Source organism: Coregonus clupeaformis, unplaced genomic scaffold (genome assembly GCF_020615455.1).
Source record: "Coregonus clupeaformis isolate EN_2021a unplaced genomic scaffold, ASM2061545v1 scaf0012, whole genome shotgun sequence".
In the NCBI taxonomy this organism is placed as follows: Eukaryota; Metazoa; Chordata; class Actinopteri; order Salmoniformes; family Salmonidae; genus Coregonus; species Coregonus clupeaformis.
The window spans coordinates 758,846-809,870 of NW_025533467.1; the positions used below are offsets into that span (position 1 = coordinate 758,846).

At 43.7% G+C, this 51,025-nt stretch overlaps 2 protein-coding genes across 3 annotated transcripts; one reads left to right on the forward strand and one right to left on the reverse strand.

Annotated features, from left to right (window-relative positions):
- The first annotated feature begins 704 nt into the window (after positions 1-704).
- LOC121545432 (RNA-binding protein 38) lies at positions 705-32,810 on the forward strand. The gene is made up of 4 exons (XM_041855962.1): positions 705-1,145; positions 11,690-11,813; positions 17,311-17,365; positions 31,332-32,810. Exons 1-4 carry the CDS (start codon positions 975-977, stop codon positions 31,645-31,647), a joined length of 666 nt encoding a protein of 221 aa, XP_041711896.1. The 5' UTR covers positions 705-974; the 3' UTR covers positions 31,648-32,810.
- Positions 32,811-37,760: 4,950 nt separating this feature from the next.
- On the reverse strand, positions 37,761-40,694 carry LOC121545433 (lens fiber major intrinsic protein-like). Of its 2 annotated transcripts, XM_045212420.1 has the most exons (5): positions 40,419-40,694; positions 39,873-40,272; positions 39,220-39,384; positions 38,976-39,056; positions 37,761-38,788 (listed from the first exon to the last, which is right to left on the reverse strand). In XM_045212420.1, the coding sequence occupies exons 2-5, from the start codon at positions 40,230-40,232 to the stop codon at positions 38,603-38,605; spliced, it is 792 nt and encodes a 263-aa protein (XP_045068355.1). In that variant the 5' UTR covers positions 40,233-40,272; positions 40,419-40,694; the 3' UTR covers positions 37,761-38,602. The 2 variants fall into 2 exon arrangements, with proteins under 2 accessions (XP_045068355.1, XP_045068354.1); XM_045212419.1 differs by having other exon boundaries at positions 39,873-40,694.
- Positions 40,695-51,025: the final 10,331 nt, after the last annotated feature.

The window sequence follows — 51,025 nt, forward strand, 5'->3', positions numbered from 1 at the left end:
CAAGCTGGTTTGGTTCGCTAAGCTTGCAGTCTATTTGGTTAACAAAGCAACTACTGTAGCTATCTAGCTAGCTAGTTAACTTGCTAGCTACTTTCGTGGATGTTGTCACATTTCTACTGACAAATATGTTGATTTATAGCCATGGTGTAAAAGGGATAATCAACTCAGGACTCTATGCATTCTTTGGAAAATAACACAACTGGCAACTCGGAAAAATATGAGGTAAAATCATGACATCAGTGATCTTTAGGTCGGAATGTCGGAGCTCTAGAAAGATGCCCGAATTCCCGAGTTGGAATTCCGAGTTGGATGATCATTCAAATAAAACATTCCCAGTCAGAGCTCGTTTCTTTCCGAGTTCCCAGTTATTTTGAACGCTCGGAAGTCGGAGATTTCCGAGTTTCCAGTTCCAAATTCCCAGTTGTTTTGAACGCGGCATTAATTAACGTGCATTATTTTCCAGAGAACTCATAGCCCCTCGTTGATTAAAACCTTACATAAAAGTTATTGTCTTCAAAAGACAAAAACAGGGTGGCTCATGGGGGGGCGTGGCCTGCGGGAAACGTCACACCAAACGTTCACATGGGGTGTCGCTAAACCTAGGACGCTCCGCTTATGTATTGGCCAAAATGGGAGTGGGCGTGTTTGAAACGCGCCTAGTAAATACACCTGTCAAGAAGAAACTTAAATCCAGCCTGTACAACGATCGCGTTGCTTGGATATAACTCAACGCATGGAATAAAGACGTAAATTTGCATCGATACAGACTGGACGAATCAAGCCTGATTGCGCGCTTGAGAAAAATCTATGCGCATTTAAAGCTTCCATCTCTCGAGCGCCAATTTCGTTGTTTAGAACTTTGATATACCACTGTTTATATTGTGTTTTACCCCATTGACCGTTTAGGTTTTCCATTCGAACCCACTAGTGGGCCAACGCTTTTCCATCAATTTGTTAACAGAGGTCTGGAGACGATGCATCCCACTATTCAAAAAGACACTACTTTCACTAAGATATTTGTCGGCGGTTTACCTTATCATACCAACGATGCATCCCTTCGAAAATACTTCGAGATGTTCGGGGATATTGACGAGGCCGTTGTGATAACTGACAGACAAACTGGGAAATCCCGAGGATATGGCTTTGTAAGTGTAGTCTACATCAGCTAACAAGACGCTGTGCAATACCTCCAAATTCGGCATAACCATTCTTTTGACAGGACAGAGCGCTTGTATGGCTGACTGTCTGTTGTTTTCTGCTCATGACATGTTCAGGAAGTGGTGAGGGTAAGGTACTGAAATGTGTGAGACTTGCGCTACAGAGCGCGTAGCGAAGTGTCTGTTATTTTGTTCGCTTTTGTCAACTCAGTGATATAGGCCAATGTAGATTAATTTATATTACTTAGTTTCGTAACACACAACATTTTATTTTGATGGCACTTTATATTACAAAAGCCTTATAACAAACGTATTGCATTGTAAGCAATGATGAAAGTGCATAAAAAGTAGACCTACATACAGATTTCATGATCTACCACAGGATACTTTCACAACATATTCCACTAGCCACCCTGAATATGGCCACTGTAATTCTTACCCAACCACATTGAATTGATGCCATAAAGAAAGTGAGGCAACAGTTTCAGTTGTTTTACTGGGTAGGCTGGGCCCACTGCATATTTCCTACACTCTACTGTAACCATTACGTTTCCTTTACATTTTATTTTCTAACCTTTGTGTCCTGAATGGACATGTAAATGTACTGCTGACGTTTCCGTGCTTATGTAATCCGCAAAGCAAAGAGCATGGGTTTTAACTTGGTGTAACACTGACACTTTGTTCAACTAACAAGTGTGTGCAGTGTGTATGGTTTTGCAGTCACATGTTTTAGCATGAGTAGATTATTCCTTAAAAGCATAACATCAATTATCTCTTGAGTTCTGAACAACAACCCCCTCCCCTTCCAAACACACATGCTCACACACTCTCTCTCTCTCTCTCTCTCTCTCTCTCTCTCTCTCTCTCTCTCTCTCTCTCTCTCTCTCTCTCTCTCTCTCTCTCTCTCTCTCTCTCTCTCTCTCTCTCTCTCTCTCTCTCTCTCTCTCACGCAGACAAACACACAGAATAAGTAACATTTTACATTTTAGTCATTTAGCAGACGCTCTTATCCAGAGCGACTTACAGTTAGTGAGTGCATACATTTTCATACTGCCCCCCCGTGGGAAACGAACCCACAACCCTGGCGTTGCAAGCGCCATGCTCTACCAACTGAGCTACAGCAAATATATGTGCATAATGAATAAGAGCTGAACGATTGTGAGATGGCCAAGCGGGAGGGTTTTATTTGCCCTGAAATATTTCGCACTCATAGGCACAGAAATGTATTTACTCAGTTCAAAACAGAACGGCTGAGGAGAGACCTAATGCAGCAAATGCATCAGTTACTAGGCCTGAATGATCTCTCTGCCCCTTTTTCTCTCTGTTTCCCATCCTCATTTTTTACCCCTTCTCCCTATTCCCCTTTCTCTCCCTCCCTCTGAGAGAGGTTGTGTGTCAGCAGAATGCAGTCCCCCTGGTCACAGAGGTGTGACATGTCAGTTGGTGCTCTGAGATAAGGCTGCAGTTCTATTTTGACTCCCACACACACACCACCCCCCTCTGCCAAGCTGTGTGTGGTTATGAGAGAGGGGGGAAGGGAGAGGGTCAGTTAGACAGAAAATAAGACAGAAGAGAGCGATGAGGGGACTTAAAGCAATGCATATTTTCCCTGCCTGCCTGTTGATAGACATGTTGATGAGTTTATCCAGCCAACCAGCGTGTGTTCTGTCTCTGGCCCAACCTGTACAGTCTGCCCATTTCACCCCTGACTTCCCATAGCAGTCTAATTCCCCCAGCAGCCTCTAGAAACACATCAATCAACCCATCCACAGCACAGCCACTGTTAGCATAGAACCCCATAGTCTGGTGCCTTGAAATAAAAGCAAAATAATAATGCTGTGACATCAATGCCCTGTACTGTTTGGCGACTTGACGTTGTTACTAATATCATGTTTCAGTTCACCTCGCCTAATTTATTAGCAGAGTTTGTGACTACTCTTACTGTAATGGTTGCCATGGCGCCTAGTGGCAGCCTTGATAGTTTACTCCTGTGAATTAATCTATAATGTATAAAGTGTTTTTTATGTGCATTATAACTATCAACTTTTTTTTATTTTTTAAAGCTAATCAAGTAGTGAATACTAAAACCTAGTTATCTTAAACAAAAACGTTAAACTAGAAAATATATTAGCCTACTTCTCCAATCAACTAGCTAATTGTTTGGATTCGAATACCAGCCTAGATCTTACTCTCATCTCTTCTCATCTCACCTGGACTGAAGGCTGGACCAAAGATTAAGAAATGGAAGCAACTTTCCTCCACTACACACAAGGATTTCTCTGAAATGTTTAACCAATTAAAACAACCTTGTGCAAGGAGCTCAAGAACAGCCTTATGCAATACGGGATCTTCTGGAAAACATGAGGACGACGAGGCGGTAGGAAACTGATCAGTAAATTAAAGTCTATTGTGTGCACTTGCAATGCGACCAGTACAACATGCACACCGGAGTTGGACAATAAAGATCACTTGCCAGTTCTGCAGGCTGACCCTCAGGCAAATTACGTCACCCACTCCAAGCCATATACAGTCAATACAGAGCGCAGTGGACCAACCAAAATGTAATGAAACTGTTTCTACCAATGACTCAACCCGTTTTACACTCTACAATTTACAATCCTTATTAACAAACAAGTCTCCTCTTCTGTATGAGTTTATCTCTGATAATGACTGACATGATCTGCCTCACTGAAACATGGCACAGAGAGGTAGACTTACCATCTTAATGAATCAGCTCCGCCTGGATACAAATACATTGAAAATGCACGAGGCCACGGTGAAGGCCTTGCTGTTTTATACAGACTGCATTATTTTAAACCCACTGGCTGTTGCTGATTTTCAGTCTTTTGAGTGCTTTGCTCTTAAATGTAAACAACCAAGTCCTCTCACTGTTATTCTTGTTAACCGCCCCCCTCTGAGTTTTCTGAAATAATAATCTCTGTATGCGGCACCCTCTCCAACATTGTAATTTTGGGAGACTTTAACATCCATTTTGACTCACCCAAGTGCTCTATGGCTGCTGACTTCCTTAACTGTCAAAACCATGGATGGGCAACTGGCCGCCCGCCCCTTTTTTGAAGGCCCTCGGATCAATCCCCAAAAAACAAACATTTTGGTTGTGCATCAGCAGTTTTCCTCTTGTTTTCCTCAGTCACTGATAGTCAGTCAATTAGCCCATGTCAACTAAAATTTTGTAGATTGCTAAATTAGTTTAGCGGTCAGCTATCTAAACTTGGCCAGGGGGGCACCAATTGATTGTATTAGTCTCACTCAGATATCATATTCAAAACTGCAAACATTTCTCTCCACCCTATGGCAAAATATTTAGAATTGCAGGAAATTGGCTGTAAAACAACTCATTTTCCACTCTGCCCCATGGCAAAATGTGTAGAATTGCAGCAAACTTGCTTTAAACCTGCAACATTTTCTCAAAACCCCATGGGAAAATGTGTACAATTTCACGACATTAACTTTAAAACTTGTTAAAATATTGGATGTGGGTACGCAGACACGCAAGCAACTGCGGCCCCTCATAAGTTCCGATTATTTTGTGGCCTCCACCCCCATGAAAGTTGCCCATCCCTGGTCTAAACCTTGTGCAATATGTAAATGTTCCCACCCACAACCATGGATACACATTGGACCTCATTATCACTGGTGATGTCCCTACCTCTGACTTGGATGTCATCGAGCTAGGCGTCTCTGAAATCATGGCTGTGACACTGTCTCTGACCGCTCCAACTCCTCTCCACCGCCCAAAGAAGACCATTCAATTCTGCAACCTGAGGAAACGTAACCCATCCCTCTTTCACCTTTGAGTCTGACTGCAGTGAGCTGGCCCTCAATGACATTGTCAATCTGTATAACAGCACTGTGAGTAATACCCTGAACATCCTTGCCCCTGAAAAAACAAGTGAAGTAACATTCCAACGCTCTTCTCCTTGGGTCACTGATGAACTGCACAGAATGAAGACTCATGGCCGTAAGCTTGAGAGACATTGGAGGAAGGATGGCCTCACTGTCCAACTACTGGCCAAATGTTCTCTATACCCATCATGAGGTTGCTACAACCTAGCCTATGAATGAAAGTGTACAACGTAGGTGCACAGGTCGAGATAAACATTTTAGTAATCGAGGTGACAGACAGTGACACATTCAATTCTGCCTTGCACACTCTTGCCTGCATCTAGCTGATCTAGGATGTAATCATCCTAGATCAGGTTGCAAACGAGAGTTTCTATTCGATAAATTCAGGTATGTTTATCCTCGTTTCGTTACGTTTGCTCCATTTTAAGAAATGTTTTTCAACAGAATCGGCAGAATGAATACGCCCCTGATCACACACAAACACAGTTCACTTTCATAGCAACCACATACAAACAGCATGATCATTTTGTCGTTGTATAATTCCTTCTTGCATCTCTGCGCTCTCCTCTCACCTTTTCCCTTCGCTTGTGTACTTCAGTGCACAACACATCAGCTGTCTGTGACCAGGCGAAAAAACCTTTCCAAGCCAAACCTTCATATCATAACCGCTAACAGCTACACACAGCCTACATCATTGTCAGCATATTAGCTAATGTCATAGTCAACATAGCTACTAGAACTAACGCGTTAGTAAACCCGCTACAATTATGCAGTACAGTGTACAGTCAGCAAGCAGTTTAGCAGTTACACCGGCAGGCCCCGGTGGCAATAAATTAATAAAACCAAAAGCTTACCTTGACATGGAAGAGTTCCAGTGTTGGATAGCCATAGCCAGCTAGCGAACATTGCGTCCCTCTCTATTTGAGCCGGGTGTTTGAATAGGCTAAACTAGCTAGCTGCATTCGCTAGCTAAGTGAAAGTGAAAGTGTTTTTCTTTTAACTAAATATAGCTGGCTCTCTTGCTTCTCCTTCATTTTTAAAGAAAATAATTTGTTCAAAACTGTTCAACTATTGTCTTTCTCTCTTTGAGTCAACTACGCTCCACATTTTATGCACTGCAGTGCTAGCTATAGCTGTAGCTTATGTTTTCAGTACTAGATTCATTCTCTGATCCTTTGATTGGGTGGACAACATGTTAGTTCATGCTGCAAGAGCTCTGATAGGTTGGAGGATGTCCTCCGGAAGTTGTCATAATTACTGTGTAAGTCCATGGAAGGGGGTGAGAACCATGAGCCTCCTTGGTTTTGTATTGAAGTCAATGTACCCAGAGGAGGACGGAAACTATCTGTCCTCCGGCTACACCATGGCGCTACCCTAGAGATTGCTGATGTGCTGCTGTAGACCTTCATTGCAAAACAGTGTGTTGTAATCAATTATTTGGTGACGTGAACATATTTAGTATATCTAAAAATGATAACTTTTTTAAATGTTTCACTATTTTTATTTTTATGAAATTCACTGAGGAGGATGGTCCTCCCCTTCCTCCTCTGAGAGCCTCCACTGCTCTGCCACAATTGACAATAACAAAGGTAACCCCAGAACCATGTCCTCTACCATCAACCGCCTTTTCAACCCTGCAAACTCATGCTCTCCTGCAGCCTCAACTGAGCAATGCAATCACTTCCCTCATTTTTTCAAGACAAATATTGACACCATCAGGACAAACATCATGGCCTCTAAGACGGCCTGCACCCCACTTCCTGAGCCCCCGACTCAGACTTCCCCTCCCCTCAGCTGCTTTAAAGAAGTCACATCCTCCGCTGTGCAGTCAATCATCTCTAAAATGAAGGCCACCACTTGCTTCCTTGACCCTATCCCTACTCAAAACCTGCTCATCTAGCCTGCTTATGTTTGTCACCACCCTGATCAACAAGTCCCTGCTGACCGGAGAGGTACGATTGATCTTCAAAACAGCGGCAGTCACCCCCATACCATCACTTTCCCAGCCAGATGCAGAGAAACTCATCCACGCCTTCATCTTCGGCCATGCGCTGTTTGGGGGCCTCCCAGCCAAATCACTACATAGCCTCCAACTAATCCAGAAAAGTGCTGCCAGGGTCCTGACCAGGACCAAGAAGTCAGACCACATCACCCCGATCCTGGCCCAGCTCCACATCAGTGACCTCATCTCAATCAGCGAGCCACTTTGCACTCTCTGCTCCAGCCACTCTCTTCTGCTTCAAGTCCCCAAGACATATCTCAGAACTATGGCAGACCGAGCCTTCTGCTCCCTTGCCCCTCACCTAAGGAATGCTCTTCCTGACCATCTGAGAGCCTCTCCATCACACAGAACTCTTAAAACGGGCCTTAAAACCCACTTCTACAGACTGTCTTTTTCATAGTCCTAGTCCCAATCTAAGATGTATACTGAACAAAAATATAAACGCAACATGTTCATACAGTTCATATAAGGAAACCAGGCAATTGAAATAAATTCATTAGGCCCTAATCTATGGATTTCACATGACTGGGCAGGGGCGCTGAAATGAACATTCAACAGCTCTGGTGGACACTCCTACAGTCAGCATGCCAATTGCACGCTCCCTCAACTTGAGACATCTGTGGCACTGTGTTGTGTGACAAAACTGCACATTTTAGAGTGGCCTTTTATTGTCTCCAGCACAAGGTGCACCTGTGTAATGATCATGCTGTTTAATCAGCTTCTTGATATGCCACACCTGTCAGGTGGATGGATTATCCTGGCAAAGGATAAATGCTCACTAACAGGGATGTAAACAAAATTGGAGAGAAATAAGCTTTTTGTGTATATGGAACATTTCTGGGATATTTTATTTCAGCTCATGAAACATGGGACCAACACTTGACATGTTGTGTTTATATTTTTGTTCAGTATATTTAGCACCTAGCCCACTATTGCTATTTTACCTGCCTTGATTCTAAATGTATCTAGTCTTTATTGTATATAAAACATTTATTTCCTCAGTAGAACTTTGAGGACTCTGTAATGAAAAGTGCTATACAAATTAATTGTATTATTATTAATAATGTCATATATACTGTAATAGATGTGGTCACAGGTGCGTTTGTGTGCGAGAAAGACACTGAGTGTGTGTGTGTGTGTGTTTCGATGTACCATGTTGGTGATGGCTCTTATTTAGCATCCCATTGTTAGTAAAATAATCATAGAATTGAAAGATACCCCCCTACCCCTCCCTGCACACCCAGATGCCCACCATTTCCTGTGATAGGTCAGGATGCCGGTGCCCTTCCCATGGGCCTGAACTTGAGAGACGAGCAGACGGCTCGTACCTGAAATACAGTGGCTTGCGAAAGTATTCACCCCCTTGGCATTTTTCCTATTTTGTTGCCTGACAACCTGGAATTAAAATAGATTTTTTGGGGGTTTGTATCATTTGATTTACACAACATGCCAACCACTTTGAATATGCAAAATATTTTTTTGTGTGAAACAAACAAGAAATAAGACCAAAAAACAGACAACTTGAGCGTGCCCCCCCCCCCCAAAGTCAATACTTTGTAGAGCCACCTTTTGCAGCAATTACAGCTGGCACATCTAGCCACTGGGATTTTTGCCCATTCTTCAAGGCAAAACTGCTCCAGCTCCTTCAAGTTGGATGGGTTCCACTGGTGTACAGCAATCTTTAAGTCATACCACAGATTCTCAATTGGATTGAGGTCTGGGCTTTGACTAGGCCATTCCAAGACATTTAAATGTTTCCCCTTAAACCACTCGAGTGTTGCTTTAGCAGTATGCTTAGGGTCATTGTTCTGCTGGAAGGTGAACCTCTGTCCCAGTCTCAAATCTCTGGAAGACTGAAACAGGTTTCCCGCAAGAATTTCCCTGTATCATTCCTTCAATTCTGACCAGTTTCCCAGTCCCTGCCTATGAAAAACATGGTGTTCTCGGGGTGATGAGAGGTGTTGGGTTTGCGCCAGACATAGCGTTTTCCTTGATGGCCAAAAGCTCAATTTTAGTCTCATCTGACCAGAGTACCTTCTTCCATATGTTTGGGGAGTCTCCCACATGGCTTTTGGCGAACACCAAACGTGTTTGCTTATTTTCTTCTTTAAGCAATGGCTTTTTTCTGGCCACTCTTCCGTAAAGCCCAGCTCTGTGGAGTGTACGGCTTAAAGTGGTCCTATGGACAGATACTCCATTCTCTGCTGTGGAGCCTTGCAGCTCCTTCAGGGTTATCTTTGGTCTCTTTGTTGCCTTTCTGATTAATGCCCTCCTCTCCTGGTCCGTGAGTTTTGGTGTGCCGTCCTCTCTTGGCAGGTTTGTTGTGGTGCCATATTCTTTCAATTTTTTAATAATGGATTTAATGGTGCTCCGTGGGATGTTCAAAGTTTCCGTGGGATCTTCAAACCCTGATCTGTACTTCTCCACAACTTTGTCCCTGGCCTGTTTGGAGAGCTCCTTGGTCTTCATGGTGCTGCTTGCTTGGTGGTGCCCCTTGCTTAGTGGTGTTGCAGACTCTGGGGCCTTTCAGAACAGGTGTATATACAGTGGGGGAAAAAAGTATTTAGTCAGCCACCAATTGTGCAAGTTCTCCCACTTAAAAAGATGAGAGAGGCCTGTAATTTTCATCATAGGTACACGTCAACTATGACAGACAAAATGAGAAAAAAAATCCAGAAAATCACATTGTAGGATTTTTAATTAATTAATTTGCAAATTATGGTGGAAAATAAGTATTTGGTCACCTACAAACAAGCAAGATTCCTGGCTCTCACAGACCTGTAACTTCTTCTTTAAGAGGCTCCTCTGTCCTCCACTCGTTACCTGTATCAATGGCACCTGTTTGAACTTGTTATCAGTATAAAAGACACCTGTCCACAACCTCAAACAGTCACACTCCAAACTCCACTATGGCCAAGACCAAAGAGCTGTCAAAGGACACCAGAAACAAAATTGTAGACCTGCACCAGGCTGGGAAGACTGAATCTGCAATAGGTAAGCAGCTTGGTTTGAAGAAATCAACTGTGGGAGTAATTATTAGGAAATGGAAGACATACAAGACCACTGATAATCTCCCTCGATCTGGGGCTCCATGCAAGATCTCACCCCGTGGGGTCAAAATGATCACAAGAACGGTGAGCAAAAATCCCAGAACCACACGGGGGAACCTAGTGAATGACCTGCAGAGAGCTGGGACCAAAGTAACAAAGCCTACCATCAGTAACACACTACGCCGCCAGGGACTCAAATCCTGCAGTGCCAGACGTGTCCCCCTGCTTAAGCCAGTACATGTCCAGGCCCGTCTGAAGTTTGCTAGAGTGCATTTGGATGATCCAGAAGAGGATTGGGAGAATGTCATATGGTCAGATGAAACCAAAATAGAACTTTTTGGTAAAAACTCAACTCAGTCGTGTTTGGAGGACAAAGAATGCTGAGTTGCATCCAAAGAACACCATACCTACTGTGAAGCATGGGGGGTGGAAACATCATGCTTTGGGGCTGTTTTTCTGCAAAGGGACCAGGACGACTGATCCGTGTAAAGGAAAGAATGAATGGGGCCATGTATCGTGAGATTTTGAGTGAAAACCTCCTTCCATCAGCAAGGGCATTGAAGATGAAACGTGGCTGGGTCTTTCAGCATGACAATGATCCCAAACACACCGCCCGGGCAACGAAGGAGTGGCTTCGTAAGAAGCATTTCAAGGTCCTGGAGTGGCCTAGCCAGTCTCCAGATCTCAACCCCATAGAAAATCTTTGGAGGGAGTTGAAAGTCTGTGTTGCCCAGCGACAGCCCCAAAACATCACTGCTCTAGAGGAGATCTGCATGGAGGAATGGGCCAAAATACCAGCAACAGTGTGTGAAAACCTTGTGAAGACTTACAGAAAACCTTTGACCTGTGTCATTGCCAACAAAGGGTATATAACAAAGTATTGAGAAACTTTTGTTATTGACCAAATACTTATTTTCCACCATAATTTGCAAATAAATTCAAAAGAAATCCTACAATGTGATTTTCTGGATTTTCGTCATAGTTGACGTGTACCTATGATGAAAATTACAGGCCTCTCTCATCTTTTTAAGTGGGAGAACTTGCACAATTGGTGGCTGACTAAATACTTTTTTTCCCCACTGTATCCTGAGATCATGTGACAGATCATGTGACACTTAGATTGCACACAGGTGGACTTAATTTAACTAATTATGTGACTTCTGAAGGTAATTGGTTGCACCAGATCTTATGTAGGGGCTTCATAGCAAAGGGGGTGAATACATATGCACGCACCACTTTTCCATTATTTATTTTTTAGAATTTTTTAGAATTTTTTAGAAATTCCTTAATAATAAGTAATTTTTTTCATTACATGAAATCCAAATAAAAGTCCATTTAAATTACAGGTTGTAATGCTACAAAATAGGAAAAACGCCAAGGGGGATGAATGCTTTTACAAGGCACTGTACTCAGTTTCATACATTACCATCACACATTATGTTATAAGCACACAGGATCTTTCTATCTATATGGATCCAGGACTAGAGCTCAAACAGCACAGGGAATACAGGAATTTATTGGTGAGATACAAGTTAAGGGATAAGTATTTTATAAAATCGATATTGGTCACTTCCTGAATCGTAAACCTGTGTGTTCCTTCCTCTTCCTGTCAGGTGACTATGATTGACAGGGGGGCGGCAGAGCAAGCATGTAAAGACCCCAACCCCGTCGTCGACGGTAGGAAGACTAACGTCAACCTGGCCTACCTGGGAGCCAAGCCCCGAAGCCCACAGACAGGTGAGTCATGCAAACATACACACACACACACACACACACACAGAGAGACCGCATACGCATACACAGACACACTACGCAAACAGTTGAGCAGATGACACGCGCACACACTCTCAGCTGACTACTATTATAGCTACATTCCTCTACATTATACGGTACACACACCACACACAGCTTCTCCCTGAGGGCGCCATGTGGTCAGGCACATACAGTGTGAAACACCAGCCTATATCTGCTCTGCTCCTCTTCAGACTACACAAACATGCCAAACCACCACAACTTTCCCTCACTCCTGTCACTCTGTGGAGTCTATGGAAAAATATTGGGCTCAAAAGTAATGCACCACTGTAAAGAGAATTTAGATGCAGCCTATGTGTGACCGACGCGCAGTAGTGGCAACAGTAGTGTACTGTATCTTGATATTGGGTTGTTGTTACTCTCGTTACACTCCAAGCATGCAGTTGATGAGCTACGATGAGTGTGCAAAACATTAGGAACTCCTGCTCGTTCCACGACAGACTGACCAGGTGAATCCAGGTGAAAGCTATGATCCCTTATTGATGTCACTTGTTCAATCCACTTCAATCAGTGTAGATGATGGGGAGGAGACAGGTTAAAGAAGGATTTTTAAGCCTTGAGATAATTGAGACATGGATTGTCTATGTGTGCCATTTAGAGAGTACATATGGCCACCGGTGCTGTACTTAGATCCTGTCCTTGTCTTGATGCGTTCCACTGTGCCATGCTGTAGGGTAGGGCTGCACCTGGGTCGACTCAACAGCGGACCAGTTAGTTAGGGAGCGCCTGTATCTCTCCATCCACATAAACTCATAAATAATGCACAGGTCAATTTGCAAGTGAAAGAAGATAACCAATTGGAGTGCGTGCTGGGCAGCCAGCATGTGGGCAGAGGGTGACTGACAGGTCCTGTGGGGTAGGCATGTGGGGGGGGTTGGCTGATGTCTGTTGTTCCTTGTGGAAAGATGGAGATACAGCCAGGTTCCTTGTGTTGTCTGCACTACAGTATGACTGTGATCCCTTTCTTGCTGTTAATGACTGCAGCAAAGTACACAAAGTATCCAACTGCCTATGGCACTTTGTTTCATTTGGTCCTCTCTGAAGAGGCCATGCATATACTCTGAGTGTACAAAACATTATCAACACTGCTCTTTCCATGACATAGGCTGACCAGGTCAATCCAGGTGAAAGCTATGATCCCTTATTGATGTCACCTGTTAAATCCACTTAAATCAGCGTAGATTAATGGGAGGAGACAGGTTAAAGAATGATTTTTAAGCCTTGAGACAATTGAGACATGGATTGTGTATGTGTGCCATTCAGAGGGTGAACGGGCAAGACAAAATATTTGAGTGCCTTTGAACGGGGTATGGTATTAGGTGCCAGGCGCACCGGTTTGAGTGTGTCAAGAACTGCAACGCTGCTAGGTTATTCACGCTCAACAGTTTCCCGTTTGTATCAAGAATGGTCTACCACCCAAAGGACATCCAGCCAACTTGACACAACTGTGGGAAGCATTGGAGTCAACATGGGCCAGCATCCCATTGTAGAGTCCATGACACATTGAGGCTGTTCTGAGGGCAAAAGGTGGTGCAACTCAATATTAGGAAGGTGTTCCTAATGTTTTGTACACTCAGTGTATGTCAGAGCTTGGTATTTTGTTGTGTGTGTGTGTGTGTGTGTGTGTGTGTGTGAGAGAGTGGCTGTTTATGAGAGAGGGGGAAGGGAGATGGAGGGGGAAGGGACAGACAGAGAGAGAGAGAGGGGGAGAAATAACAACAGATCTGTCTCTTCCTTGTTCTGTGTGACTCCCCTCACCCAGGGAATCATGATAAACACAACAGGAGAGAATGACCATGGGGTGTGTGTGCGTGCGTGTGTGTGCGAAGAGTTACAGGAACATTAAGTGTTAGTGAGAAGAAAGGAGGGGAGTGAGAGATTGAGAGATAGGGAGGCAGGGATAGATAGAAGGAAGGAAGGAAGGAAGGAAGGAGGAAGGGGAAGGAGGAAGGAGGGAGGAGGGAGAGAGAGAGAGAGAGAGAGAGAGAGAGAGAGAGAGAGAGAGAGAGAGAGAGAGAGAGAGAGAGAGAGAGAGAGAGAGAGAGAGAGAGAGAGAGAGAGAGAGAGAGAGAGAGAGAGAGAGAGAGAGAGAGAGAGAGAGAGAGAGAGAGAGAGAGAGAGAGAGAGAGAGAGAGAGAGAGAGAGAGAGAGAGAGAGAGAGAGAGAGAGAGAGAGAGAGAGAGAGAGCACTTTCTCCCACGTTGGACAGCGGTCGCTGTCCGTGGTTCTGAAACATCAGTGCGCTGTTGAATTGACGCCTTGCATAATAGCAAAGTTAACCAGCATATTGGTGTTGAGAGCATTGTGGCGGAGGCAGCAGCGGAGTTAGGAGATGAGAAATCAGCACTTGCCTTAATTGTCTAAGAAAAGTGAGGAGAGAGGAAACGCCATCTTAATTAGGTCTATAATCAATAGCCTAACTGTTAAATGTGCCTGGCTTTATAAATCATCCATATACATCTACAGAAATAAGACAGATCTGCTTCTGTTTGAGTGTTTAATAGCCTAGTGATTCTGTGAGCACCAAGCCTCAGGCAACATGTCGGATTAACAATTTCACAAATTCTGCTGTTTTTAATCTTTGCTATGCTGTAATAAAGGTTTTACACTTTTTTTCGTTAGAACATCGTCTCTGCTATTACTTATCATTTATTTAGTGTTGTTTACACTCTTCCGAATTGTCAGAAAAATAATATTTATAATAATAATAACCCTCCTTTTTCTTGATCTCCTTATTGTTATTATTACTATTTAGTAATTTTTTGTTAGTTTTATGATCATCATTATAATAATAACTAATGTTGTTTTCATTAGTAGGCTTAGTATAGCAGCCTTGAATAACCTCCACCGAGCTGTAGGTAAAGAGCACATCCTGTTTAGTCTTAAAACCATAACTTACTTAGGCCTATATTTCAATACTTATATAGGCTACTGTATCAATAAATCATTCATTAGTTGATTTCAATTGCAATCAAGCATTTTCGTTTTAAAATAAAGCGACCCTTGAATAATTAGCACAAACAACAAATAAATAAAAAGTATATCAGTTTCACTTAAGGACCAAAGGATTGAAAGCCGTCCCATATAGATTGCAAAATAGTTGGGAAGAGATCTTTGACGTACCGATCCCATGGCATAGTGTTTATGAACTGACACGCAAAACGACACCGGATTCAAAAATTAGAATCTTTCAATTTAAATTATTATATAAAATTCTTGCTACCAATATAATGTTATTTATATGGGGGATACAATCTTCCCAGCTCTGCAGATTTTGCTGTGAAGAGACAGAATCATTAGATCATTTGTTTTGGTTCTGTCCATTTGTAGCTTGTTTTTGGACACAGGTCCAGGAATGGCTAAAGGATTGCAATATTTACCTGGAACTAACCTTGCAGATAGCATTACTGGGTGATCTGAAAAGTCATAGTCAATCAATCAATAATATAATAATACTTTTAGCAAAAATGTTTATTTTTAATTCACAATCTGTAGAAGCAATGAGAATAGAAAGGTTCAGAACTTTTGTAAAACATCACAGTACGGTTGAAATATATATGGCAAATAGAAATCCTATATGGATGGTGTTAAGAGATAGATGGGAGGTATTGAATAGAGTTGAAGGATGGGACTAATAACAAATAACAACAAATAATAACAAAGATAGCTAATAATGTAAGCATACTGTGTCCATAATAAGTATATAGGTTGTATGTTGGGAGCTTTTGGGAAAGAGCACAGTTAGAAAGATATGGCATATAGAAGCAAACCGGATGGACATCATGAAAATGATCGGAGCGGTTGAGAGTAGAAGAAGTTCAGGAGCAATAAAAAATTAAATAAATAAAAATATATATAATAGAATTATTGTAAAATTAACTCTGTCCATAAGGTGTAGATAGTAAGTATAGACCGGAAGTAGAGGCCTGGGCATTGTTGTTCACTAATTTACTCCAAGTAGGGAAAGGATGGTGGGGTTGAAAAGTAATAAAGGGGAGTATATATATAAAAAAATAAAAAATAAAAAAAAAAAAAAAAAAAAAACATGGGGGATTGGAAGTGATGCAGACAATTACATTGATAGAAGATACAATCTATCTGCAATATTAAGCTGATCCATTCCCCCCCCAAAAAAAATAAATAAATAAAAATAAACCATTCCATTTTGGAAATTGCATTCACGAATGAATACGACTGTTTTTAGTCTTTGCTGTAATTGAAGGCTTTACAAAAAAAACATTACAATAGACTCTCTGTTACGCTTATAATTTATTTAGTGTTGTTTACATTGTTCCAAAAGGTCAGAAAAATTATATTGTAATCTAACAGCACCTATTTGGCACATATAATATGAACGCAGCGCTTGCTCCTTGCCTTCTTTTTCTTGATCTCCAGTATTTTCCACAACTAGTCAAATGTATTCCACACATCCGACTTCCCCTTTACCTCCTGAGCAACCAGTAAAAATTCCCCAGTTTCGAGTTTATTTGTCACATCCTTTGCATCTATTTTGCTGTCACATGTATTTGGTTTGTTATAACCAATTTATTGATGTGATTAGGATATGCTATAGGTCAGGCCCTATTGTTACGTGCATGTGAGGCATACATGTGTACGTAAAGAGAGCAAGGGTTGAGGGAATAGGGAATGTTTATCATAAGCAAATGAGGGATTTTGGTAACAGAACTTTTCAGTAAAAAATGGCTGTAATTGTGTTGCAGCTTCAGCAACATAGACAGCGCAATAAACACTGTTGAAGTTCTGTAGTGGTCGCTGCAGCATAGAGGAGAGAGAGACAACGGGTGCTAGTCACACAGTCACTCACTGTAATTTTTCTTAACACAGGGCAGCAAGTCTGAGCACAATCAAATCAATTTCGGTCAGACTGCCTCTAGTCATTTGTGTGTCTTAATTATTTAATTGAACAGTGCGCTTAAAGCATCAGACAAGCTCAGTGCATAAAGTTGATTTGATTAAAAGACATAGGATGTGTCTATATATGGAAAAATATACATTTAAAAATGTTTACCAATCGATTGTTCGAAAGAACAGACGACTCTTGGTCGACCAAGATTTTTAGTCTGGGACAGCCCTAGTCAGCACGTGTGTGTGTGTGTGAGAGAGAGAGAGAGAATGTGTCAGCGAATGTGTGTTGATTCTCATCAGTGTCCCTGTAGATTCTCTATTTCACTTGTTTAAACAATGTCAGAGTCTGTTCAGCTTACCAAGAGAGGGAGGGAGTGAGGGAAAGAGGGAGGGAAAGAGAGATGGTAGGAACTCTTCCTCCAGGAACACTCTGTCCACTATGCAGACTGTCTGTCTGTCCTGCCAGTAGCTCAGATGATGTCCCTAGCTGTTGTCTTCTCTCTTTTCAGTATCTGATGGTCTCTAACCCTGCCATGTTTTATCTGTTCTCTCTCAGGTTTCTCCATCAAAGTGCAGCAGGTCCACCCCGCCCTGATCCAGAGGCAGTATGGGTAAGGAGCAACCACTGGACACATTCGAGCGGATACATTTTGTCAAGTCGGTGACCATTGTTGTTCACCGCCTTTTAAAGTGTGTTGCATTATGATTATGAAAATTGTTGCATTATGATTATGAAAATGGTTGCATTATGATTATGAAAATTGTCTGACGTGATCAAATGTCCTGCAGTTTTTGATGAGGTTGCTGCAGTTGCTTCTCACCAACTGCACAATGCAGCCATCACCTGCATAGTGGGAGTCACTATTTGTCAACCAATCATTAGGGTGTTTTTGTTTGACCCACTCAAACGTGGCCAAAGACGTAACTGAAACAGGAACCAACTTTGCCACGATTCTAAAGCTTCAGGGCATACAAATGAAAATGATATTTGAGACCTCTAATCAATTAATTTTAAACACGTTATGTTTTCAGTTTGTGAGTGTGTGATATGGAGGTATAGAGAAGTTTATTTCTACATTTATACAGAAAAACATTTGTAAACAATGTTATAGTAATTTGGTGGGTGATTATATTTGTCCTATCGACAGATTTTTCACCCCGACTCGGATTTGAAACAATCAACCTTTCGGTTACTGGCCCAAAGCTCTAACCACTAGGCTACCTGCCGCCCTAATCAAAAACTTTCTGTTGGAAAATAAGCGACCTTTCGGTTACTGGCCCAACGCTCTAACCACTAGGTTACCTAACCGCTAGGCTACCTGCCATGTTGATCTGAGCCTTGCTGTTTGAAAATCACTACAGTGTCCCACTTTCGGCTGTCGCAGATGCACCTCCCCCGACTTAACTCGCCGACTTTTGTCTACAGTCGTGATCAAAAGTTTTGAGAATGACACAAATATTAATTTTCACAAAGTCTGCTGCCTCAGTTTTTATGATGGCAATTTGCATATAATCCAGAATGTTATGAAGAGTGATCAGATGAATTGCAAAGTCCCTCTTTGCCATGAAAATGAACTTAATCCCTCAAAAACATTTCCACTGCATTTCAGCCCTGCCACAAAAGGACCAGCTGACATCATGTCAGTGATGCTCTCGTTAACACAGGTGAGAGTGTTGACGAGGACAAGGCTGGAGATCACTCTGTCATGCTGATTGAGTTAGAATAACAGACTGGAAGCTTTAAAAGGAGGGTGGTGCTTGAAATCATTGTTCTTCCTCTGTTAACCATGGTTACCTGCAAGGAAACACGTGCCGTCATCATTGCTTTGCACAAAAAGGGCTTCAAAGGCAAGGATATTGCTGCTAGTAAGATTGCACCTAAATCAACCATTTATCGGATCATCAAGAACTTCAAGGAGAGAGGTTCAATTGTTGTGAAGAAGGCTTCAGGGTGCCCAAGAAAGTCCAGCAAGCGCCAGGACCGTCTCCTAAAGTTGATTCAGCTGCGGTATCGGGGCACCACCAGTGCAGAGCTTGCTCAGGAATGGCAGCAGGCAGGTGTGAGTACATCTGCACGCACAGTGAGGCGAAGACTTTTGGAGGATGGCCTGGTGTCAAGAAGGGCAGCGAGGAAGCCACCTCTCCAGGAAAAACATAATGGACAGACTGATATTCTGCAAAAGGTACAGGGATTGGACTGCTGAGGACTGGGGTGAAGTCATTTTCTCTGATGAATCCCCTTTACGATTGTTTGGGGCATCTGGAAAAAAGCTTGTCCGGAGAAGACAAGGTGAGCACTACCATCAGTCCTGTGTCATGCCAACAGTAAAGCATCCTGAGACCATTCATGTGTGGGGTTGCTTCTCAGCCAAGGGAGTGGGCTCACTCACAATTTTGCCTAAGAAAACAGCCATGAATAAAGAATGGTACCAACACATCCTCCGAGAGCAACTTCTCCCAACCATCCAAGAACAGTTTGGTGACGAACAATGCCTTTTCCAGCATGATGGAGCACCTTGCCATAAGGCAAAAGTGATAACTAAGTGGCTCGGGGAACAAAACATCAACATTTTGGGTCCATGGCCAGGAAACTCCCTAGACCTTAATCCCATTGAGAACTTGTGGTCAATCCTCAAGAGGCGGGTGGACAAACAAAAACCCACAAATTCTGACAAACTCCAAGCATTGATTATGCAAGAATGGGCTGCCATCAGTCAGGATGTGGCCCAGAAGTTAATTGACAGCATGCCAGGGCGGATTGCAGAGGTCTTGAAAAAGAAGGGTCAACACTGCAAATATTGACTCTTTGCATAAACTTAATGTAATTGTCAATAAAAGCCTTTGACACTTATGGAATGCTTGTAATTATACTTCAGTATACCATAGTAACATCTGACAAAAACATCTAAAAACACTGAAGCAGCAAACTTTGAAGACCAATACTTGTGTCATTCTCAAAACTTTGGACTACGACTGTACAGTCTGCTTTGTTTGTCTGTCATCTCTTTCCCTTATCTGTTCTCTTCATCGCTTCCTCCCATCTCCTCTGTTACCAATGCCATACACACAGTCTTTTCTGTTGTCTTTTTCTCCTTCTGGTCACCTGTCTGTCCCTCTTTCTATCTGTCTATCTGTGTCTAACGTGAGATGCCTGGGCTTCCAAGGCTAATCTTTGTCTGTCTGTTTAGTTGTGTGTTCATCCCTTTGATGTTGTAACTGATAGTCCCAATGGTCTCTCTCATGGGAACAAACAACGTGCTGTATGTTTGTGCTCTACCAATAAGGTCCTCGCTCTCTTTTATTTGTAATTTGTTTTAAATCCTGTCTCTCTCATACAATGGTCTCTCTCATGCAGTCTGAGAATGACCCTTCCCTCAGCCAGCTGTGCTACCATCAGTTACAAGAGAACAGAACTCAGTGAGAATACCCTGATTCCTGCCTGCTTCACTTAACTGGCTGGCCTGCTGTTGTTTCCTAACATGGCTGCATTTGGACATTGGGATATTCTTAGCCTGCTTATGGCTCTCTTTCTCTCCCTCCTCCCTCTGTATCTTTCCTTCATATCTCTCTCTCTCTCTCTCTCTCTCTCTCCCTCCTCCATCTGTATCTTTCCTTCACCTCTCTCTCTCTCTCTCTCTCTCTCTCTCTCTCTCGCTCTCTCGCTCTCTCTCTCTCTCGCTCTCTCGCTCTCTCGCTCTCTCGCTCTCTCTCTCTCTCTCTCTCTCTCTCTCTCTCTCTCTTCTCTCTCTCTCTCTCTCTCTCTCTCTCTCTCTCTCTCTCTCTCTCTCTCTCTCTCTCTCTCTCTCTCTCTGTGTGTCTCTCATTAAGTTAGTAAGAAGTCCCATTCTTACTTTGGTTGACCTACACAGGGCGATGAGCTGCTAGTCAAACCATTACAACTCCTCCCTACACACACACTTCTTCCAGGGAATGAGTGTGTTGTGAAAACAGGCTGAGTAGAGAGGGGGGGGGGGGGTAGCCTGTGAGTCTTGGTGTGATATATAGGTGTACAGTGGCATGGGATGTGTGTGTGTGTGTGTTTGTTCTTGTGTGAGGAAGAGCACTGTTGACACATATACCCTGTTGAAACCCTGTTTCAAGCAACTCACTCTCATGCTGATCAGTGTCAGTCTGGTTCTGAATATTCAGTACCAAAGTTATTGCAGTGATCTACTTCAGAACGGAAGCCTGCTAACTCACTCTGTTTAACCCATAAACAAAACATTTCTCTGGCATCTAATTGGTCAGAAGTGAGATAACCAGAGCTGTCCATGTCTTCTGATGAGTGCTATACTATATTAAGCTAAATTACAATTTCCTATTCTGTGAGGCCGGTCTGGTTGGGCTGTGTGTTCTGTAGACTAGAGCAGTAGCAGAGATTGTGATAGGCCCTTCAAACCCCCACGCCTCACAGGGCTATTAATATTGCAGCCGCCAGCCCTCAATTATTGAATGATATATTGAGTGATAAGGGAATTGAGGCTGACCCAGATGAGCCTCTGAATGAATGATGGCGGACTGATTGAATGTCTCCTTCAGAGAACCAATGTACAATTAAAGCACAAGTTCTCCATCTCCTCTACTGGGTTTGATCATGATAATATCACTGTCTGTCTGCCACCACAATGAAAATTACTTGCTCTTTCTTCATCTTCTGTGGAAGTCACTAGGGATAGAGTTTTCACTTGTGTCACTTGTGTGGCTCAGTTGGTTGAGCATGGCACTTGTACCGCCAGGGTTCTGGGTTCGATTCCCAAGGGGGATAATTTGATTTACACAACATGCCTACCACTTTGAAGATGCAAAATATTTGTTATTGTGAAACAAACAAGAAAAAAGAAAAGAAAAAAGAACTTGAGCGTGCATAACTATTCACCCCCCAAAGTCAATACTTTGTAGAGCCACCTTTTGCAGCAATTACAGCTGCAAGTCTCTTGGGGTATGTCTCTATAAGCTTGGCACATCTAGCCACTGGGATTTTTGCCCATTCTTCAAGGCAAAACTGCTCCAGCTCCTTCAAGTTGGATGGGTTCCGCTGGTGTACAGCAATCTTTAAGTCATACCACAGATTCTCAATTGGATTGAGGTCTGGGCTTTGACTAGGCCATTCCAAGACATTTAAATGTTTCCCTTAAACCACTCAAGTGTTACTTTAGCAGTATGCTTAGGGTCATTATCCTGCTGGAAGGTGAACCTCCGTCCCAGTCTCAAATCTCTGGAAGACTGAAACAGGTTTCCCTCAAGAATTTCCCTGTATTTAGTGCCATCCATCATTCCTTCAATTCTGACCAGTTTCCCAGTCCTTGCCGATGAAAAACATCCCCACATCATGATGCTGCCACCACCATGCTACACTGTGGGGATGGTGTTCTCGGGGTGATGGGTTTGCACCAGACATAGCGTTTTCCTTGATGGCCAAAAAGCTCAATTTTAGTCTCATCTGACCAGAGTACCTTCTTCCATATGTTTGGGGAGTTTTGGCAAACACCAAACGTGTTTGCTTATTTTTTTCTTTAAGCAATGGCTTTTTTCTGGCCACTCTTCTGTAAAGCCCAGCTCTGTGGAGTGTACGGCTTAAAGTGGTCCTATGGACAGATACTCCAATCTCCGCTGTGGAGCTTTGCAGCTCCTTCAGGGTTATCTTTGGTCTCTTTGTTGCCTCTCTGATTAATGCCCTCCTTGCCTGGTCCATGAGTTTTGCTGGGCGGCCCTCTCTTGGCAGGTTTGTTATGGTGCCATATTCTTTCAATTTTTAAATAATGGATTTAATGGTGCTCCGTGGGATGTTCAAAGTTTCTGATATTTTTTTATAACCCAACCCTGATCTGTACTTCTCCACAACTTTGTCCCTGACCTGTTTGGAGAGCTCCTTGGTCTTCGTGGTGCCGCTTGCTTGGTGGTGCCCCTTGCTTAGTGGTGTTGCAGACTCTGGGGCCTTTCAGAACAGGTGTATATATACTGAGATCATGTGACAGATCATGTGACACTTAAATTCACACAGGTGGACTTTATTTAACTAATTATGTGACTTCTGAAGGTAATTGGTTGCACCAGATCTTATTTAGGGGCTTCATTGCAAAGGGGGTGAATACATATGCACGCACCCCTTTTCCGTTATTTATTTTTTAGAATTCTTTGAAATAAGTTATTTTTTTCATTTCACTTCACCAATTTGGACTATTTTGTGTATGTCCATTACATGAAATCCAAATAAAAATCGATTGAAATTACAGGTTGTAATGCAACAAAATAGGAAAAACGCCAAGGGGGATGAATACTTTTGCAAGGCACTGTATGCACTTACTACTGTGTCGCTCTGGATAAGAGCATCTGATAAAATGACAAAAATGTAAAAAAAAATGGAGATTCATCTATATTCATGAAGCCTTGACTACCCTGTCAAAACACCAATGCCCCAAAAACACACCCAAACTTTTGTCAGTAAGTAAGCACCATTATCTCAGAGCTAATACTGTCAGACTCCTCCTGTGGGGAGTTCCTCCTTCTTATCTCTAGGACCCTCTCTGTCTTTAGGACCCTCTCTGTCTTTAGGACCCTCTCTGTCTCTAGGACCCTCTCTGTCTCTAGGACCCTCTCTGTCTCTAGGACCCTCTCTGTCTCTAGGACCCTCTCTGTCTTTAGGACCCTCTCTGTCTCTAGGACCCTCTCTGTCTCTAGGACCCTCTCTGTCTCTAGGACCCTCTCTGTCTTTAGGACCCTCTCTGTCTCTAGGACCCTCTCTGTCTCTAGGACCCTCTCTGTCTCTAGGACCCTATCTGTCTCTAGGACCCTCTCTGTCTCTAGGACCCTCTCTGTCTCTAGGACCCCTGAGGCACCATCTGTTCCAGCTAGCTGGCAGGGCGCTGACAGAGAAGTGAGATTAAGGCACTTAATTCAAATTCTGTTCTTTTTTTGAAGGAGGTGGCCGGGCAGGTGTGGTGTGGTGTTTGAAGGACTGAGGTGTGTTTCCTGTTGAAACACAGAGATAGGGTGGGGTTGGAGGAGGGGAGTTGGGGGGGGGGTATTAGGGGCTCAGTCACTGCACACACACCTGTGGGGGGGGACAGACAGGACAGGATGTGAGGGCTGGTGGGTGGATGGGTGTGTGTGCATTGTAAGTAGAGTTGTCCTTTGCTGCAGTGGCAGTGTTAGAATGACTCAAACTGAGCCTCGCTGGTAAACATCCTATCATCCTCCCAAACTCTTTCTCTCTCTCCCCCCTCCCTCCTTTATCTTTTTTGCAGTCTCCTCGTTCCCTTAGCTTTTCCTTCCTTCCTTTCTCTTTCTTGCTCTTTCTGTCTCAATTTCAATTCAATTTCAATTTAAGGGGCTTTATTGACATGGGAAACATATGTTTACATTGCCAAAGCAAGTGAAATAGATAATAAAACATTTACAGTAAACATTACACTCACAAAAGTTCCAAAATAATAAAGACATTTAAAGTGTCATATTATGTCTATATACAGTGTTGTAATGATGTGCAAATAGTTAAAGTACAAAAGGGAAAATAAATAAACAGAAATATAGGTTGTATTTACAATGGTGTTTGTTCTTCACTGGTTGCCCTTTTCTTGTGGCAACAGGTCACGAATATTGCTGCTGTGATTGCACACTGTGGTATTTCACCCAATAGAAATGGGAGTTTATCAAAATTGGATTGTGGGTCTTTGTAATCTGAGGGACATATGTGTCTCTAATATGGTCATACATTTGGGAGGAAGTTAGGAAGTGCAGCTCAGTTTCCACCTAATTTTGTGAGCTGTGTGCACATAGCCTGTCTTCTCTTGAGAGCCAGGTCTGCCTTTGGCAGCCTTTCTCAATACATTTACATTTACATTTACGTCATTTAGCAGACGCTCTTATCCAGAGTGACTTACAAATAGGTGCATTCACCTTATAGCCAGTGGGATCACCACTTTACAATTATTATTATTTTTTTTTATTTTTATTTTTTTTTTTGGGTTGGGGTTTGGGTTGGGGTAAGGGGGGGGGTAGAAGGATTACTTTATCATATCCCAGGTATTCCTTAAAGAGGTGGGGTTTCAAATGTCTCCGGAAGGTGGTGAGTGACTCCGCTGTCCTGGCGTCGTGAGGGAGCTTGTTCCACCATTGGGGTGCCAGAGCAGCGAACAGTTTTGACTGGGCTGGGAGGGAACTATGCTTCCGCAGAGGTAGGGGAGCCAGCAGGCCAGAGGTGGATGAACGCAATGCCCTCGTTTGGGTGTAGGGACTGATCAGAGCCTGAAGGTACGGAGGTGCCGTTCCCCTCACAGCTCCGTAGGCAAGCACCATGGTCTTGTAGCAGATGCGAGCTTCAACTGGAAGCCAGTGGAGTGTGCGGAGGAGCGGGGTGACGTGAGAGAACTTGGGAAGGTTGAACACCAGACGGGCTGCGGCATTCTGGATGAGTTGTAGGGGTTTAATGGCACAGGCAGGGAGCCCAGCCAACAGCGAGTTGCAGTAATCCAGACGGGAGATGACAAGTGCCTGGATTAGGACCTGTGCCGCTTCCTGTGTAAGGCAGGGTCGTACTCTCCGAATGTTGTAGAGCATGAACCTACAGGATCGGGTCACCGCCTTGATGTTAGCAGAGAACGACAGGGTGTTGTCCAGGGTCACGCCAAGGCTCTTAGCACTCTGGGAGGAGGACACAACGGAGTTGTCAACCGTGATGGCGAGATCATGGAACAGGCAGTCCTTCCCCGGGAGGAAGAGCAGCTCCGTCTTGCCAAGGTTCAGCTTGAGGTGGTGATCCGTCATCCATACTGATATGTCTGCCAGACATGCAGAGATGCAATTCGCCACCTGGTTATCAGAAGGGGGAAAGGAGAAGATTAGTTGTGTGTCGTCAGCGTAGCAATGATAGGAGAGGCCATGTGAGGATATGACAGAGCCAAGTGACTTGGTGTATAGCGAGAATAGGAGAGGGCCTAGAACTGAGCCCTGGGGGACACCAGTGGTGAGAGCACGTGGTGCGGAGACAGCTTCTCGCCATGCCACTTGGTAGGAGCGACCGGTCAGGTAGGACGCAATCCAAGAGTGAGCCGCGCCGGAGATGCCCAGCTCGGAGAGGGTGGAGAGGAGGATCTGATGGTTCACAGTATCAAAGGCAGCAGACAGGTCTAGAAGGACAAGAGCAGAGGAGAGAGAGTTGGCTATGCTCACTGGATCTGTACATAGTCAAAGATTTCCTTAATTTTGGGTCAGTCACAGTTGTCAGGTATTCTGCCACTGTGTACTCTCTGTTTAGGGCCAAATAGCATTGTAGTTTGCGCATTTTTTAAAAAATTATTTCCAATGTGTCAAGTAATTATCTTTTTGTTTTCTCATGATTTGGTTGGGTCTAATTGTGTTGCTGTCCTGGGGCTCTGTGGGGTCTGTTTGTGTTTGTGAACAGAGCATCAGGACCAGCTTGCTTAGGGGGCTCTTCTCCAGGTTCATTTCTCTGTAGGTTATGGCTTTGTTATTGAAGGTTTGGGAATCGCTTCCTTTTAGGTGGTTGTAGAATTTAAAGGCTGATGTACATACAGTGGGGAAAAAAAGTATTTAGTCAGCCACCAATTGTGCAAGTTCTCCCACTTAAAAAGATGAGAGAGGCCTGTAATTTTCATCATAGGTACACGTCAACTATGACAGAAAAAATGAGGGGAAAAAATCCAGAAAATCACATTGTAGGATTTTTTATGAATTTATTTGCAAATTATGGTGGAAAATAAGTATTTGGTCACCTACAAACAAGCAAGATTTCTGGCTCTCACAGACCTGTAACTTCTTCTTTAAGAGGCTCCTCTGTCCTCCACTCGTTACCTGTATTAATGGCACCTGTTTGAACTTGTTATCAGTATAAAAGACACCTGTCCACAACCTCAAACAGTCACACTCCAAACTCCACTATGGCCAAGACCAAAGAGCTGTCAAAGGACACCAGAAACAAAATTGTAGACCTGCACCAGGCTGGGAAGACTGAATCTGCAATAGGTAAGCAGCTTGGTTTGAAGAAATCAACTGTGGGAGCAATTATTAGGAAATGGAAGACATACAAGACCACTAAAAATCTCCCTCGATCTGGGGCTCCACGCAAGATCTCACCCCGTGGGGTCAAAATGATCACAAGAATGGTAAGCAAAAATCCCAGAACCACACGTGGGGACCTAGTGAATGACCTGCAGAGAGCTGGGACTAAAGTAACAAAGCCTACCATCAGTAACACACTACGCCGCCAGGGACTCAAATCCTGCAGTGCCAGACGTGTCCCCCTGCTTAAGCCAGTACATGTCCAGGCCCGTCTGAAGTTTGCTAGAGTGCATTTGGATGATCCAGAAGAGGATTGGGAGAATGTCATATGGTCAGATGAAACCAAAATAGAACTTTTAGGTAAAAACTCAACTCGTCGTGTTTGGAGGACAAAGAATGCTGAGTTGCATCCAAAGAACACCATACCTACTGTGAAGCATGGGGGTGGAAACATCATGCTTTGGGGCTGTTTTTCTGCAAAGGGACCAGGACGACTGATCCGTGTAAAGGAAAGAATGAATGGGGCCATGTATCGTGAGATTTTGAGTGAAAACCTCCTTCCATCAGCAAGGGCATTGAAGATGAAACGTGGCTGGGTCTTTCAGCATGACAATGATCCCCAAACACACCGCCCGGGCAACGAAGGAGTGGCTTCGTAAGAAGCATTTCAAGGTCCTGGAGTGGCCTAGCCAGTCTCCAGATCTCAACCCCATAGAAAATCTTTGGAGGGAGTTGAAAGTCTGTGTTGCCCAGCGACAGCCCCAAAACATCACTGCTCTAGAGGAGATCTGCATGGAGGAATGGGCCAAAATACCAGCAACAGTGTGTGAAAACCTTGTGAAGACTTACAGAAAACATTTGACCTGTGTCATTGCCAACAAAGGGTATGTAACAAAGTATTGAGAAACTTTTGTTATTGACCAAATACTTATTTTCCACCATAATTTGCAAATAAATTCATTAAAAATCCTACAATATGATTTTCTGGAGAAAAAAAATCTAATTTTGTCTGTCAATGTTGACGTGTACCTATGATGAAAATTACAGGCCTCTCTCATCTTTTTAAGTGGGAGAACTTGCACAATTAGTGGCTGACTAAATACTTTTTTCCCCCACTGTATTATGTGTGCTTGATGGAACTCTTTACATACAGTATACAGGGGCATCTTAGTTGGCTAATACTATGCCAAAGCAAGCACTGCTCGAAAGCTGAGTGTTCAATGCCGTGTCAGTCATTCACTGCTGCCGGCCTCTGTCTCTCTCTCTCTCTCTCTCTCGCTCCCCCCGCTGACTCCCACCTCCCAACACATGACCTTTTGTGTCACCAGAACTATTAAAAGCTGCAGCATCCTAAGGCATGATAGATATGGTGGGTGATCCTTCACCTCTTCTTGCTATCTCTCCATCCTTCCCCCTCTCTCTCTCTCTCTCTCTCTCTCTCTCTCTCTCTCTCTCTCTCTCTCTCTCTCTCTCTCTCTCTCTCTCTCTCTCTCTCTCCCACTCACTGCAGCCTTGGCTTAGTTGAAATGGACAGTAGGAGAGAGGAAGCGACTAGTGAGGGAGTGTAGCGAGGAAGAGGAGAGCTCAGTGAGGTTCTTCTGCTCTCACGGGTCTGTTAGTGAGTGTACTGCATACCCACGCTGCCTGCTGCACCAATCAATCCTGTCTTGCTGCCCTCTCTCTCTCCTGCACCTGTATGTGTGCGGTTATGTGTATAGGTTTCTGTGTGTACTGTACGTGTATGTGTGTGGTTATGGGTATAGGTTTCTGTGTGTACTGTACGTGTACTTGTATGTGTGTGGTTATGTGTATAGGTTTCTGTGTGTACTGTATGTGTATGTGTTTGGTTATGTGTATAGGTTTCTGTGTGTACTGTATGTGTATGTGTGTGGTTATGTGTATAGGTTTCTTTGTGTACTGTACGTGTATATTTGTGTACATTGTTGTGCATTGTCTACTGTAGGTGTGTGTTTTGTTTTTACTGCACATTTGTGTATGCCACTTCATGATTCGGTGTGTGTGTGTGTGTGTAAGGTAGCACAACAAGTTCAGTCAGAAACAACAAGAGAGAAAGAGACAGAGGGAGGCGGACAGAGGGAGGCGGACAGAGGGAGGCGGACAGAGGGAGGCGGACAGAGGGAGGCGGACAGAGGGAGGCAGGCAGACAGAGGGAGGCAGGCAGGCAGGCAGACAGAGGGAGGCAGGCAGGCAGGCAGACAGAGGGAGGCAGGCAGGCAGGCAGACAGAGGGAGGCAGGCAGGCAGGCAGACAGAGGGAGGCAGGCAGACAGAGGGAGGCAGGCAGACAGAGGGAGGCAGGCAGACAGAGGGAGGCAGGCAGACAGAGGGAGGCAGGCAGACAAAGGGAGGCAGGCAGACAGAGGGAGGCAGGCAGACAGAGGGAGGCAGGCAGACAGAGGGAGGCTATCTCAGTGTGTGTGTGTGTTAGTCTGCCACTGAGGACGTGAGACGAGGGGAGGCGTAGCTCCCTCATACGATGCCACTGTCACATTCGATCCATCAGCCTGATGCACAGGGCAGAACATGCCAGCAGCTCAACACAGCACAACACAGACAGACAGAGGAGACTTGTGTTTCCAGTGTGTGGGGCAGTTGTTCTTTGGTCCTTTGTCAGTAGTGTGTGCGTTAGACTCTGTTTGTTTCTCCCTCTGTGTTTTGGTGTAAGCAGCTCTGAGCCCTCATTACCTCTCCTAACTGCTGATCTGGAGACAGTCTCAGCCATTAGGTTATTATTGGGTAAAGAAAGAATAAGGTCATGGATTTGGACAGGCCAAGCTGATCCAGCGACAGTTATTATTACAAATGTTGGATATAGACCACCTCCTATTGTTCTGTCACTTCTTGCGCAACAGTTCTGATCTATTTTTGCAGCTGTCAGTGGAACTGAAGCAGGTTAGGTTTATAAGTGGGCAGCCTAAGGCAAGGTGAATTGTGGGTAGACAACAGTATTGTATGTACCCTTTAATTACAATGGCTCAGAATCCTACTGATGCTGTAGTGTGTGCTATCATGTGTAAATTATTTTTTTTTACCTTTATTTTACCAGGTAAATTGACTGAGAACACATTCTCATTTACAGCAACGACCTGGGGAATAGTTACAGGGGAGAGGAGGAGGGATGAATGAGCCAATTGGAAGCTGGGGATGAATAGGTGGCCAAGATGGTATCAGGGCCAGATTGGGAATTTAGCCAGGACACCGGGGTTAACACCCCTACTCTTACGATAAGTGTCATGGGATCTTTAGTGACCACAGAGAGTCAGGACACCCGTTTAACGTCCCATCCGAAAGACGACACCCTCCTACTAGCCCTCCAACACCACTTCCAGCAGCATCTGGTCTCCCATCCAGGGACCAACCAGGACCAACCCTGGTTAGTGGGATACTGTGTGTGGGATACTGTGTGTGGGAAACTGTGTGTGGGATAATGTATGTGGGATACTGTGTGTGGGAAACTGTGTGTGGGATACTGTGTGTGGGATACTGTGTGTGGGATACTGTGTGTGGGATACTGTGTGTGGGATACTGTGTGTGGGATACTGTGTGTGGGATACTGTGTGTGGGATACTGTGTGTGGGATACTGTGTGTAGGATACTGTGTGTGGGATACTGTGTGTGGGATACTGTGTGTGGGATACTGTGTGTGGGAAACTGTGTGTGGGAAACTGTGTGTGGGATACTGTGTGTGGGATACTGTGTGTGGGATACTGTGTGTGGGATACTGTGTGTGGGAAACTGTGTGTGGGATACTGTGTGTGGGAAACTGTGTGTGGGATACTGTGTGTGGTAAACTGTGTGTGGGATACTGTGTGTGGGAAACTGTGTGTGGGAAACTGTGGGTGGGAAACTGTGGGTGGGGTACTGTGGGTGGGATACTGTGTGTGGGATACTGTATGTGGGATACTGTGGGTGGGATACTGTGGGTGGGTTACTGTGGGTGGGTTACTGTGGGTGGGATACTGTGGGTGGGATACTGTGGGTGTGGGTGGGCGTACTATCATGTGTACTGTGAGTGTTTTTGACATTCTCTCATGGCTATGATAATTCATTGTACACCAGGGACTCAGAATGTGTACTATTTCAAATGTTTGCAGTGGTGGTGATAATTATGAGGGGGGGGAAAGGGGATTCTGTCCTCTCTTGAGCGTTTTGAAATGGTGGTGAGGGATATTGTGGATGTGTGTATAACTCTCCTACACAGTAGGTTCGTCTGTCCTTATTTGTGGCCTTAGGCCCATGTGAAATGTGGGTAAACAATAGTACTGTATGTCCCCTGTAATTACAGTGGTGTGGTATATAATCCACAGATACTTTAAATAAACTGTCTGTTTGCGTATGCCTCTTTCTCCACGATGGCTGAGCCTTATGTGTGTGTGTGTGTGTGTGTGTGTGTGTGTGTGTGTGTGTGTGTGTGTGTGTGTGTGTGTGTGTGTGTGTGTGTGTGTGTGTGTGTGTGTGTGTGTGTGTGTGTGTACACTAATGTATAACTGTATTATAAACACTAATGTATTACTATCTTTCTGTCCGTCTGTCTCTTCAGATTGGCCCAGCAGTATATGTACCCCCAGGCCTTCCTCCAGCCCAGCCTGGTGCTCCAGTCCCATCTCAGCCCCTCTCAGGCCTCCCTCACTTCCCCATATCTGGATTACAGCTCAGCCTATGTCCCCTACACCCCCTCCCCCTCCGCTAGATACCTCAGCTACCACTACTCCCCCGCCACACCTGGTCCCACCATTTCCGCCCCCCTTACCCCACCCACGCCCATCCACCCCTCCCTCAACACTTTTGCTGGCCTCTCTGTCCCCCCTGCTGCCTGCCTCCAATACACCCTCCACCAGCCTGACCACATGCAGTGAGGTCGGGCCTGGGAGAGGGAGGTGTGGTGATGTGGGGTGAGGGTGACCGAAGAGGGGCACTGATGACAACATGTATGGAGACTTGGAACAGGATGCTTATTGAGCTCTGACCTGTGACATCATCAGTACGAGACTCCTGACAACCGATGAGAGAGTGGGGTCAGAATCCAAAGGGCTTTGTGAAAACAGAACAAAACACACTGGGACGTCGTCCTGTTTTTCTATTAGAGTTATTATCCATTATTGTTTTCTTAGTTGTTACTATGCTACTATTGCTGCTGTCGCCAACGTTTATATGAATGTTTTTAGCTAATGATGGAAGTAAGAGCTCTCCCTGTGTCCAATGCCAAACATGATGGAGTCAATGGAACATGAGAACTGAAAGAGGGGAATTAATGATTCTGAAGGTTGGGCGAAGATGGGTTGGGTAGCCATTATATTTAACTAGATACTCCGCCTCACTCTTCTAGAAGTAGTACTGAACGTTTCACTAGCGAGGTGAGAGAGGCAGCATCCTCTTCTGGACGTTCTTCGGGAATACCTTTCTCTACGTGGCCTTATAACCTCTCTCTACGTTCTATCTATTCTTTACATTTCAGTCTGTCTGTCAGATTGTTTGTCTGGCCGTCTGTCCATCGGCTCTCTTTCCATTTTCCATGTCCTCCATGATTGCAAGTAAATTATTGCAGATTGAGAATCACACTTTCACTAAATATGCAATTATTATTCTAATGGAGTATGGGATGAATATGTATAAGGTAGACAACACTGTAACATATGCTTTTTATATCATTGTTACTCTAACATAATCATGTCAAGGCAGAATTGTGTAAAGAAGGTATTTCCATATTCATGTTTATCATCATTAGAGACCTGCAGCAGCTGGGGTAACTGACTATCTCAGTATTGTTTAAAGTAAGCAGAGGAAGAAACTACAGGCTAATGGAGGCTGAATGGAGGATGTACTATTTGGTATTGGAATAGTAATGTTATAACAATCGAAGAGTTGTCCATCAGGTAAAGTGAGTTGATCTCTGCTAGAACCTTCATGTCCATGCTTGACTGACTGATGCTATGGGCTATACTCATACAGTGTGTATGTGTGTGTGTATACGTAAAATGTATGCACGCATGACTAAGTCGCTTTGGATAAAAGCATCAGCTAAATGGCAATATATATATATATATATATGTATGTATGTATGTATATGTGTGTGATACAGTAGTTGTCTGTGTGTGAGTCAGTGAGTGCATGTCAGTGTAAGAGTCGTGTGTGTTTTTGTTAGCCTCGGTGTCAGCCCCCGGCCCCCATTGTAAGCCATTGTGATAGTCAGTGTTCTGCCATTGTCTCTGGGCCAGCTGCAGTTTAGGGTACCGAGCTGCTCCAGGAGTCTCTGTGCAGTACCACCTTATTTACATGTACAATGAAGCCATACAACCACGAGAAATATGTATAATAAAAAAAAATATGTTATTACACAAAGTGACATGATTGTTTTTTGCAAACCAAAATGGCATGACGTGTATAAGTGTTGGTCTGCATGTTCTGGTACATTCATTCAGATGATGATGTGTACAGTATGTGCGAGTGTGTGTGGACACTGGAGGTCTGGAGTGTTTAGGTGGCCTACCATTACCATCCGTGCAGGACATCTGTATTGGGAGTGTGTGTGTGTGGTGGAAGTCTCTGTTTTTAAGAAGCCATTTCCAGAAAATGTTATTCAATAAAGAGAGATAAACACTTGGATTACACACAGTTACAGTAGACTTAATTTCTACAACTCATTTCATTCTTCCCTTTATTCAACCAAATAAACAGTAATTCAGTTATATCTAACTTTGGGAAAACACCCATAGCCTTGACCCTCCCTACTCCAGCACACAGATGCCGGAGTCTGGTGAGAGCTGGAACAGAGTAAACTGGAGCAGTCTAATGCCCATACTTAGTCATCATCACACACACACATGTATGTACACATGCACCCAGACATGCTATAAGTCACTGAAAACAAGCCCAGATTGCAAAATGTCTCCATTGTATAGGGACACAGCACTGGCTAAAATAAACACATACCACCATATTGTTTTCTCTGTGTTTTAGATCAGTGCTGATGAAGGAGAGGAGACCGGGAAAGGAAGGCACTTTAGACAACCAAGATGCACCTACTGATGATGTTCTGGTTGGTACAGCAGAGAATGAATGTACTCTTTAATATCCATAGAAACCCTTCAGTGACGCAGAGAAACTGTAGCCGGCAGGCGCTAAAGCAATCGCTCACTCCTGTGTGTCCCTATAGGAAACCATGGTGCTATTGTTGTATTCTCAGTGTGATCTGGATATGTTTATGGTTAGCCCCTTCATAGAATACAGAGAGAAAGGGAAGGGAAAACATACAGTAAGAGAGAGAGAGAGAGAAAGCATGAGAAAAGGGAGAATTTAAGCTTAGAGCAGCATTTGGGAACATTAGTGTAGAAATAAAGAGCAGGAACGGAACGTAGAAAGAAAGAGAGCAGAGACAGAAAGAGAAGTAGAGGAGAGTGGGGTAAGATGAGCCATTTTTTACATTCAGCATCACTCCGTCAAGGGAAATATAGTATTATTTCTAACAAAGATACAGTTGAAGTCGGAAGTTTACATACACTTAGGTTGGATTCATTAAAACTCGTTTTTCAACCACTCCACAAATGTCTTGTTAACAAACTATAGTTTTGGCAAGTCAGTTAGAACATCTACTTTGTGCATGACACAAGTAATTTGTCCAACAATTGTTTACAGACAGATTATTTCACTTATAATTCACTGTATCACAATTCCAGTGGGTCAGAAGTTTACATACACTAAGTTGACTGTGTCTTTAAATAGCTTGGAAAATTCCAGAAAATGATGTCATGGCTTTAGAAGCTTCTGATAGGCTAATTGACATCATTTGAGTCAATTGGAGGTGTACCTGTGGATGTATTTCAAGGCCTACGTTCAAACTCAGTGCCTCTTTGCTTGACATCATGGGAAAATCAAAAGAAATCAGCCAAGACCTTAGAAAAACATTTTTTGACCTCCACAAGTCTGGTTCATCCTTGGGAGCAATTTCCAAACGCCTGAAGGTACCACGTTCATCTGTACAAACAATAGTATGCAAGTATAAACACCATGGGACCACGCAGCCGTCATACCGCTCAGGAAGGAGACAGGTTCTGTCTCCTAGAGATGAACGTACTTTGGTGCAAAAAGTGCAAATCAATCCCAGAACAACAGCAAAGGACCTTGTGAAGATGCTGGAGGAAACAGGTACAAAAGTATCTATATCCACAGTAAAACAAGTCCTATATCGACATAACCTGAAAGGCTGCTCAGCAAGGAAGAAGCCACTGCTTCAAAACTGCCATAAAAAAGCCAGACTACGGTTTGCAACTGCACATGGGTCTTTCAAATGGACAATGACCCCAAGCATACTTTCAAAGTTGTGGAAAAATGGCTTAAGGACAACAAAGTCAAGGTATTGGAGTGGCCATCACAAAGCCCTGACTTCAATCCTATAGAAAATGTGTGGGCAAAACTGAAAAAGCGTGTGCGAGCAAGGAGGCCTACAAACCTGACTCAGGTACATCAGCTCTGTCAGGTGGAATGGGCCAAAATTCACCCAACTTATTGTGGGAAGCTTGTGGAAGGCTACCCGAAACGTTTGACCCAAGTTAAACAATTTAAAGGCAATGCTACCAAATACTAATTGAGTGTATGTAAACGTCTGACCCACTGGGAATGTGATGAAAGAAATAAAAGCTGAAATAAATCATTCTCTCTACTATTATTCTGACATTTCACATTCTTAAAATAAAGTGGTGATCCTAACTGACGAAAGACAGGGAATGTTTACTAGGATTAAATGTCAGGAATTGTGAAAAACAGAGTTTAAATGTATTTGGCTAAGGTGTATGTAAACTTCTGACTTCAACTGTATCTACATATACACTGAGTATACAACACATTATGAACACCTGCTCTTTCCATGACATAGACTGACCAGGTGAAAGCTATGATCCCTTATTGGTGTCACTTGTTAAATCCACTTCCATCAGTGTAGATGAAAGGGAGGAGACAGGTTAAAGAAGGGTTTAGAAGCCTTGAGACATGGATTGTGTATGTGTGCCATTCAGAGGGTGAATGGGCAAAACAAAAGATTGAAGTGCCTTTGAATGGGGTATGGTAGTAGGTGCCAGGTGTACCAGTTTATGTGAAGAACTGCAACGCTGCTGGGTTTTTCACGCTCAACAGTTTCTTGTGTGTATCAAGAATGGTCCACCACCCAAAGGACATCCAGCCAACTTGATACAACTGTGGGAAGCATTGAAGTCAACATGGGCTAGCATCCCTGTGGAACGCTTTTGACACCTTATAGAGTCCATACCCTATAAGGGGGACTCAACTTACCCCATAGCCATTGGCTCAACTTACTCCAAGGCAAACATTTTGACTATATTAGCCCACACAGCTACAATAATGCACTTTCATGCTAGGTTTAGGACCTCATATTGAAGCTTATAGAGACCCCAACTGATGTACAGAACAATCTTAAAATTATCTACTTTGGTTCAGATACAAGCATCATGAAACCTCTAACACAATGCATTCATTAGACTTGGTGAAAATCCATCTTTTGGACCTAATACTTGCTTACCACTTTTTCCATGTGGTTTCTTCCTTCACAGAGTCCATGAAATGACCTCTTCCTACATATTTGGTAAATTATTAATTTTGTGTGTGGTTTCCTAGAACATTTACATTTACATTTTAGTCATTTAGCAGACGCTCTTATCCAGAGCGACTTACAGGAGCAATTAGGGTTAAGTGCCTTGCTCAAGGGCACATTAACGTCATTTAGCAGACGCTCTTAGCCAGAGCGACTCACAAATTGGTGCGTTCACCCTATAGCCAGTGGGATAACCACTTTACAATTTGGGGGGTGTAGAAGGATTACTTTATCCTATCCCAGGTATTCCTTAAAGAGGTGGCTCAACTTACACCACTCTCCTCTCCTCTATGTTTCTGTAAACTGGCTCCCCACCAGGTTTCTTATCACTCAAACGTGTCCCTCTGGGACTGGCCTCTCCCCTTTTCCCTCTTCCCTCCCCCCACTGTCTTACCCCTCCCTCAACCATTTCCTCACCCCCTCCCTCCTTCCCTATCTTCTACACCCCATACCTGAACCATGGTACATTTGTTTATTGTTCTGGTGAACCCTGCCCATGAGTTGTTGAGCCACGGACAATCAAGTCTACTGTAGTTCTGCTATGTGTGACACATAGAGATAAATAGAGATATATAGAGGACTCATCTTTCTATCTGTGCCATTCTAGCATCTGTGACAGCATGGGCAGCGCCATTGAGGCTACAACCCATAGGAATCCCCACCCAGTTGACTACTTTAAAATGGAGGAAGCATGGTGGAAGCTGCCCATGCTAAAACAGCCTTTTGCCACGAGAGGCCTCTATCATTCATGGTGTGACAACTCAGCAGCCAGAAAATGTGTAGTATCACCTTGTGGTCATTCCCATTTACTGCAAGTCAATGCAACATAAGCAAAGCAGCGCACTGATTGCCATGCTAGTATAATGGAGTAAACGAAACATGATGGCACACATTTTGTATCAAGTTTTTGTGTTTATTTTAATTTAAATATGGTTTAAACAGCTTTGTGCTCCCATTAAGGATCAAATCATAAAATGAGACTCAATGAAAAGCTTACACAGCCATTTAGCAGTGAACAGAATCAGTCCAGTCTGGGACACAACATTTCCTTTGGATTGTGTTTTTTTTTTCTGAACACAAAAGCAGATGGTTTGTGTAAAAATGAATATCATAGCAAATACCACAGTGAGGGGAGGAAAAATGATAATCTCTTAAAAACTGATAACGCTATGAAAATAATAATTATACAAACAGAAGAGTAATAAAAATAAAACAAAATAAATAAAAAGTACTGTATCTGTGAACTCGATCACACACACATACACTCACTGGCAAACACACTCACACACATACACTCACTGGCAAACACACTCACACACATACACTCACTGGCAAACACACTCACACACATACAGGCACATGTACGCACGCACTCACTCACTCACTCACTCACTCACTCACACACATACTGTAGAAGCACCCACACTCACACACACACAGATGAAATGAAGTGATTTGAAAAATTAAACCCTGGTAAAATCAAATGGTATCATACATCCATGTCTTGTGTCTGAAGTGCAGAAAACAAAATGAAACTGAAAAAATGTACAGATAAAATCTGATAAATAATGAAAACGCATGCCCATCTTCATTGGTCTAACTCAACTCTATACAACTAAAAACCTGGAGTGTTGCCCCTCTATCCTCACCCCAACCCCTTTACCCAATCTACACCCAAAACCCCAACCCTCTATCCTATACCCTTACCTCTTACCCCACCCATACTTACATACCCACCTATACCTCCTCCTCACCCTGCCCTCACCCTCTCCTAGTTTCCCTGCTAGACACAGGGTTCACATGCTTCTGTGCTGACAGGTCAGGTCCTTCAGTCTGTGTGTGAGGGGAAGACTTGGTGTGGAGGAGGAGGAGGAGAGGGGAGAAGAGGGGAGGAGAGGGGAGGTAGTGGGACTGTTGGAGCAGGCACTGGTCACATCTATCAAACACCATGTCCAGTTCAGGATACTGAGTGAGGTTGGAGGGAGAGGAGTCTCGTTGAATGTTGAGGTTGAAGGTTGTGAACCTGTCTGTGTCTGTGTGTGAGTACAGTTTGCGCATCAATATATGTCTGAATCTGCATGTGCCTGTGTGTTAGTTAGTGAGTCAGTGAGAGTGACTGTATACTTGTTCATGGGATGGGATGGGGGCAGTGTGGGGGTTGGCGGACACAGGGCCTGTCCCTCGTCCCTTGTCCCCAGACATGGGCAGGTTTATAGGGCTTGCGTCTTGAGCTCGATTGGCTCCCCGCGGGTGTCCTGCTGGGTCTCCGTCTCAGGTGGTTGGCTGCCCTTCAGTGTGGCCAGGCGCTCAGACAGACCGCGCATACGGGGGAACAGCATGAAATCGTACAGAAGAGCTCCCATAGCACCTCCTATCATGGGACCCACCCAGTACACCTGAAACAACACACACACACACACACAAAGGTTATCATGAAGATATGGCACAAGCAACTTGTAATGTTGTCACTGATAGAGGTTGGTATTAGCTACATTATGAATCCGCCATTGTGATTCGATTATTAGATATTTGTAAAAAGTATTTCAAATTCTACGTTATGATGTATGACTGTGTGTTTCTTACCCAGTGGTTTACAAAGTTCCTGAAGAGCACAGCGGGGGCGAAAGACCTAGCAGGGTTCATTCCAGCACCGGTGTAGTACATCTACAGCAGAGAAGGATAACAGGGCGTTCAGAATACAGTCTGTTTCTGTTGTACACAATGCAAGTCTGTTTTTGTGTGTGTTCCACTATTAGGGTAGAAGTGTTTTGGGCATTGCGTGTGTTTTCTCCTACCAGTGTGTGTAAGTGTGTGTTGTGTTGCTCACCCCCACGAGGTGTCCGATGGTGACAGCGAAGCCGATGGACAGGGCAGCAGAGCCCATGCGTCCGTTCCTCCTCTCATCTGTCACGGCAAAGATACATATCACCAGCTGCATGGTCAGGAACACCTCCACTGTGGTGCCCATGCCCAGGCTGATACCAGGCTGCAGCTGTAGATGGCCAGAGGAGAAAAAATGCATCAGACTTGAGGTCCTTTGTGAACAACTTACTTTGTAAAATAAGTGTGTCCTCTTTCTAGTAAAGTGTATATTATTTGTACAATTAGTTGTGGTTTTGCAATTCGGTTTTAAAGGCCTGTAACAGGACATGACAGCAATGAATCAATCAATGATGCAACACATATCGACTCAAACTGTAAAACATTCAGGGGCCTCACCACTATGGCCTCAGTGAGATTGTGGTCATTGTACCGTAGAAACTGTAGTTACCAGTAGGTTCCATGATGATTCCCTAATCCCTGTTCATCTCTACCCATTCTAAATCTCCATTAACATTAAGAAGCCTACCAATTTATTTATTTTCTGCTTTGAGCTGATATGGGTCAATAATGTCCCCTTAGTTCCCATATAATGCTCCATAAAGGGAATAGGCCCAGTGCCATTTGAGATGTGCACTTGGTGGGTGGGTGGTGCCTTACCGTGTTGAGAGCCATGTTGCCCCTCATGTTGTTGGGGGTGACCCCATAGAGCACGGCGGCCCCAGCCACGGCCCCCAGGACCTGGGCAGCCCAGTAGAAAAAGGCGCGGAACAGGGACATCTGGGAACCCACCAGGTAGGCGAAGGTGACGGCCGGGTTAATGTGGCCGCCACTGATGTGACCGATGGACTGGATCATGGTGGCAGCCGCCAAGCCGAAGCACAGCGCCACATGCAAAACGTGGTTAGGCCCGGTTGTCCAGCGCAGCGCGGCGCCCATGCCGAAAAACACAAAGAACATGGTCCCGAAGAACTCGGCGAAGACCGCCCGCCAAAACGTCATGGACCGGAACTCCCACATGCTGGCTGTTCACTGGACGCTCCTCGTACCAGAAAACGTTCTTGGAGAAAAAAAAGTTGTCAGGGTGAATCTAGAAAAGGTAAGCGTGTACCTTTTGAAAAGTTACTTGTTTTGCACTGTAAAGGAAATATTTTTAAAAATCCCTTTGGAGGTCACCTAGCTGGGCTGACCCAAACACTGTCTTACTTAGCCAATCAGTTGGAAGACAAACAGTCAAAAAAGTTCACAGAGGAATCCACCAGACAGATCTAGCTCTAAGCTACGGACGATCTGGAGTTGGCGCGAAGGCAGTCAAACATCAACTCAGCTGTGCTAGCTTGCCTCCACTGGCCGCCTGTCGTAGCGACATAGGTGTGTGTGTGTCTCAGAATAGTTGTCAAGAGGAGATGTGCATTGATGCTAGATGAGTGGTTCTAGAGTAGAGACAGGGATAGACAGAGTGTCCTGTGGACGTTTTAGCCTCTGACGGAGGGGAGAGGGCCCACCGGGGGCTTTATAACCCCCCCCCCCAGGGGCCCCAAGTGACGCCATAATCCAAGGGGGCGGACACACAGGATGGTCCAAATCAAATACACTTAACCCCTTTGTTGCCCACCACAACAGAAGAGAGAGGAAGAGAAAAGGGTGAGAGTGACACGAGAGGGAGGAGGGAATCAAGAAAGAGCAAGTGACTGGGTGAGTATAAGAACTAGGGATGAATATCAACCCCACAGAAGTGATGAGAGGAGTTTGTCTAGTCTCATAGTGCCATATGCACTGTATGTTATCTGTTGACACATCATAACCATGATAACCATGGGAACAAGTGCTGATGGCGGCGAACACACACACACACACACACACACACACACACACACACACACAAACACAGTGATCCAAGGGGGGCCCTAGACAGAAGAGCTTTAAGCCAACAGTGTGCGGAATTGACTCGTGCATAGAAATGCCTGACATTGTGAAACTATTGTCTTAGCATCGAGCATGTGTGCCACATGTGAACAGTGGAACTGCTTGGTTTTTAGAAACATGTTTGTAGTTATCATTCACAACTAACATGTTTTGTGCAAACATAAATTATTTACATTATCAGCTCTAGATTATTATCATTTCTATATGTCGGTCTGGTCTGTAATATCCACTGGGCAGAGGTACTGCACTCACACTCAGCAGTGCATTTATTCACTGACCTCAAATCCCAACAGTGTTATTGACAGTGGTATTAAGCATACATAAGTGGTTATAAGCACTACTTAAGGGCTATGAGCAAAACATTGAAGCTGGGCGCATGACATGGGGACCTTAGATGTCTGCATAACATACAAGTGTAGGGCACTTCTTTAAGGCAATGAACTTGACATTGACACCCAAAGCACAGTACAGAGGCATGCATATTTACATATAAACGTTGACTACTGCTGCAAAGTGGTGGAAAACAAATACATTTCAAAACTTAACTAAATAAATGTTTAAGTTGTGAACTACAAATATCAGCAACGTAAGGGGCAGCCCTGCCGAAACAGTATATAATTTAGACACCTCTCTCGCTCTCGCTCTCTCTCTCTCTCACTCTCTCTCTCACTCTCTCTCTCACTCTCTCGCTCATTCTGGGCCAGTGTTCTAGGAGGTGCTGGGCTGCTCAGTGGATAATTTATTAGGCAGAGGTTTGTATTGTGTATGAGGGTGTATGTGGGCCAGGCATGAGGGGTGAGAGGCAGGAGGCAGGGTTGCCCGCTAGCAGCCAAAGCCCTGAACAATCCATGTATGGGGCTGGGGAAAAAGGGAGGGACAGAGTAGGACTGTGGCGGGGGAAAGGGGAAACGGGGGTTATTGAGCTCCAACGCTGGAGCATCGCGCTGACCAGTCCAGAGCCGTCACTGGGCAGTGGGCCATGAATGGAGAACGCTGAGCGGACCATTTTAACTCCCTTTAATACATAGAAAAAACACACAATGCAAAATGCTGGTAGCACAAGGCAGTTATTTTCTATTGTTTGTTAGGGTGTGTGTGAGTGAGAGTGAGAGTGTGTGTGTATGTGTGTGTATAGATGAAAGAGCAGATACACATGTGTTTGAAGGCGAAGGTGCATACGTATGAGTGTGCATGAGACGGTGTGTGTGCACACGCATTTGAGTGAGTGTATCTGTGTGTTTACGCACACACAACTGTGTGTGTGCACAAATGTTAATGATGTTTCAATAATGATTGCGAAGTGTTTATTCTACAACATTCATAGCTTTATACTATCAACACAAACATGAAAATAAAAAGAATTGCAACGAAACATGCATAGCAATTTTCACTAACATAATATATTTGGTGCTTATATTTGTCCTATTTCACATACATACAAGTGTGTATTAATACGCATGTGTGAATTGGAAGTGTGTTTTTTGCATATCCCAACTCCTCTGATACAACCTCGGAGAGTGGTGTCACGGCCAGGGACTGCCATTATCAACGGCGAACCAGGAGCAAGTGAGTGAGTCTGTGAAAGGCTGATCCTACAACCTATTTAGAGGGAGTAGGGAGTAAGTCTGTGAAAGGTTGATCCTACAACCTATTTAGAGGGGTAGGGAGTGAGTCTGTGAAAGGCAACAACCTATTTAATTAAATTCCCTCGTTTCCCAAAATCTTGGTTGGAGGATTCCTAGAATCAGGAAGGAATAAGTAGGAAATCGAGAATTCTCCAACCAGGATTTCTGGAAAAATAGGGAATTTATTTAAAGTTCCCGGACTTTAGCAACCGTACTGATCCCACAACCTATTTACACCTGTGTCATTAGAGGGCTCTGGTCTGAGGACCTATTTGACAGTTAATAGCAGAATTGCGAGCTTTGAGGTGAGGGACCCTCAGATACATGGAGATGCCAGAGGTAATGGCCTGTGTGAGTGTGTCAATGATTAGGGTAGGCCTTTTTAGCATTTCAAAGCATTCACAGACAGGGTGAGTAATGCTAAAATAAAGAAATACATAAATAAAGGATTTTGTGTTACAAAAATGAAATTTCTTTGAGTAGTTGTTGGGTTATATATCATATTTCTGCATAAATTAGTATTACATCACTGAATACTTACAATTGTGTAACAAATATATATTGAACAAAATCAACTATGCACCAATACGTCAGCACCAAATACTGATCATTTTCATTTAACTAATATATATATTTATCTATAAGTATATTTAACTATATATATCTATAATGAACAAAAATATAAACACAAAATGTAAAGTGTTGGTCCCATGTTTCATGAGCTGAACAAAAAGCTTATTTCTCTCAAATTTTGTGCACAAATTTGTTTACATCTCTGTTAGTGAGCATTTCTCCTTTGCCAAGATAATCCATCATCCTGACAGGTGTGGCATATCAAGAAGCTGATTAAACAGCATGAAAATGCTTGTGCTTGTGCTGGGGACAATAAAAGGCCACTCTAAAATGTGCCGTTTTGTCATAAAACACAATGCCACAGATGTCTCAAGTTGAAGGAGCATGCAATTGGCATGCTGACTGTAGGAATGTCTACCAGAGCTGTTGAATGTTCATTTCAGCACCCCTGCCCAGTCATGTGAAATCCATAGATTAGGGCCTAGGAGTATATGCTGAGGAGTTATTTCTGTCTGTAATAAAGCACATTTGTGGGGAAAAACTAATTTTGATTGGCTTGGCCTGGCTCCCCAGTGGGTGGGCCTGGCTCTCAAGTGGGTAGGCGTATGCCCTCCCAGGCCAACCCATGGCTGCACCCCTGCCCAGTCATGTGACATCCATAGATTAGGGCCTAATGAATTTATTTATATTGACTGATTTCCTTACATGAACTGTAACTCAGTAAAATCTTTGAAATTGTTGCATGCTGAATTCATATTTTTGTTCAGTGTGTAATGTATGTACAATTTTACTTTGTGTGTCTGAGTGTGTATACACATTCACATGTAATTTGAAATCTTTATCATTATATGATCATATTGTATATAATTGTATATTATTGCATTTATCCTATGCCTTCGGAAAGTATTCAGACCCCTTGACTTTTTCAACATTTTGTTACGTTACAGCCTTATTCTAAAATGGATTAAATATTATTATTATTTTTAGCAATCTACACACAATAACCCATAACGACAAAGCGAAAACAGGTTTTTAGAAATGTTTAAAATATATATATAATAATAATACCTTATTTACATAAGTATTCAGACCCTTTGCTATGAGACTCGAAATTAAGCTCAGGTGCATCCTGTTTCCATTGATCTTCCTTAAGCTGTTTCTACAACTTGATTGGAGTCCAACTGTGGTAAATTCAATTGATTGGACATGATTTGGAAAGGCACACACCTGTCTATATAAAAGGTCCCACAGTTGACAGTGCATGCCAGAGCAAAAACCAAGCCGTGAGGTCGAAGGAATTGTCCGTAGACCTCCGAGACAGAAAGGATAACTTTGCACAGATCTGGGGAAGGGTACCAAAAAATGTCTGCAGCATTGAAAAAAAAATATTCACCTCACACATTGTAATGTTGAACAGGTAGAGTGCGTAGTTATCCTTTCTGTCTGTCCGTCTGTGCTTCTGTCGATCTGTGGGATCCTTCTCTCTGTTCTGCCTCCTCCCCCTTCATAGTGATTGCTCAAGTGTGTTTGGTCATCATTTGCACTCCCCCTTCTCAGTATGAGGACATGTTCCCCAGCCGGGGACTTCTCCTCCTGGTCTGAGCTCAGCTGGAGTGTCCTGAGCACCTGGCACACATCATAGCTCCTCGGACTCGTTTTCATGTCAATTACCCTGAGAAGAGGCCCATTACTGAGTGGAGATGGAGAGAGACAGGGCAGCCATATCATTAACAGGCCATATCATTACCTAACACAAATACAGCATCCACATTGTAGGATGAATTGATCAGCTACTGGGTGCAGTTTGACTGGATCCAACCACAAGGTCAATCTATCACATATATTGTAATCAAGACATTTTGGAATGATTGGGTGGCAGGTAGCCTAGCGGTTAAGAGCGTTGGGCCAGTAACTGAAAGGTTGCGGGTTCAAATCAAATCAAATTTTATTTGTCACATGCGCCGAATACAACAGTGAAATGCTTACTTACAAGCCCTTAACCAACAATGCAGTTTTAAGAAAAATAAGTGTTATGTAAACAATAGATAAGTAATAAATAAAAGCAGTAAAATAACAGTAAAAATAACAGTAGCGAGGCTACATACAGGGGGTACCGGTGTCAATGTGCGGGGGCACCGGTTAGTCGAGGTAATTGAGGTAATATGTACATGTAGGTATAGTTAAAGTGACTATGCATAGATAATAAAGAGAGAGTAGCAGAAGTGTTAAAGATAGTCCGGGTAGCCATTTGATTAGCTGTTCAGGAGTCTTATGGCTTGGGGGTAGGAGCTGTTAAGAAGCCTTTTGGACCTAGACTTGGCGCTCCGGTACCGCTTGCCGTGCGGTAGCAGAGAGAACAGTCTGTGACTAGGGTGGCTGGAGTCTTAGACAATTTTTAGGGCCTTCCTCTGACACCGCCTGGTATAGAGGTCCTGGATGGCAGGAAGCCTGGCCCCAGTGATGTATTGGGCCGTACGCACTACCCTCTGTAGTGCCTTGCGATCGGAGGCCGAGCAGTTGCCATACCAGGCAGTGATGCAACCAGTCAGGATGCTCTCTATGGTGCAGCTGTATAACTTTTTGAGGATCTGAGGACCCATGCCAAGTCTCCTGAGGGGGAATAGGCTTTGTCGTGCCCTCTTCATGACTGTCTTGGTGTGTTTGGAGCATGATAGTTTGTTGGTGATGTGGACACCAAGGAACTTGAAGCTCTCAACCTGCTACACTACAGCCCTGTTGATGAGAATGGGGGCGTGCTCGGTCCTTCTTTTCCTGTAGTCCACAACCATCTCCTTTGTCTTGATCACGTTGAGGGAGAATCCCTGAGCCAACTAGGTGAAAAATCTGTCAATGTGCCCTTGAGCAAGGCACTTAACCCTAATTGCTCCTGTAAGTCGCTCTGGATAAGAGTGTCTGCCCTAAATGACTAAAATGTAAACATTTTGATAGTTGTAACAATGTTATCATGTTGGTTTAGAAAAAAAGAGTCAGAGAGCCAGAACGATAGAGAGAGAGACTGCAGTGATTGAGAGATGAGTGCAGGGGTATCTGACTGAAGGAAAGTGAAAGTTTGATCATGACGTCATGGTCCTTCCACACGGAAAAACAACAGAACACCTTACTGGGATTTATAGGGCCAAACGATTCTATCGAATCTAAAGTTTATCTTCAATTATCTAATATCTAAACTGTTAATCTCCCACTCACCATGGCATCTACTCCTCTCCTCTCCTCTCCTCCCACCCCTCTTCCCTCTTCTCTCTTTCATCAATCTACCGTTCGAATCGCCATGGAGACAGTCTCTTTCGTGATGCAGTTGCCATGGCGCCTATTGTGATGCTGGCTCAGAATATGTTTTTTCTCATTCTCTTTGATATGAAACAAACATCACCACTGTGAAGATCCTCCCTAAAGAAATACACAGAGTTCCTGTGTTTTAACAATATGCACTATGTATTTACCTTGTTATTGGTTATTTGATAACCATTCTATAAACACTAACCTTGCAATAAAATGAAGATATGAACCAAAAAAGTCCATGAATCTCAAGTTCTGACGTGTGCAACAGGCTGTGTGATAGTTTTGATTGGAAGTCATTAATCAAATAGATCAGGCTTAAATTATGCCAAGATGATGACACTAAGTGGCTCCTGAGTGGCGCAGTGGTCTAAGGCACTGCATTGCAGTGCTAACTGTGCCACTAGAGATCCTGGTTCGAATCCAGGCTCTGTCGCAGCCGGCCGCGACCGGGAGACTCATGGGCGGCGCACAATTGGCCCAGGGTAGGGGAGGGAATGGCTGGCAGGGATGTAGCTCAGTTGATAGAGCATGGCGTTTGCAACGCCAGGGTTGTGGGTTCGATTCCAGTATTTTAAAAAAAATGTAATCACTAACTAACTGTAAGTCGCTCTGGATAAGAGCGTCTGCTAAATGACTAAAATGTAAATGTAAATAACCTCTACCCAGTGGGTGAGTGGTGGGGGCCTGGGTGATAGAGGGGTGTTTGTGGGATTTGAGGGGACCGGAGAAGGGCAATGGCCAAGAGAAGCCCCCTAGGCCTCAGGGGCCCACTCTGTAGCAGACCCGGTCCAGAATGAACTGGTTGTGGGGTGCATTAGCATGCCCCATTATGGGGTGGATTACCCCCAACCACCGGCGCTGTTATACCCCCTTTTGTGGAGCTAAGCCCCCCTGTGTGGGGCAGCATGGGTGGGGGGAGCAGTGGAACCCGCTGGCATGGGGAGTTTTCAGCCCCCTCCACCCAGAGTGCTGACACAACCACACACACACACAACCATGCACACACACAAAACCCCACTCAGACCACAAACTGGTTGCCACTAAAACCGCTCCAAAAGTGCCAGCTAAGGGATATGAGAGAGGGAGACCATCTATCATATCCCAGAATAGAGAGCTCATGGATAGTGTCAGAAGGAAGTGTCTGAAGGGTTATGCTGTTATCTCCCTCTGCTATAGCATAAACCTCTAAATGATCAGCACATACAGTGCATTCGGAAAGTATTCAGACCCCTTGACTTTTTCCACATTTTGTTACGTTACAGCCATATTCTAAAAATGATTACATCGTTTTTTTCCCTCATCAATCTACACACAATACCCCATAATGACAAAGCAAAAACAGGTTTTAGAAATTTTTGCAAATGTATAAAAAAACAAAAAGCTGAAATAACACATTAACATAAGTATTCAGACCCTTTATGAAGGTCCTGAGCGCTTTGGAGCAGATTTCCATCAAGTATCTCTCTGTATTTTTCTCCGTTCATCTTTCACTCGATCCTGACTAGTCTCCCCAGTCCCTGCCACTGAAAAACATCCCCACAGCATGATGCTGCCACCACCATGCTTCACCGTAGGAATGGTGCCATGTTCCCTCCAGACGTGACGCTTGGCATTCAGGCCAAAGAGTTCAATCTTGTTTCTCATGGTCTGAGAGTCTTTAGGTGCCTTTTGGCAAACTCCAAGCAGGCTGTCATGTGCCTTTTACTGAGGAGTGGCTTCTGTCTGGCCACTCTACCATAAAGGCCTGATTGGTGGAGTACTGCAGAGATGGTTGTCCTTCTGGGGGCGAAGGTTCACCTTCCAACAGGACAACGACCCAAAGCGCACAGCCAAGACAATGCAGGAGTGGCTTCGGGACAAGTCTCAATGTCCTTGAGTGGCCCAGCCAGAGCCCGGACTTGAACCCGATTTAATATCTCTGGAGACCTGAAAGTAGCTGCAGCAGCACTCCCCATCCAACCTGACAGCGCTTGAGAGGATCTTCAGAGAAGAATGGGAGAAACTCCCCAAATACAGGTGTGCCAAGCTTGTAGCATCATACCCAAGAAGACTCGAGGCTGTAATCACTGCCAAATTGGCTTCAACAAAGTACTGAGGGTTTGAATACTTATGTAAATGTGATTTCAGTTTTTTATTTCTAATAAACTTGAAAAAAATTCTAACAACCTGTTTTTGCTTTGTCATTATGGGGTATTGTATTTTAGAATAAGGCTGTATTGTAACAAAACGTGGAAAAAGCCAAGGGGTCTGAATACTTTCTGAATGCACTGTATATAGGGGTTTGTCTGTGAATGGGTGTACAGCTCTGCTCTTACACCTCATTTCAGGCTGAGGCTACTGTACTAGCTTGCTGGTTCCATAATACTTATTGGATGTCCTACTTCTGTGATTTAATAAAAAAGGAGAGTGAAATGAGGACCCAGGGACAGTTCCAGAGTGTAGTCTTTACTAGACTTGGTTTTTATTCAACTAACAGTACGTTCTACAGATGCACACGTGTTACATCACCAAGATACCACATGGTCTTGTAATACCTCTTAAAAATTATATTGGTCCTAAAAATATAGAAAGGAACAAATGTAAAGTCACAAAAACTGTACATTTTGAAAAATTCACTTAACACCACATTTGGTTTTATTCATGTCTTTTAGTTTGTTTTTTTTTATATATAAAAAAAATGTCCCTTTTGTGTAGAAAGGAACACAAAAATGCATTTCCTATCGACCGGTTTGAGTTCAGTGTAAGAAACTACGCTTTAAATAAAACCCGGATTGTGGAGTATCGTCCTGCCGCCTTTATAACTTTCCCATAACACACCAACCATGCCACGCTATAGATTATCACAGTATGAGTCATAATACCCAGAAAACCTAGCGGTCAAACAGGGAAATGGTTCCGATAGTTTTTCCACCATTCATTTTTCCCATAGGGGATTTTAATACTTCAAATAAGGGCTGTTTCTCTTGTAGGCTTACTCTGGAATGACGTTTTGATAACCATGTAAATCTCTCTCGGACAAGGTGACTTATCAATATATTCGCCTGTATTTACCCCCAAAAAATGAAATTCTAATTAGGCTATCATAAAGAACTACAAATACCACACATCTCTGGATGAACTAGCTAATGTTAGCTAAATGTAGTAATGAATAAATTGGCTACATTACTTTAAAAATTGACAATTCTGTGAACTGTCTTGAGCAAGTTTTAAATTGACACAATACCTGTTAGCAAAGGTGTCAGCTAGAGATGATGTGCAGGAGCTTGCAGGGCTTTGTAGTTTGGCATGATGTCTTCTTTGATGCTAATTACCATTTTCGAATCTAAGAATAAATAGAGCCAAATATATTGATAAAAGTCACCTTGTCCGAGAGAGATTTACGTGGTTATCAAAACGTCACGCCAGGGTAAGCCTAGACAAAACACAGCCCTTATTTGAAGTTTTTTCCCCTATGGGAAAAATGAATGGTGGAAAAACGATTGGAACCATTTCCGTTTGACCGCTAGGTTTTATGGGTATTATGACACCTCCACTGTGGGGCTCTATTGAGCACAGTGTCCCCTTTACAGAGAAAAAGTTGATTCATAAAATGGAACATGAGCTTAGCAAAATATGCACATACTTGTATAGAAGCCTTTTATCAGTAGGCGTCTAGAACAAAATGTTTCTCCTAACACACAAGCTATGCCTGTTCCTGCACTTAACTGCCAAGCTTAAGGGGGGGGTATGAGTTATTGTTTTGTTTTATAAGCACAGGTCTGTTTCTTCTTTCATTTCAAATTGATGAGTTTGAACATTTTCAGTGTTTACCAAATTCCTGATAAGGTCCTTTAAACTTAGTGATTAAAAAAACCATCTGCATTCTAAGAAATATTGAGTGACAATTTTCTGTAATATCAAAACAATTCTTCCCATGAACAGGTGTCGCTAAAAAACATGACATTTTGTTTGAGAACAGTCAACCAATAACATTTCAGCAGCCTGCTAGCTTTCTGCATAATTTGACCAATATGGTAAAGAGCTGCGAAGCTGCAACACAAAGCGAACAGTGTTTAAACAGAGGTTTAAAATGGCAGTAGCGTCATTTCAGCCCTATTGACACCATCTATGGACACACTACACCTGCCAATTCCCATTGCTGTGACTACCGGTCTTTGTTGTCATTATGGAGCAGTGCAAACAAAAAGTCTAAAACAGGACAGAAAACAAACAACACACTAAAGCCTCCAGTTTCTGAAACCAGTGACCTTCACACAGCAGCAGGAGTGTGGGTCTAGGTGAGAATTAGGTCAGGGGTTGCGTTACACAATGTAAGAGTCTAATAATGTGAGTCTTCAGAAGAAGAAAAAAACGCTCCTTTCCATTTTGTTTTACTGGCCTTTTTCATAA

Excerpts from the sequence above, each read along its gene's own strand:
- LOC121545433 (XM_045212420.1), bottom strand. The coding sequence starts at position 40,232 with ATGTGGGAGTTCCGGTCCATGACGTTTTGGCGGGCGGTCTTCGCCGAG. Across the intron at positions 39,385-39,872 it reads GCAACATGGCTCTCAACACG|CTGCAGCCTGGTATCAGCCT; the intron begins GTAAGGCACCAC and ends GGCCATCTACAG. Across the intron at positions 39,057-39,219 it reads CCATCGGACACCTCGTGGGG|ATGTACTACACCGGTGCTGG; the intron begins GTGAGCAACACA and ends TCTCTGCTGTAG.
- LOC121545432 (XM_041855962.1), top strand. The coding sequence starts at position 975 with ATGCATCCCACTATTCAAAAAGACACTACTTTCACTAAGATATTTGTC. Across the intron at positions 1,146-11,689 it reads AATCCCGAGGATATGGCTTT|GTGACTATGATTGACAGGGG; the intron begins GTAAGTGTAGTC and ends TCTTCCTGTCAG. Across the intron at positions 11,814-17,310 it reads GCCCCGAAGCCCACAGACAG|GTTTCTCCATCAAAGTGCAG; the intron begins GTGAGTCATGCA and ends GTTCTCTCTCAG.